General features: G+C 36.8%; 6 protein-coding genes and 1 non-coding gene across 10 annotated transcripts; 2 read left to right on the top strand and 5 right to left on the bottom strand.

Annotated features, from left to right (window-relative positions):
- Window positions 1–846: 846 nt before the first annotated feature.
- LOC133867853 (uncharacterized) lies at window positions 847–10,636 on the bottom strand. 2 transcript variants are annotated; one of them, XM_062304616.1, is made up of 3 exons: window positions 10,491–10,636; window positions 9,109–9,219; window positions 847–3,564 (listed from the first exon to the last, which is right to left on the bottom strand). In XM_062304616.1, exons 1-3 carry the CDS (start codon window positions 10,623–10,625, stop codon window positions 1,120–1,122), a joined length of 2,691 nt encoding a protein of 896 aa, XP_062160600.1. In that variant the 5' UTR covers window positions 10,626–10,636; the 3' UTR covers window positions 847–1,119. The 2 variants fall into 2 exon arrangements, with proteins under 2 accessions (XP_062160600.1, XP_062160601.1); XM_062304617.1 differs by lacking the exon at window positions 9,109–9,219.
- Window positions 10,637–14,824: 4,188 nt separating this feature from the next.
- Window positions 14,825–14,898, top strand: TRNAT-AGU (transfer RNA threonine (anticodon AGU)). The gene has a single exon. It is a non-coding gene; the product is annotated as a tRNA-Thr (tRNA).
- Window positions 14,899–15,808: 910 nt separating this feature from the next.
- LOC133869454 (transcription factor MYB13-like) lies at window positions 15,809–17,486 on the bottom strand. Its single transcript, XM_062306457.1, has 3 exons — window positions 17,208–17,486; window positions 16,931–17,060; window positions 15,809–16,684 (listed from the first exon to the last, which is right to left on the bottom strand). The coding sequence occupies exons 1-3, from the start codon at window positions 17,350–17,352 to the stop codon at window positions 16,192–16,194; spliced, it is 768 nt and encodes a 255-aa protein (XP_062162441.1). The 5' UTR covers window positions 17,353–17,486; the 3' UTR covers window positions 15,809–16,191.
- Window positions 17,487–21,470: 3,984 nt separating this feature from the next.
- LOC133869552 (protein PLANT CADMIUM RESISTANCE 12) lies at window positions 21,471–25,049 on the bottom strand. 2 transcript variants are annotated; one of them, XM_062306578.1, is made up of 5 exons: window positions 24,704–25,049; window positions 23,421–23,484; window positions 23,035–23,199; window positions 22,222–22,287; window positions 21,471–22,090 (listed from the first exon to the last, which is right to left on the bottom strand). In XM_062306578.1, the coding sequence occupies exons 1-5, from the start codon at window positions 24,964–24,966 to the stop codon at window positions 21,893–21,895; spliced, it is 756 nt and encodes a 251-aa protein (XP_062162562.1). In that variant the 5' UTR covers window positions 24,967–25,049; the 3' UTR covers window positions 21,471–21,892. The 2 variants fall into 2 exon arrangements, with proteins under 2 accessions (XP_062162562.1, XP_062162563.1); XM_062306579.1 differs by lacking the exon at window positions 23,035–23,199.
- Window positions 25,050–29,414: 4,365 nt separating this feature from the next.
- On the bottom strand, window positions 29,415–32,852 carry LOC133869727 (E3 ubiquitin-protein ligase CSU1). The gene is made up of 2 exons (XM_062306802.1): window positions 32,439–32,852; window positions 29,415–30,279 (listed from the first exon to the last, which is right to left on the bottom strand). The coding sequence occupies exons 1-2, from the start codon at window positions 32,675–32,677 to the stop codon at window positions 29,604–29,606; spliced, it is 915 nt and encodes a 304-aa protein (XP_062162786.1). The 5' UTR covers window positions 32,678–32,852; the 3' UTR covers window positions 29,415–29,603.
- Window positions 32,853–40,796: 7,944 nt separating this feature from the next.
- LOC133868556 (universal stress protein PHOS32) lies at window positions 40,797–45,122 on the top strand. Of its 2 annotated transcripts, none has more exons than XM_062305482.1 (2): window positions 40,797–41,590; window positions 44,885–45,122. In XM_062305482.1, the coding sequence occupies exon 1, from the start codon at window positions 40,963–40,965 to the stop codon at window positions 41,581–41,583; it is 621 nt and encodes a 206-aa protein (XP_062161466.1). In that variant the 5' UTR covers window positions 40,797–40,962; the 3' UTR covers window positions 41,584–41,590; window positions 44,885–45,122. The 2 variants fall into 2 exon arrangements, with proteins under 2 accessions (XP_062161466.1, XP_062161465.1); XM_062305481.1 differs by having other exon boundaries at window positions 40,798–41,590; window positions 44,869–45,122.
- A 4,673-nt stretch (window positions 45,123–49,795) lies between these two features.
- On the bottom strand, window positions 49,796–50,983 carry LOC133868800 (uncharacterized). The gene is made up of 2 exons (XM_062305812.1): window positions 50,263–50,983; window positions 49,796–50,064 (listed from the first exon to the last, which is right to left on the bottom strand). The coding sequence occupies exons 1-2, from the start codon at window positions 50,824–50,826 to the stop codon at window positions 50,053–50,055; spliced, it is 576 nt and encodes a 191-aa protein (XP_062161796.1). The 5' UTR covers window positions 50,827–50,983; the 3' UTR covers window positions 49,796–50,052.
- Between the last annotated feature and the right edge of the window lie 1,855 nt (window positions 50,984–52,838).

The following is a 52,838-nucleotide window of genomic DNA, read 5'->3' as shown; positions in this document are numbered from 1 at the left end:
TTCACTCACACCAACATGGTGTATAACATTACTCTATATATTCTTCTTTAAGACTAATGTTAGAAATTATATTTTTATCTCACAACTATCTCAGAATGCTGATATGATAATTTTTACCAACCTTTGGATCAGTCTTGGTTTAAAAAATTATGTAAGGATAAAAATAATTATAAGATAAAAATATGTTACATAACATTACTCTTTTTTTTTTTCAAAAAAAAAAAAAAACGGATAATTGCATCATTGGTCCCTGTAGTATGCCATAATTATTTTTCACTTCCTATTGTTTAAAAAGTTCATAGGAGGTCCTTGTGGTAAACAATAATTACAAATCTATCCCTGGCGTCCAATTCCGTTAAAATTTTTGACAGATTCTGTTAAATGCCATGTCAAATCAATAAGAATGTGACACGTGTCCATCTTAATAAAAAAAATTATTAAAAAATAAATAAATAAACTTATTTTTTTTCAAAAAAAAAAAATAATTAAAATTCAAAAAAAAAAAAAAAAAAAACAAAAAAGCCTGGCCACCCCTAGTTGGTCCACGGGGCCACCCCCAAGCCATTGGGGGTGGCGCGCTTTTTTGTTTTTGTTTTTTTTTTTTCTTTTTAATTTTTTTTTTAAAAAATAAGTTTATTTTTTTATTAAGATTAATACGTGTTGCATTCTTATTGGTTTAACGTGGTGCTGACGTGGCATTTAACAGAATCTGTCAAAAATTTTAATGGAATTGACGTCAGTGATCGATTTGTAATTATTGCTTGCCACAAGGACCTCCAATGAACTTTTTAAATCATAGGGAGTTAAAAATAATTATGACATACCACAATGACTAATGGTGCAATTATCCAAAAAAAAAGAAAAAAAAAAAGAAAGCCACATGCTCTACTGGAACAACCTTGGCATCTAGATCCAAATGAGTAGGGAAGGAGTCATGGAGATATACAAGAACATTATTGCAATTTATTGAAATGCACAAAAGTACACATGAAACATAATTAAATTCACGACTGGGCTAGAAACATGACAAACTTTTAATAGTCTGAGTCATCTTGAGAGGAGTAACCGAGTGAATGCATAATGTTATGTCTCGCAACTGCTCTTATTCCATCTTTCAATTCATGGCCTTAACCTTATAACTCCCTTCTCATTACACGGAACGTAAGTAAGTTTAGGGCATTCGAATATCTCCAAGTAACTCAAATCTGGAAATGATGACCGGAGCTTTTTCCAATCCATTTTAAAGTCACTCAAGAACTTAAGGCGTAGTACCTTAACATTCGGCCACTTGTCATTCTGATCCTGAACTAGACTTAGATTTTGGAGGTACCCTCCTCTGATGTAGAGTTTCTCTAGCTTCGGAAGTTTTTTATGCAGCAACCAATTGGGTGCTGTCATAAAAGGGTAACACTTCAAATCCAATTTCTCTAGTTTCTTAAAAACTCTATCTGTCATTGGGTGTGCTACAGCCTTGTCTTGTTTTTTGTTACCCCAACAGTTCTTTGGAGTTGTGGTGGTTGCAGTCTTTGGTTGTGCTAGACCCTTGTTTTGCTTTCTCTCATCTTCACTCACATGTTGACTCTTGGCGGTTGCTGCAATTGGTTGTGCCACACCCACGTCTTGTGTTTTCTTATCTCCAACTATATTTGAACTCGTGGTGGTAACTGACATTGGTTGTGCCACACCCAGGTCTTGAGTTTTCTTATCTCCAACGTTCTTTGAACTCGTGGTGGTTGCTGATATTGGTTGTCCTGAACCCCTGTCTTGCTTTCTATTATCTCCACCATTCTCTGGATTCATGGAGCTTTCTGCCATTGGCTGTGCTACACCATCTTCTTGCTTTACCGCATCTTCGCTCATTTGTGGACTCTCGGTGGTTGCTGCCTTTGATTGTGGCACACCCTTGTCTTGATTTTTGTTACCCCCACTGTTCTTCGGAGTTGGGGTGGTTGCAGTCATAATTGGTTGTGCTCCACCCTTGTTTTTTTCTGCTTTGGTTTGATCAAAAGCTCCCGCTCCCCAAGTAATTGTCAGCTTTTGAAGCGCGTTAAATTCTAGGAGAGGGCACACATCTAGATCTCTGGTGTTTATGTAGATGCTCAATTTCCTTAGCTTATGCAATTTTACCAAATCAACAAGAGTACAATTTTTACGTGATGAGTTCCCGTTACTGATTACAAACCCTTTAAGGACCTGGAGTTCAGAGAGATCACAAATCCCTTTGGGCATGTAATCTAGCAGGTAACATTCAGATATATCCAAGTGTGTCAGCTTCCTGAGTGCGCCTATCCAATCTGGAAGTGCATCTAGATTGTGACACGCTCTAAGATCCAAGATCATCAAATTTGAGAGCTTACACACGAAATGAGGAAGCTTCGTAATTCTAGAAACTCCTTGAAGGCTGAGAAACCTTAAAAGTTTCGTACTTTTCAACCCTGCCAAGAAGTCAGTGCTCTCTACTTCAATATGATGCTTAGCTGAGGTCTGCCACCTTCCCAGATAAAGAACCTTGACATTCTTGAACTTTGAGAACCACTCCAAATTGAAAACATCAGGATAAGGCTCATTGACGTTGAATATTACTTGCAGTTTCTCTGTATCCGATTCAGATCCACTTTTCACCAACTCCTGAGAAAATCCATTGACTAAACATGCCCGGTAAGACGTCTTAAAATTGGCACTGGGATTCCCTTTTTTGTCATCAAAATCAAAGAACCTAGCTTCTTTGGCAAGCAAAATCACCGCCGAACGGATAAAAGGATTCATCTTATAACTGTCCACGACAAACCTGTGCTTCTCATTTACGGGCTCAATGCAGTCCTTGTTCGCCAGCTCTTTGAAGATTCTATCAGCAACTTCCTCAACCGACAAGAAGGTGTCGGTTCCATCATCAGCTTTCTCACCCTGTGGGCTAATAAATCCTTCTCCAACCCACCAATATGTCATAAACCTCTTCTTCACAATCTCATTTTCCGGAATTAAAGCAAAACACAGCAAGCACAACTTTATTCTGGAGTCAGGCAATTTATCATATACTAACCGGAAGTCTCGGAAAGCCAAGCTATTCCCAAATTCCTTGTCAACATGTAGGACAGGCAATATATCAAGCACCTGGCTGTAATGAAACTCGTTGATATCAATATCCTTGTACCAAGTTTCGGAGTCTGTGGGCGACAATTTTTTCGACGAGGAGATCTGGTGCTTCAGCATTTTGACAACCTTATTGAGTAATTTAAGCTTGTCTTGGAGTTGTTTGCCTTCAGCTTGACGCTTAGTTACCGAATCTTCGAATTCGCTTCCCTGTTTAAGAGCGTCAACGAGGACATTGGAATGTGCCTCGAATTTCTTGATTCGTTGCTCTAAGGTGTTGGAATTGTCCTCCAACTTGAGGGAATTTCTTATGTAAGTCAGATCATTCCTTAACTTATTGGCTAGATCGCCCGTGCTCTTATCAATATCCTTGGATTGGGCCAGGGTCTCCAGGCTTTCCATAACAGCGGGGATAGTGTCCTTGCATATGTCCAAAACCGTCGGAGAAGACTTTGATTCAGAATCGAATCCTGGCTGTATAAATGAATTCAGATTAGTGCCAATTCCCAAAGAATTAAGACTTTTTTAAAGAGTTCAAATTACTTTAAAAATGTTCACGTGAGTATATATGGCTTGAATTGTTACAAATGTTCGCTATCATTGATAGTGAGACTTGGGTGCATTAGAATTTCGGTTTCTAAGAATTTTTTTACTTGGGATAATAAATTTATTTTTAATTTATGTGACAAATAACTTTGTAAGTTTTAAACAGCCAACAATATATCACTTGATATGGTAAGACACAAAAGACAAATAGATTCATGTCATTAAAAAAGTTGACCGAATCTATTAGTGTATTACATCAGCACCATTATAATGTAATACATGTTACTTGCAATTAAATAATAATAATAATAATAGTAAAACGCAGGGTGGTCCGACAACCCACATGAAAGAGTTCTAAAACGATCTCAATCTTTAGAAACGGTTGACAGAATATTTGCGTCCAACATGCATTAGATGTCGGAGTATATATATATATATATATTAATTTAGTTTTTTTTTTTTAATTTTGTAATTTTTTATTTTTCAAGACATGTATCACATATATTCTTATTGGTGCTGATATCATAGACGGAGCCAAACATTTTAATGAGAGGGAGCCAAATGTTATTTATTTTTATTTTTATTTTAAGTAGGGATTATATATATATATATATATATATATATATATATATATATATATATATATATATAATTCGGACTGAGTCAAAATTTTAATGGGAGGGAGCCAAAAATAAACTTTCCTCCTTGATTGTCCAAAGTCTATGCAACATCAGAAAGCAAAGCACCTAAACTGAAGAGAGAGAGAGAGAGATGGGAAGCGTAGCAGAGGTAGTGGGACACCCAAGCTACCACTCTTCTCAGTCCCACTGATGCAGTCAACGGAGCCTTCCAGCATGCTAACCCCGCCACTCCATAGCTCAGCCTCGGTCCCATTTCATTGGGAAGAAGAACCAGGCAAGCCCAGGCCTTGCACCGCTCTCACCACTGTCTCTGACATCTTTGCCACCAAGTGCTTGGAGCTTCCTCCAAGGCTGATGTCTCAGATACAAAATTGTCTTCATCCACCACGGTCTTGGAGAGTCCTTATATGGGCAGGTCTAAATTTTAGTCTTCTTCGTCTAGAATCAGCAAGGAGTGCTATGGATCTTTTAGTCGGTCGCATTGGAAGTCGCACATGAACTGATTGCCGAAGATGTGGTCGCATCGAAAGATACAGGTGTGAACTGAGCCCATTTTTCAAACTTCAATTTTTTTTTTTTTTTTTTTTAGAAATTGGGGGGGGCATGGCCACGGCCAGCCCCCCCTTCCTCCGTCACTGGCTGATATGGCACCTAACGAATTCTGTCAAATTTTTAAACTGTACGTACGAACTAATTTGTGTTTTTGTTGTTTGTTGTTTTGTTTTTATTTTGCTTACCTTAGGGAGTGATTAATCACATTTTAAAACTCAATGAGCTATTTTTCAAAACCCCAAGCTACAATGACCAAAAATGCATTTATCTTTTATCCCTTTTTCTTTATTTTGGGTTCTATCTTTGAGTGAATTTCTTTGTAATCACTTCCGTCAATGAATGTTTTTCATATTAAGAGAAATACGTAAATCTTAGTCTTTTTTTGTGTGATTGTTTTGTTTTATTTACCATAATTGTGGCTTATTGCACAATAAGTAGTTGTATTAGATTCAAGTTTTGTATTCAAGATGACAATTATGGTATGTATGGTGAGTATGAAGTATAAAGTTGAGAAATCCAATGGAAAGAAGAATTTTCTCTTTAGCAAAGAAGGATGACATATCTTTTAATTCAGCATGGAGTTTATAAGGTGTTTTTGCAAAATGTGAAGAAACTCCAAAAGATAGACAATGATGAGTGGGAAGAGATAGATTGATAGATGCCAAGGTTGTTAATGCGATCTAACTTAATTTGTCAGATGAAGTTATTGCTATGTGATTGATAAAGAAAAAGTAAAGACAATTTGACAAAAAGTAGAATATGCACGTGGAGAAAATTTTGAGGAATAATTTGTATATGAAGAAGTAGTAATATGATTTATAGATAGAAAAAAATACAAATCTGCTTTAGTACCTCAACAAGTAGTTTAACGTGTTGAATATAATTGTTAAACTTTGGAGTGGAGATTGAATAAGAAGATAAAACGATATTTCTACTGGCATCACTTCTTCCTTTGTATGATCACCTGGTTACAACATTAATGTATGAGAAAGAAATTGGAGTTGGAAGATGATAGGCGCTTTCTGATGGAATGGTTGAATAATGAAGGAATGTGAATATGGAATGAAAAATATGTTGATAATGAACTCCAATTAATGGTTGGAGACAGACTCCAAGTGAATCCAATTAGGGTTTGGAAACAAACCACAAGACAAAAGTCTATTTCTTTTTCTTCCTTTTTATTTATGACTTCCGTTCTTTAAATAGATAACATAGCATTGTAGGATTGAACCACAACTTAGAACATTCCTACTACAACTCAATCAAGTGGTGATAAGCATCCACTCAAACTAATCTATTAGAAATAATAGACTCCTAATAATCTAATAACAAACTAACTTGACTTGATGACTAATAGACTTGATAAACATTTGCTAAACAACCAAAGATAAAGATAAGTGTAGTCCACCCAACATAATGATAAAGATAACATAATTATCTAGTTACCTATCTATTAATTGATAAGGATCACGTGGATTGGATACTTCACCTAAGTGAAGTTGATTAGGCTTCTAACTCTAAGGGACCGGTTCCTATCAATTGCCCCTCCTTGAACACAATCCTTGTCCTCAAGGTCAAGTTCTCTCATCTCCGTCTGCCTCTTCAACATTTTCAAGCTCCACGTCATCTAGATCAGCTTCAATAATGAAAACATGTGGGACTGCACAACGATGTCCCGGCGTGAACCTCTCATTGCAGTTGAAACATAATCCTTGTACCCTTCTTTTCTGCATTTCCTCCCATGAAAGTTTTTTGACAGAGGTTTGAGAACCTAGAGCTTTAGAACTTATTGTCGTAGTGATATTGCTTTCCCATGATGGCCTCCTTTTTGAGCGGGTCAACTCATCCTCCCACATTCGTGCGAATTCAATGGTCTCACGGAATGTGCGAGGCTTGAACTTACGAACATCATTTGAAATATTAGCCTTCAACCCGCCTAAGAACGTCCTGATTAGTGCTTTTTGTGGCTATCCAACCACACGGTTGGCCAGTTTTTCGAACTCCTGTTGATACTCTCTCAAGGTTCCCTTCTGTTTGACTCGGGATAGAGCTTCGTCGTAATCCTCATATTCTGTTGGGCCAAACCTAGCTAGCAATTCCCTCTCAAGAATAGGCCAAGTAATCTGCTGGTTTTCAGCCTGGTAAACCTTTTTTAACCATTGCCGCCACTGGTTTGCCTTGCCTTCCAAGTAGAACGACGTCAATGTGACTTTTTGCTCTTCTGACGTAGACTGATACTCAAAGAATTGAGCAACTCGGTCCAACCAAATAATAGGATCTTCTCCATGGAACTTTGGAAATTCCATCTTCATAGGCCAAAAATAATGCCCGTTTCCCCGGTGGTCACGATTGTGCATGACTAAACCGTGAGTTAGAGCTATCCTCATTATCCTCCTTCTCTGGACGGTATGGTGGCTCCCCCTGCTTCTTTGCAAAGGTGGCCAAAGCCTCCTGTACTGATCAGGTAATGCTCATCTGCATTGACCGTTCATAGCTCTCCTTCTCCTTTGCTGATCGATCAGAGATTTCCTTCAACGAGTGTTCTAGATTCTGCATAGACGCATTCAACGAGCGCTCCATATTCTGCATAGACCCACGGATCTCATGCACGTCGGTCTCCAACTTCTCAATGCGGTCCTTTTGGGTCGACATGGCTCTGATACCAATTGATAGGCGCTTTCTGATGGAATGGTTGAATAATGGAGGAATGTGAAAATGGATAGGAAAATATGTTGATAATGAACTCCAATTAATGGCTGGAGACAGACCCCAAGTGAATCCAATTAGGGTTTGGAAACAAACCACAAGACAAAAGTCTTTTTTTTTTTTCCTTCCCTTTTATTTATGACTTCCATTCTTTAAGACCCACGAATCTCATGCACGTCGATCTCCAACTTCTCAATGCGGTCATTTTGGGTCGACATGGCTCTGATACCAATTGATAGGTGTTTTCTGGTGGAATGGTTGAATAATGGAGGAATGTGAAAATGGAATGGAAAATATGTTGATAATGAACTCCAATTAATGGCTGGAAATAGACCCCAAGTGAATCCAATTAAGGTTTGGAAACAAACCACAAGACAAAAGTCTATTTCTTTTTCTTCTCTTTTATTTATGACTTCCATTCTTTAAATAGATAACATAGCATTGTAGGATTGAACCACAGTTCAGAACATTCCTACTACAACTCAATCAAGTGGTGATAAACATCCACTCAAACTAATCTATTAGAAATAATAGACTCCTACTAATCTAATAACAAACTAACCTGACTTGATGACTCATAGACTTGATAAACATTTGCTAAACAACCAAAGATAACATAATTATCTAGCTACCTATCTACTAGTTGATAAGGATCACGTGGATTGGATGCTTCACCCAAGTGAAGTTGATTAGGCTTCTAACTCTAAGGGACCGGTTCCTATCAGAAGAGGTTACTGGAGCTCTCTTATCACATGAGATGAGAAGAAAACATATCAATGATCAGGATGATGGGACCAAAAGTGATAACTCTAAAGGGAAGAACAACAAATAAGCAGTCTCGGTCAAAGTCCCGAACAACAAAGGATGCAAAATCTCAATCAGATGCAAAAAATGTAGAGTGATAGTATTGTTATAAGAAAATGCACTACATAAGATTTTGTAGAATGAAATAAAACTTGGAGGAGAAAATAATCAGAAAAGTTCTGCAGATTCAGCCAGTGCTATCAATAACGAGTCCAATGACAATGAGGTTAGCGTAGATCTTCTCTCAGTTTCTATAGACACAGAGTCTCTCATAGATTTTTGGGTTTTATATTATGCTTGCTCATATTGTATGTGTTCAAAATAGGCAATGGTTTGATACGTTTGATTCTTTTAATATTGGTATTGTTTTAATGGATAATGATGCTAGGTGTAAGTTCATTGGAATTTGTACCATAAATTTAGGGTGTTTAATGGGGTTGTAACAACATTAACTAGTGTTAGATATGTTTCAGATTATTTGTTAATAATATTTGACTTGAAAACATAAAACAAAAGACAGAATAAAATGGTTTTGTTACATGATCTAGATCTTTATGTTTTCTCATATATCTTGAATAATATCTTATGAAAGATGATATGAAATTGTTCTAATTAATTGACACGTTATCTCTAAACTTGAACTTTTATCATATCTTGCAAGAGATGCAAAAATGCTTGCTTGCCATAATATGCATGGCTTGAAGGGCCACGCGTTCAAGCAAACTAGTTAATCACCCGCTATCCTAAAACAGGCTGTGAGCATGCATACCTTTTGGCCCGACACGTTGGCATTATCATTTCCCTTGACGCTCCTGCTTTGGTCTGCAGGATTTGGGTTAGTGGCCTTGCTTTTTTCCTTATTATCCTGAATAATGGTTGCCTGGATGAACTCGCCATTGTTTTGGAAAAAGAATAACAAGCGGAAGAGAGAGGTGTTAGTATCAAAACAAATCTAGGATATTTATAGATCTTTTGGTCCAAAATAATAATTGGGACTTCTGGTTTAATCTTTGTCACGGAATCCAAATCTCAAGTTAAAGCCATTTAATTGTACAAAGGTGATACTTGACCCAAAATGAAAGTGAAGGAATAAAAGGAAGAGTTCCCAAAGTACATGTTGTTGGGAGTAATTATGGCACTAGAGGTCAACTAATGCCATGGAAGAGGTTAGTTGGCCCGGTTGGTCCACACCATGATTTGATAATCAAGGTTTAAATATTATGATATTATTTACACTGTGATATACGTGCGTACTCTAGAATTTAATTTAGACTAAAAAATAATTTATCTTCCATTATATAAAAAACTTTTTTCCGCACCAACCAAAGCATTTCTTCCTTATAATATATACTTTAGGTATTCGATCATTTGTTGCTTTCATAGCTAAATTAATTAGAGTACCCGCTTAGTGAATGGGAATTAGTGTTTGACTATCAATTAAAGCATCATTATGTTTTCTTGATCAGCTCGTTACTTTTGCCCAAAACTTTCAAATGCAAAGCATCTATATTTTTGATGTAGAATAAGTTATTTTCTTTAAAGTTTAATGGAAACTAGGATTTTATATATTCTCTTTTTCTTTTTCTTTTTAGTTTTTCCTAGTAATATCAGAATTTCTCATATATATATATATATATATATATATATATATATATATATATATATATATATATTCTAAGAACTCTAGGATTTCTATAATTTGAAATGCATTAAGAAAGAACTCAAAACATAAAAACACTTTTTAAAATTCAAAACATTTTTTATGAAACTTTTCACACATTAATTCTTGTAAGAATATTTTGACAACTTGTATATTATTAAAAAAACTTAAGCGTGGCCGGAGGAGATTGGGGTGGTTGCACCTCCATCCGATTTGGTCATAGGGTGTTTTGAAAAATGAGATTTAAAAGTCTATTTTTTACATGATCGACATATAGAGATCATGCTGTACATTCCAAAACAATTGTCCAGATAAAGAGAATTGCAGTACTCCCATTAATTGCAAGGGATCCCAATCCATCTTTTTGAAAGTGCATGAAATTTGCAACACTGATTTGATCAGGTCCCCAAGTTCTTGCAAAAATATTTTGGACAAACCACTGGAAGTCACAGTCAACAAATTCATGCTGGTAATGAGAAGCATGCATATACCTTTTCGCCCGGCATGTTGGCATTGTCATTTCCCTTGTCGTTCTTGCTTTGGTTGGCGAGATCAGCTTGGTTAGTGGGCTTGCTTATTCCCATATTATCCTGATTAACGGTTGCCGGAGTCGAAGAACTCGCCATTGTTTTGGAAGAAGAATAACAAACGAAAGAGAGATGTGTCAGTCTCAAATCAAATATGGGATATTTATAGATCTTTTTGGTCCAAAATAATTGGGACTTCTGGTTTAATCATTTGTCGCAGAATTCGAATCAATCTCAAAGGTGATACCTGGCCCAAACTAGAAGGAAAGGAATAAAGGGAAGAGTTCTCAAAGTACATGTGAACTTATTTCTTGACGTACTTATGTTTATCTGTCGATCGGTCTCCCGTATTTTTTAAGAAAAATAAATATTTCAATCTTTCATTCAAATACAAGGAAAGCTAGAGCAAAATTGCTCTAAGATTATAGAGCATGTAGCTCTAATTAAAGTTATAATGTCATAAATACACATAAGAATTTCTTTTATCCAGACATAATCCATAACTTGTTTGGTTGCAGCTTTGGCTAATCCATGCGTAGCAAAGTTTGCATTTTTCTTTGCATGACCAATTTGCAAGCTCCGGAGCCCATACCGGCCGGCTCAAGTTTTGTTCATTGGTCTTTACCGCATTAACTACCTGCAATGAATCACCATTCAAAATTATACTTTGTAGACCCAAATCACGGCTAAACTCATGAAAGATTCACAATATCACTTGCATAGATAATCCAATTTAATATTGTATTATAAATTGAAGGGGATGGGACTAAAAAATTGTGAGCAAATACACTCACAAGCCATCACTAATTCAAAACATAACTAAACGAGAATAGTGTGTAATATGTATGAGTATGTTTTAGTCAAATTTCATATTTTCTCTGTTCCACCATGAATATCATCTTTTCACCTCTTCTTTTTCTTCTGAATATAATAAGACAATCTTGTTGGGACAAAGACATCAGTACGAAATTCTAGAAAAGTACTGAACGAGCAAAGAGATAAAGTGAAGTATGTGATACGATATTAAAAGAAAATTCAAGAAAAAACAATTACATTTGAGTTTAATGAATGATGTATACCCTTTTGAAAACTTTGTTGTCAAAGTTTTATGATGTCTAGCTTACAACTAGTTCAAAGTATAAACAAGAATAGCGTGTGGCATCGATCTATCTTTTGGTCTCAATATTCCAACGTTTTTATTACAACTAGAATATCATCTTTTAACTTTATTCTGTTTCTTGGTATCTTTTCATTCCAACCTTCTCCTTATCCTCACAAGCAAGGTATTGTTTTCAAAATAATCAAAATTTGTGTAACACTCCAGACTGGTAATGGCAAAGTTAGTTAACAATTCGGTATTGAGTAATGCTAAGATGACTTATGTATTTATTGAGCCCTCCCAAAATAGATATGGCATTTAAAATCAAAATTTGATTAAAGTTCAATAGTGATCTATTACACATCCAAATACCCAATAAATGATAATTTTAAAGGCCACATCAATTTTGAAAAGAATTAAAGAGACATGAGTTTTCTTTATAGCATTATTCTTCGGAGTTAGAGACAAAGAATTACAAGAAACTTCGAGCACAAATGATTACTAATCAATGAATTGCATTAAAAACCTCATAAGTGTCAGAAATAAAACAACATTAATGAAGCCAAAACTTTTTGTCAAAATTGCAACATTCTAAATTAAGAACTTCTGCCAACACTAGCATTAATGAAAACTAAGTAAACCTCTCCCCCTTGACTAGTCATTCTAGCTTCCTATCTTGTTGCCAGCATAGTCAGCGTTTCCACTAGATCACTTAGGCGGTCACCAAGGCCCCCAAATAGTAACCATTAGGGGTGTACATGCAGATGTGGTAACGGCCCTGTTTATAGAAAATTGGAGAATCTAGAGTAAATTCAATAAACAAGATATTGAGACTTTAAAGAGAGAGAAAAATGAAAAATCTAGAGTAAGGCCCTGTTTATAGAAAAATGTTTCTCATAGTTCTCTAATTAAGGATCCAATTATAGTGAAATTATTTAATTTCAAGAAATTAAAATAATTAGACGATGATAATTTTTTTTTTTAAAAAAAAAAAAAAAACCCTAATCTTGAAAGTTTTCTCAAACATGATATTTATTTAATTGTTCGGATTTATTTTTATAACCTAAGTTTTTAAAAGAAATTTCACAAATAGAAGTACTCAAATTGACGTACTAAATTGTAAAGACATGCTATATTCTTTTCGAAATGCATGTATCACTTACATAATTTTATTAACAATACTTGCTAGAATTGCTTCTGCAGAAAAAGTTTTTCAAATTTAAAAATTGATAAAACTCTATCTAAGATCAACAATATCAGAAAAAAAGATTAAGCGAATTAGCCATATCATCAATTGAAAATGAGATGTTAGAAAAAACTTGAATATAAAAGCTTAAAATTAATATTTAAATATAATAAATAAATAAATAAAAAAAGGCCCTGGCCACTTAAATTTGTTGCCTTAGGCTTTCAAATTTTTCGAGCTGGTCATGATTACCAGCAATATTTGTGAGGAAGAAAAAAAAAAGTGAGTTTTTAAACTCAATTGATGGACTTGGTCTATAATACCCCGAGGTGAAGAGATCCTTAATTTGGATTTTATTAGGAATTAAGAAGGAACAAAATTTTGCATGAAAAATAGACAAAAAGTGCCTAATTTCACACTTGGGCCATTTTTGTGCATCAGTGATTGATCACCATTAGGAGGCGATCGATCAACCCAATGTAGTGATCAATCAATATGTGCCAAAAACCCTAGTGAACAACCACCCTTTTTTTAGTGATCGATTGGTGTTAGGCAGTTTGCAATTTGAATCCGTCCAAGACTTGCAGATGTGGTTAGGCACAAAAATTATAAGTAAAGATCTACCGCCAATTGAAATCAAGCTGAAATTTATTGGGTGTTTTGTCCAAAATAATTGGGAAAATGGGTTTTAATTGGGTCTTAATAATCATAGGGCGAACTTCAACAAAGAAAATGTAGAAACAAGGCATTCTTTCACTTTGGCCCAATTTTGGAATGTGAATATTGGATTGAAGTTGAGAGATAAAAAGACTCTCATTAATACAAATAATATCACCCAGTACTGTTCTTAAATAAGCTCTGTTCTCTCTCTTTACCCCCACCTGGTTTTCTTCTTCTTGTTTCAACTAGATGAGGGAGGAGGGAAGGACCACATCTCTTCCCTCATCTCCTCTCTTCTTTCCTTTATGTCTTTTATTGCTTTTGTTGTTTTTGGACTAGAGTTTTCTCTAGTCTTTCTCGCCTTTGATGAGGTTTTATTCGTCGTCTTGTACGACTTATCCCACCTGAAATTGCAACCTCAGTGATTTGGCTTCTCCATTGCGCTACTCATGCTCGCCACCGTCCTCCCCGCATTGGTGGTCGTTTTTGCCGTAGTTCTTAAATTTCATTTTTTAAAAGTTAGAACGAGGTTCCTACGACGGTTTCTATCTCCCATGAGCCCCTCCACTGGATTCACCGGCGCCCCAACTACCCAACGTCGTCAGCCTCTTCATCATCCACAGTCCACGCGCTGGGGCGTGCATGGCTCCCACACGCCGGTGCGTGGATATGTTTTTCCTGCAAGTGTTTCTCATGCGCCGGTGCTTGGATTTGTTGCTCTGGCGCATCTTTCTCACACATTGGAGCCCTTCACCATGCCAACCTCTGTTGTTGCAATTTTTTGGGTTTTTTTACTGTTTTTATGTTGTTTTATCTTACTTGGGTTATTGTCTCATTTTAGGGGATACTCTTGTATTTGAATTTGTGTTGATACTTTTCTTTTCTGTAGTTTCAAATTTGGACCTTAACAGTACTTTTACCACTTCAGCCTCCTTCGGGTGGTGGTTGTTGATCTCAAGTGGGTGTATAGATAGACTTGTCTTAATCTGTACCTCTTTAGCTTTTGAAACCGCCTTGTGCAACCCCTTGAAAGGACAGAGTCATTTGTTTGTTCTATTTCCTACTACTTATAAATATTTTAGCATTGTTTTGGTTTGTTCTGAATTTATTGTTGGAGAGTCCACCCCTTCTTTTTTTTATAAGATTATCTACTTCTTCTTCATTTGAGATCAGGAGTGATAAAGATTCCCCATTTAACTCTTTCCTTTAAAAAATAATAATAATAATAAATTTTTTTTAAAAAAAAAAAAAAAAAATACCCAGTACTAAACACTTTCAATTGTATAATTCCGCCTGGGTGAGGAATGCGTGGACACCAAACAAAAATTCAGAGGACACCAACGAGCTACAGCTGCTTTCATAGCTCAGTTGGTTAGAGCACCCGTTTAGTAAGCGGGAGGTCTTGAGTTCGACTCTCAATGAAAGCACGGTCATGTTTTCCAACGATTAATTAGCATGTAGCTCATCCTCCGGTGCTCCCTTCATTCAGGAACAAGGTAATGAGCTAATTTCGTCCGTCTTTTTAATTCCGCACCATATGAACATTTTTGTTGCCATAAAAAAATCTGTTTTTTTTTTTTTTTTTAACGAAAGATGTTAGTATTTTATTGATGAAAGATCACGACCATAAAATTTTTACATTATAAAGCATAAAGTTCTGTAAAATCATAAACACATACTATGAGATTACATGACCCCGTTTAGTAATCTCCCTCCCTTCCTTTATGGAGAGAATTTTTTTATTGAATGAAAGTAAAAAGTGATTGATGTGATATAAAGTAAAAAGACTTTATATGAAAAAGTGAAGAAAAAAAAATTGTATTGTAGTGAGTTTTTTTTTATTTAAATAATAATAAAAAATTATTAATGTGATATAAAAAGTAAAAAAGGTTAAAAATCTTTTGAGTTGATTTTTTTTGAGAAAGATGAAAATAAGGGTAGGAGGAGGGGAGGAGGTTATTAAACAGGGCCTATAGTCATAGATACAAACAAAATACTTACAATAAAGTGATATTTAAGACTTTCATTTTTCGCTAACTCATATACAAAAATAATTAAAGAGCTGATCTGATCTGAGCAGATTAGATTTAAGATAAGCCTGGATAGCCAAATATCTTAAAAAAATTATTTATACCGGTCGTAAGAGATAACCACTCACAGCGAATTATCCACACCGTGGGAGATAATCACTCACACCTGACTAACATTCATCTCATAGATCTCTCATGAGGGCAGATCTAAAAGGAATAAAACTTTTATTCGAAGCAAAAACACAATCAGCAAACAGCAGCGGCCAAAGAGGAGATGAACGGCACACCACGGAAGTAGATGGGTGGATGCATAGCGAAGAAGTTAAAATTGCTGATTTGGTTGGAGAACACTTACAAAAGAAAGAAAAAACCATAATGGGAAGGGAAGAGTTGGAGCGGAGAATAGAAAGAAAAAGGGAGAGGATCGGAGGAGAGAGTAGGGGGGCGGATCTACTCTCTTCTCCTCTTAGATTTGTTTTCTAATGAAAAATATGTATCATTTAAGCAGTACTTGCTAAATATATCTGTAAAAAAAATTATTTTATTTTTGCCTGCTAATTGGTATACGTGCTTATAACCATCAGTACTTCCATTCGATATAAGTTGAAATTAATGTTATTAATGCACGCCAGCAACGACGGCTAATTACACCCCCAACTGGATCCGAATGCTATGATGCTTACTGACATACTAAACATGGGAGTTTACTTTAATTACATCCCAAAACTCATTGCCCGTACCATCATAGGAAATGGACGGCGGATATATTTGCTCTTGGAGCCACACCGCACCAGTTGGAGCCATAAATCCAGGGTCTGTCTCCACCATGCAGAAGCACTCCTCCAACGAAAATGGCTGCTCCCATAAATTTTGGAGTTCTTCAAATGTTTTTGATGAACCAAAATTCTCCACTGTGCTCTGGTTTCTGTCAGTTTCAACGGCAGGGTCAGAGCTTGATGAAGAGAGATCATATTCATCAGTGAATAGTTGTTCCAAGTTTGATCCTTTCGGATCAGTCCCAGATAAATCGTTCTGGTTAACTTCAATATCGGATTCTTTCGCTGTATGCGATACAGTTGCTGGTGCCAAATTGTTCTTGGAACGCTTTTTCAAGCGACTGTGCCAGTAATTTTTTATTTCATTGTCTGTTCTTCCAGGAAGCTTTGTTGCAATTGCAGACCATCTGAAATAAGAGAAACACAATAATTATGTACTTAGTAGAGGATCCGATCCTATATATATATTCAACTCCATGAATTTGACTTTCTTCCCGTGAAAAAATCACTAGAAAATAGTACAAATTGTCCCTAGTATAGTATAAAAATAACTGAAATTCTCTTGATCGACGAACCGGTTGGAACTCAAGATTTTTATTCTGATGTATATAATGTTAATCACCACTTAATCCAAAACCTTAACGAGTATTTACCGGTTTCCCAACACTTGATGCCACTTGAGTATCGTTTCCTCCTCTTCGTTGCTGAAGTTTCCACGCTTAATATCTGGCCTCAGGTAGTTCATCCAACGGAGTCTGCAACTCTTCCCAGATCTTGCCAGACCTGAAGAAAAAGAAAGAAAGAAAGGTTAATCAAAGTATCATGCATGTACATGATCAGATCATATATATATATATATATATATATATATATATAAACATCATCCAAAAACACCCAAATGACAAATTCATGAGAGAGTTTCCTAGCTACCGGCAGGCTTTGGCATCTGACTCCAATTCCAAATGCCAAATCGCTTAATATAATCTGTCAGCTTCTGATCTTCTTCAGAACTCCATGCGCCCTTTCTCAGAGGCATCTTCTCAACATGGGGAGCCGTCTCCATCTCTTCTGTCATAACTCTAGCTAGCTAGCTCATTTTCAACTTCCAAAATTAACCTCAAAACACCAGGTGATCATTGCTATTTATCATGTGATTCAATGGGCAAACGTGTTGGAAAGTTGATGTTTTGAACTAACAAAGACTTTCAAAAACAAATTAAGCAAGCATATTCAACTGCACGGCCTGGAACAAGTCTTACTACTTATTAAAGTTGTACTATGGGGCCGACCGACAATGAAAGCTATATCGTCTTTTTCTATGTTTTTTTTATCACAATGTACATGGGCGGCTCGAGCTTTAGGTGACTTAGGTAGTTGCCTAAGACCACAAATTGAATAAGGCTCCTAACTAATAATTACACATTTTTTTAAAAAAAGGGGAAAAAAAAAAATTAAGGCTCAAAAAAACATTAATTTTAAGGGTCTAATATGGTAAAATATTAATAAGATACTCTTTAATTAAGACCCTCACTTAATAATTGTATAATAAAGGTTATTAATTTTCAAAACAAATTTTAAGACTCTAATATGGTAAAAATTTAATAAATAGTTTCTAATTAAGGCCCTCAATCATAGTAAAAATAATTACAAATTGAAAGTCTAAAAAAAAATTCATAAATTCTTGAAAAGTCTCACTTATTTACTCTTTTTAAAAGCTCATTTTTACATTCATGAAATCATTCAAACGTGTATAATTTTTTCTCCAATGTTTATGTGGCATTATTTTAATAGTAAAAGGAATTAAACAAAAAAATTTAATAAATTAATTTAATTATTTAATATCTAACATGATAAATATTATATAAATTGCCAAGTCAGTTTATAAGATGTAATATAATATAATATTGGTATTACTAGAAAGTTTATGATAACTAAAGCAACGCAGCCCGAATTGGTCTTTTTGGCACGTGACGTCCGTTTGCTTTTGGTCATAATATATCAGCGTTGGCGGTGTAGAATAAATATGCAAATTACAAAATAAATTATAGACAAGTGGTTTTTCTAAATACTAGCCGTTTACATCAGTATGGAAAAATGAAGGAGACAGTACGAACGCCAATTAAGTTTGAATTTAATTAACTTTTTCTCCACATCAGTTCAAAATATAGTGAAAAGCAGACCCAATAATTCTACGTGGTAGACAATACATAATTCCTTTATTGAGAAAATACGCAAAAAAAAAAAATAAAAAAAGACTGCAAGGACAGCTAGCCTATGGAGTAGTTCTAAACGTCATACACGTCCCTTTAATAATGTTGTGGCTTTTAAAATCACCATTTGATTAAAATTCAATAACGATTAATCACAAATTTAGCGGTGGTTTTAAAAGCCACATCATTATTAGATAGACACAAGAGGGACATGATAATAAGCTAAAGATTAACGGGCTCGTTAAGGTTTTATAATAAGCAAATTAAGTCTATGACAAAAGGGGATTAAATTTTCTTGAATTATTGAGGATTAAACTAGAGATTTCCAAGAAGTATTTGGTGACGTTTGATGAGAGTATGGAGATGACAAGGTGAGTCGAGTATCACATGTTTTTTTTTTTTTTTAGATGGTCGAGTATCACATGTTGATAGATAATCTTAAATTTCCACATGGTGTTTTAATTTTATGTCTTAAGGTGTGCTATGACTCCCAAGTCAGAAGTCACCCTCCATGCCCACTTGCTCACTACATTCAACTCCTCAAGTTTCCCTTTCATACTTCAAATTCAAAGGATATGATAGAAATTTTTAACTCATAGATTCTTCTTCTTTTATTTTTTTTCTTGTGTTTAGGAGAAAAATACTCGAGAGATCCATGAGGTTTAGACTTTTATCAAATTGCTCCATGAGGAATAAGTGCATCAAATTACGCATTGACGTATGCTTTGTCATTAAATTGCTTCTTCCACGCTACTTACGTTGAATCAGGATCATTTCCATTTCAAATTCATTTCATGTTCAGATTCTATTTTATAAATATTTTTTATCTTCTTGTCTAACAATGGACCGCTTGTGTGGATGGGCTGTCTTCCACGATATCATTTTTCTTTTTAGTGAATGCTGATGCAGCCTTTTAATTGACGTGATAAGTATCGCGTGACATTAATATGGTGTATTTAAGCTGATTGTACGAGTTGGACACGTGTCGTAATATTAACAGATATGACGTAACAATAAGCCTACTTGTCGTTTCTAACAAAAGTAGTTCGAAGAGAGCAATTTGATAACAAAATATACCTTGGAAATTTAAACATATTTAATAAAAGTCGAAACCTCAAAGACCTTTGATTACTATGCTCTTGTATTTATTTCATAACTGGGCTTGTCTGTCCTACAAACAGAGACGACGGAAAGAAAATAACTGCAGATGAGCCGCTCAAAAACCTGCAGTAGCCATCACTCAGCTGGGCTGGGCTAGAAAATTTATCTCAAACGATAATTCACGCTCAACATGCTATATCCCAATACCTGGACCAAGTCCTAGTAAAGCCCAATGATATCAAACTGTAACTGGCTGAGCCCAATAAATTGTATGAACATGTTTCCGAATTTCAGAATACACTAGATCCCATATTGAAGACCATGTCTCGCAAGATAGCAGAAGTCATGTGGCCAAGAGCAACCTGCAGGCCCCCCGTTCCACAAAATGCCTTCACCACGCCACGAGCATATGGAGTTTTTGACTCCGAGCATCTCCAACAAGAATAGTCAAATGTGATTATTATAAACCATTTTTTTCTCTCTAGCAGAATAGGCAACCTAGCTTCTTTTTTCTTCAAGTATGAACAGTAAACAAGCAATTCACATTACATCTTTTATTTTGATCTTATTTTTTTCATCACTCTCTCTCTCTCTCTCACACGCATTCTCCTTTCGCGAGTTCAGAACCCATGCTTCTCTCTCTCTCCCTCTCTCTCCAATACCAACCCAGCTCTTCTGCAAGGATTGAGTGCAAGCCCAGATTCTAGGTGAGCCCAGATTCTCGCCAATTTCTGCCTCAAATGTCGGTGCTCCACCCTTTGCATGCACATATCCTGGAAGCAAGGTGGGCGATGGCCAAATGGGTGTTCTTGAAAAGATTTTGTGGCTTCTTGTTAATAGTTGATTATGGTTATTGATGATCAAGTTTTTTGTTGCAATTTTGAATTTGGGTTTCCTGGGTTGTTATGGGTTTCAGACTCCAAGTCTAGGTGCAAATAGTGAGGTAGAGTGAGAGAGAAGTAGAAAAAATAATAATAAAAGATTGAATAATAATATTTAAAGAAAATAGAGAGTGGGATAGATAATATGTTAAAATTTGTATTGAAAATAAAGTAGCTAAAATAAAAACATGTGTTTTGAATAGATAAATACCTATTATTACTGGAGATGCTCTTAGTCAACATAAGCTACTAACACAAACACCGAAAGATGTTTAAAAGAATAAATCTTGATATACCAAGTACCCACTCGACTAGACTTGGGCTTAGAAGACCCATCTTCGCAAACCAATTGGGTCAAGTCATATATCCCCACTAAGTTGAATGAATCGGCTAGCCAACATTCAATCAACGAAGGGAAACGGGTCGTATGAAATAACTACCCTGCCAACTCATCGTAACTGGACTATATTCCCAACAAAAAATCAGGTAACACCCTCAATCTGGTAACAAGCATGTGGCACCATACAACACTTAATAACAATCGCAACAAGAGGCTGAATTATTCACTCTACTACTCTAGTATTCATATTTTCTTCCTGACTTGAGCATCGAAAATATCTCCACAGCACTCCAACAAGTCTCCAAGCTAGCTTTCAACTCCTTTTGTAGCCATTCCTTGTCTGAGGTTTGTCGTGCGATCAACTACATCATCAAATCTAATCTAAATCTCATCCATACAATTGGTCCCAACCAAATAAGCCAAGCAGAATGAACACCCTAGTCACATATTAAGAAGATGAGTAGTCTTACATTAAGTGAATGATTTATAAAAAATAAATGAATGTTAAACCTCACATTGCTTAATTACTAAGTGAAACTGAACTTTATAATAGATTATAAAAAAAACTTCAAATTGACTAGTCCTTTTAGAGTGATAGCGCTGATGTAAATAGTACTTTTTCCCTGGGTCATTACGCAGACAATCAACCCAGCAAGGTGGATAATCGTAAAAAGTAAAAACCATTTCTAAACAGTTTAACAATAACGATGGTATTTTCTACCACTGAATTACAAGCAAAAAATATGTAAAGAACAGGGGGTCACCCCAAAAACCCCACCAGTATAAATACACAGTTTCCTCTGAATGCAATTACACATGTACCAAGACGCACCCTCCACAACAAATTTTTGGAAGTAGGCCAATATTGCAGACCCACAAAGCAGCCTCTCTAGGTGGAGCAATGAACCTTTACTTTCTAGTGCCAACTACCCCCAAATCCTGAAAATATACTGTGGCTTATATGCCATCCAGGCTGCATAACACCCCCTCCTTTAGGAAAGAAATTAAACAGGAAGTCTACATTAATTCTTACGTATGGCCACTGTTGCGATGGAGGACCAATGCTTCTGAATGTTCACTATCTTAAGTTGACACACGATCACTACCGTCTGTACTTTTTGGCATGCTGCAGGGCTCAGGGGAGTTAATTGATACAAGAGGAGGTTGCTGAAGCTCAAAGAATGCTTTGCTCCCTTCACCAAAGCCACCAATGCATATTGTGTCACCTCGACCGTGCCAAGTTCCATCTTGTACGTTGTTCATCTCCAATGTTCTGGACTCCTGCTCCAAATTGAACAGAATACTAATAAATTTTCAGGTAAATAAAGGTGTTGGCCAATTTTACTGTTACAGACTGCAAATTAATTGAAACAACCAAATTCTGCAGAAGAAAGTTTCGCAAGGTAAACGACCTGGCATAATGTGCAGCATGGGCAGATAAGATGGTAGATGCAATCATCCAAGGAACTATCTCTACCCTGAAAACAATTATATTTCCCACAATGTCAGCAACAGTCATGTCACTGGAGAAAGAAAACCAACAAAAAAATAAAAGGCATTAGATAGAAAAGTAGAAAATATTTGTTGAGAGTTTATCAAAATCACAGTAGACAAAGAAAAAAGATCAGGAAGGTATTCCATAGATTAACATGGGACATTTGGTTTCACTCGATTAAAAAAGACGAGGCTGCTAATATGGTAGCTTAATCAAAGTAAACCAGAGACAGATCCTTCATGAAAGGAAGGTTCCTCATGCACGTTTTATACCAAAAAAATCACAATAATACAAGTTTAGAAAACCATGCAGAACATGATTAATTGAATTTTTTGTCGATACTCCATTAACCCCTTTATATTTGACAACTGTTACATAGTGTACTTGTTATCAAAGAAGAATTAGGTCAGTTGAGCAATTTATCCCCACCCACACTTCTTCATCCCAACATTCTTTTTCTCCAGCTTCTGTAGCTTTTGCACCCTGAACAATTCATCTTATAAAAGAGACAAACCCAGCTTTGGTAAACATGAGATTGTATAGAATTAGAAAGACAACCAAAGTGGATGTTTGGAGAAACCGTTGTGCAACAAAGTACATGATCACAAAGACAACCCAAGACTTGAGTCAAAAAGAGTTTTAGATCATAAAAAGAATATACTGAGCTGATACAGTCCCAAATAGTCGCAGTGAGAGAGGAATTGAACACAATGATAGTAAAAAAGCTCACCCTGATGTTAAATTTCTTCTTTATCTGGGTACGGAAAAAGCCCAAATATGTTCCTAATGAAATAGTAAAAGCAACTGCCAGATATAAAAAGAAGTGCCGCTTGGTGACAATAAAGGCAACCCAGTTGAGAAGTGCACTAACAGCAAGAATGAAATAAACGGTTCCCTGCGAAATAAGGAGCAATTGAAAACTGATAACAATTTTAGAAGTTGAAAATTGAAGCTACAAAAATAGACAAGTCATTAATTGGGTGAGTACAGAAAAGTCCAACTTTCTATATGACTTCTCTCACTCTCCTGGAATCTTAACACATCCAATTCAAACGTTTATTTCAACTCTCTATCTCTCTCCCTCTCCCTCTCTTTTTTTGAAGTTTCAAAATTTACCTGAATAAAACAAGAACCAAAACCAGCTCGTCTCATGTTCTTCCCAAATCTGTAGCACGGGCAACTGCAACATCAAACACACTGTCACAAACAAGCGTAGCATAAATATCAATATTAGTTTGAGAAAAGTGCAACAAGGAAAAAAAAAATTATATGTATATATATATAAAATAAAAAAGAAGAAGGAACCTATGACAGCAAACCCCATCCTCAAAAGCAAGAGTGCCGTTTCAAGACTATAACATAAACAGCAACACATTATTATTGTTCTTTTCTTTTTTCTGTTTTGCTTTAGACAGCAGGCACAAGCTCAAAGAACAAGAAACCAACCCTCAACGGGCGGAGAAGTCACGCAAAGCATGTCCCAAAATAGTACTAGCAAAGAAAAAAAGAAAAAAGAGGAAAATTTTGTGTTTATATTCATAATCGGAATTAAATTTGATGGAATTGTTTTTGCCTAAAATAAATCAGAATAATTCAACGGCCCAGAAGAGAAAGAGGGAAACTTAAAAAGAAACAAATCATGATTATTCCTCTCCAATTAATCTCGGAAATCCCAAAAACTTGAAACTTATAACAGAAAAAGAAGCCAAAAAAAAAAAAAAATTCCATTTTCGTACCCTTTCTTTCTAAAAATAACACCCATGAACAAAAATTTTCCTTAAAATAAAAAATTCCTGCACTAGTTTTATTCCAGAGGATCTAAACGTGAAAAGATAAATTTTTCTCCTCGAAACTCTTTCCGTCAAAACAAACAAAATTGATTTCAGAAAGAGATAAATATCTCACCTTCAAAGTCATTTTTAGCTTGTTCACACCCAAATTTGATTTTCTTTTTCTCAAGAAAAAAAAAACAAAAAAAGAGGATTCCGGGAAAATTTTCCCATCAAACAAAGAAAATTAAGTTTTGAAACAAAAATACTCCATGCCTTTCAAGCATGTTTAACTTCTCTTCACCCCCAAACAAGATTTTTTTTCCTTTTTTGCTTTTTTCCGAGAAAACAAGAACTTTTCAGGGAAACGTTTTCCCTCAAAACAAACAGAACCGACTTTTAGACATTACAGATAGCCCTGTCGTTCAAGCAAGTTTAGCTTCTCCTAACGTTCGGGGGTGAAAAGTATAGCTTCTCTTCATACTCAAACTTGATTTTCTTTTTCTTTTTCTTTTTTTTTTTTGGCCTTTCTGCTTTTTCTCAACAAAACAAGAACTTTTCCGGGAAACATTTTCCCCCAAAACAAGCACACCCTACACAAGAACAAAACCCAAAAAAGAGACGACTCACCAAGCCGATTCTATAGCGATGCGACGGTCGTCGAAGCAATCCTGAACCTCACCCTCCCACATCCTCAGAACCCCACCGAACTCCCCTCCTTCTTCTTCTTCTTCTTCTCCAACGTTCTCGAAGCTCCTCCATTTACCTCGCTGTGCCTGCAACGCCACCGTCGAGCACAGCATGTCGAAGTCCACCACCGCCATTCCCTCCAGAAACCTCTCATTCTCCTCCTCCTCCTCCTCCGCCCTGTCTCGCTTCTCCAAATCCCCCATTCCCAACCACAAGGCTAGGTTTCGTTTCTTTTCGTTTTTGGGATCTCTCTGAAAATGCGCTTTCCTTTCTTGTGAACTTGTGATTTGAAACAAAGGACCTGCTTTTTGACGGATTGCATTATATTAATATTAACGTCTTTCTTTCTTTTTTTGGGTTTTTGTTTTCCTTTATTTTTCTAAAAGAAGTTTAAAGAGAACCACGGACATTTTATTATTTAAATTTTTAAAATTTAATTACTGATTTAAAATTAAATATTAAAATATTAAAAATTATCAATCTAACACATGTTATTTTTTTTTCTATATTTTAAAAATAATATATGTTGATATAAAAATAAAATTTTAAAATTTTAATTATTTAATTTAAGCTTATTGACTAAAATTTAAAAAATTATAATAGAATACATAAATATTCTAGATCGTATTTATAAAGGAGTAAGACAGGCTTAGGGTCCGTTTGGGTTTGCAATTTTAAAAAGTGCGATTTAAAATAACGATTTTAAAAAGTGCGATTTAAAAAAAATAATTTTTAAAAACGCAGTTAAGCGTTTGGCAAAATCGCAGTTTAGCCTTTAAAATCGCGAATTTACTTTTAGAATTCTGCGTTTTCAAAAAAGCATCATCTTATCTGCGATTTAAAAAAGTAGATTTTCTGCGTTTTCAAATCGCAATTTTTAAAAATTTTATGGGAGGCTGCGAGCCACTCTACAGGTGATGTTTTAAGTTTTTAAATTTTATAATATAATAAAAAAATAATATTTTATGATAATTTGGTAAAAAAATTGGCATGGCACTAACAAAAATCATAAAATCAGATCGAGAAAAATTACAGAGTGGTTGATTTCAAATTCACGACAAATTAAAAGAGTAAAAATTATCACATAAATTTATAATAAAAAAAAAAATTATAATACAAACTGCACTACCCAATTTTAGCCTCAAAAAATTACCAACAATTATAGATGGCGGAAAATCGAATCTGTCTTCAACATCGTAGAACTGACGTTAAAAAAGAAAATGATATCTGAGTAAAGAAAATGGTTAAATGCCATTGATTACACTTTCAGTCAATTATGGTTAACACAATCATTTGGTCTCTAATTTTAGGCCCAAAAAATTGGAAAAAATCATAAAAATATTTTTCTGAATAAGATTGATATCCGAAATCATATCTATTTTTGGTCTAATAATAATAATAATAATAATATTTAAATGGCAATTTTATCGGTTGATTAGAAAATGTCATAAATGGGACAATATTAAAATGAAGAATCAGGGTTGCTTAGGTGTGAAAAGGATAAACAGGGAATAAGAAGAATTAAGAAGGGCGTGCCGTCAGATGGCACACGACAGTGGAGTTTGAGCTGTACACGCTTGCAGTGGTGAATTTCTCGTGGGGTTGGAAATGGATTGTGGAATCCACCAAAGCCGACCTTAGCGGGTGGGTCACAGTGGGTGGGTGGGGATGGCTGTCTGAATTTGTTTTGTTCAGATAAGTCTGATTACAGGTACTGTCAACTCTCATTTCTCAACCAACCCACGTGCAAAAAGGTGTTCTTTTAAAAGTTGACTGATAAGAAATTATCAGACTGAAAGAGTATTTTAATGGATCTCACCGTCCAACATAAGTGAGCCGTGAGCCCAAAACTAAGTTAACTAACTACTTGTTCAGCTCTTCGAACAATCCTTTATTTATTTAATTTATTTTTTATTATTATTTTTTATAAATACATGAAAAGAAATTACATCATGAAAGAAAATTACAATAACAAGGGTTACACAACTAAAATTAAAAACTAAGAATGTAAACGTGCGGTTACAATGCTTTCGAAGATGCCAGTCAAATGATTCTTGACATAGATGTCAAGAATCTGAGTCACTAGTAAAGGTGGTTTGTAATGTATAAAGAGTTATGATGAGCCAACCATTCAAAACAAAGATAAACATAGAGAAGTTGCAAGATCAGAAAAGCCCATAAATACAAAGGAAATTAAAAACAAATACAGTAACATAAATAGCAACATAGATCTGGTGGATGAGAGGGACTGGGAGCTGCTAGAGGCGGTGTGTGAAGGCCACGTGTCGCCCCTGGAAAGCCTCTCTCCAGTGGGTATCGTAGGAAACTGCCAAGATTCGCCGAAAACCAAGGTGCGTGGCCACCACGTGTCGAAAAGGGAGACAAACTCCCTGGCATGTGCATGCCACGCTCCGATGTGTGGGCGGCGGATGAAGACGCGGCGATCGTTTGTGGAAGCCAAAGATGCCGACAAATCTATTGGTGAGGTGCGTGTCATACAATATTGGACAGAGGAGCGTAGATATAGATCCAAAAATTTCGATCATATAACCTATCCAAAAATCACAGAAAAACACAGTGGAGGAAGATGGTGGAAGCCGGTGAACTCTGTGTTGTGGAGACGGAAAGCATAAAAAGCAAATAAATTGCCTCCAATGAAACAAATAGGGCTAGAAAGAGTTCTAGAATGATAGGTACCTCATAGGAGGCGTAAACAATGGAAGAAAGGTGGAAAATAAGAGAAAAATGAAAGAAAAAAATGGGAGAGTGAAGATCCCATGGCTTTTGGTACAGGAAGGAGAGCAGTGGTTTGTAGAGAGAAGGCAGACATTCTCTCTCTAAAGAAAAGAATCTATATAAGGGTCTTCTTTATTTAAAAATCCTTTATCAAAATCCTTGAATTATCTCAATCATGGGTTGGATTCTAAAATTATAGTTTGAATTATTTGAGAGCTGAATGTGTCGAAACAAGTCTCCGCAACTCAGGGTGCAACCTCTCTCTCATTCTCTGAATTTTTCAAGGATCTCCGTCGTAAATTTATATATTATTTGATTTATCATATTTTACAAATTTTAACAACACCCAGGTCTTTTCTTTGTTGTTTGTTGGTCGTAAAGGTTTTACTTTCCATGCATTTATATACAAGATAAGAATCTACAACACTTATATGTCCAAATTGGGAACTGGATCCTCTTCAATTGAGTTTCAACCGGAGATGAGCCAATTAGTTATACATTAAGGTATTTTGATAATTTTACATCTGTTGCTCCAAATTGATGGTAATTTGGCAAGGAGACCAGACCCCATATTAGACCTATCTGGACGAATAAATCTTGGGTTGTCTAGCCACTTATCCGGACAAGTTGATCAACTTGATCCTATATATAATAAGATGGCTAGAAAGTATTCTGATTGAATAAAACAGAGTTGTGACCTTCATCTTCACATGACATGGAAGAATAAATGGCATCTCTACAAGCTTCTCTCACATGAACGAGAAATCCCACTACAAATTTTACATGTGGAACGCACTTTTTTACGTGAGAATGAAGAGCATTATCAACGAAATGCATATCTGTTCGTAATAAATCCAAAGGCAGTACAATAGCAGCAAAGTCACACAGCAACAGGAAAACTCTCATGAGGTACAAGTCAATAATTCAACTCTCTTCCTATTCGTTTGAGCACTCGTTCACATAAAATGTGAAAAGAAAAGAAAAGAAAACGTTACAAATTATTGAGACCCAATCGGCATTTGGCATACACAACATATATAGGGACAGCAATTGCTAATTTGGGTTTGTGAGTGTCACCTTGAGTTATGGGTTTACGATTTTATTGGTTTACCTAAATGTGATGAGGCATGTTTAACTAAACGGTTGATACAACACAATTCACATAACTCTTTTAATAAATAAATCATGTTTAATTTACACGAACGTAACCCATTTCAACCTGTTAATATAAATGGATTGAGTTGACTCAAATAACCCGATAAGCATGAAGTATAACAATTATACACATTCACAAGTAGAACTAGATTCATGATAAAATCAATTCAATGATCAATATCTATAAACATAACTAATAATTAATTTATAATTTAATTATACAGGTTACGTGGATTAATTGCTGAGATTAAGCAAAGTTTGAGAGGAATTTAATCTGTCTGTCAATCATGTCTACTTGGGTCCACCTGTTTTGACCTGAACTCTATTAAACCAAACTCTAGTCATCTAATTTCGTGTCATGATATCATGTTGTAGGTTGTGTAAAACATTGTCAACCCTAACAACACATGAATCCATCCTACATGTATTTGACAGGAAACATAAATCGTATAATCAAGTTCACATAATGCAAGGTTATTGGCCAACTAGAGTCAGTATCAACCCTCATGAATCTACCTTAAATCATCTGCATCAGCAACTTATTCCATCCTATTCTAGTTCTCATCAAAACTGCCGAGTGGCCCCTACCCTAACGAGTCGGGCCATAATCTGAAGAGCAATAAGAAAAGCACTAAGGCAGTGTCAAAATCACCTCAACTAACTACCATAGAAATCTTATGTGGTGTTGAACAAACTGATTTCAAATTATTACGGTTTACAAATGACAAAAGACCAATAGTAGGAGGGGGAGCGATGGAGGGAGAGAAAAGAGAGGATGCATTAATGTTATTATGTTAATGTTACAATGAACATACTGGTAACAACCAGATCACACGCCAAGGATAATGTTGCTAATCTAAACAAATCAACAGAAGAAAGTTGGTGCACCTTTTGCTCTTTTGGGGCAAAGGATATTTGTGTACAGTTTACCAAAGTAGAACTGAAAAGTTCAAGTCTTCGCCGAAGGTCTTGTCAGGCCCAATCCTGAACCACTCCCCAAATGCTTAAAGGCCGTTCCATCAAGATGATCTCCATGGCCAGCAAAGCCTGTCCCTCCTTTTTCCAAGTTCACCAAATTCTTCTCTTTACATCCTCTGTTGCAGACCAGACAAACCTTATCAACCACCATAAACTTATCAGCACACTTCTTGCAGAAGATATGTCCACACGAGCTAAGAGCCACAAGTGACGATGTGTTGGTCAAAGTAGCCTTGCAGCTAGGGCATATATAGGTCTTGTCAAGAGACTTGGATTTCTTCTGGTCGCTAGTGTCTTCCGTGAAGTATATAGGGAAGAGAGTCTTCAGCTTGAGTTTCTCGTTGCCTTGTGGACAGATTGTATTGGTCGAGGGCGCCTCTACTTTAATAGGAGCTTCTGGTGTAGCAGAAGGCAGCCAAAATGCCTTCATTGTCCGCAGTGCTTCTTCTTCATATGAAGTGACCTTCACACTATTCGCCCCATGGAAGCCATTCTTGTCTTGGCTGTGGTTTTTATCACTGTATTGTGGTACTGCACCATGGTTTTGCTGATCAAATGCATCAAGTTCTCTGGCTTTCTGCAACGTTAGCTTCTCTTCTTCCTCTTCTTTCTCTTGCTTCTTCTGAGTAGCATGAGCAGCTAGCCTCCTGCCAGTTATTAAACCACTCTTCAGGACAGCATTAAACATAATAAAAAAAAGTACGTGGAAATCTTAATTCAGATGTAACCTTAAGGCCAGAGCAAAGCAGGCCGCATGGATTTATTCAGAATAATACTTGATGACAAAGCAAATTTAAGCTCAAGTGAGCTCATGATCAATGAAAACAAAATTGGGGGTCAATACAAACCATATCCTCCAACTTTGAATCATTTAATGACCATGGATTAAAACTTTCTCACTTCTAAACAATCATTCTAAAAGCTTCCCAGCAATCATCTCCCTAATCAAACATATGCTACAAAGGCATAGCAACAGATGGTCCAACCATCCAAGTGTACACAACAGCATACATCTTGAATAGACAACTAAAAATTATAAAGCAGATCGCCAAGATAGTGCCACAAGGAATACGTTGTTTCCTTTTTTCTATTTGACTGGGGAAAAAAACCTTTATTAACCAAAAAGAAAACTACCAAAATAAGATACTCCTTTAACTTCATCAAATACATGATCAAAAGGAATAGGCCAACAGAGATGGCTGCAGAGATATTACAAAAAGAAGGCTATTGAGTAGATTGTGAGCCAAAATATTAGAGCATCTGCTATTATCAGGATAACCCAAACAAAATTCCCAGTCTCCTGCCTCAACTTTTTGGTTTTCTATCCAGTCTCAACTCAGCTTTCCGTTGCAAAAGTTTTATTTTCTTCTTCGATAATTCAAAGTTAAAAACAACCAAAGTCTGACTAACCTCTCTTTTGTTTATGAATATGATGCAAAGCAACTTTTTTTCCTATCACAGTGAATACTATTATCATATTTCCAGACCACAATCATCTAGCTGTAGCGTCCTCAGGCTTCGACACATCCCAACAAAAAAGGAAAGTAACTGTTACGCAATCCACCCCAGGAATTCAAAACCGCCGGCATGTTTTGGACGGTATAAATGGTAAGTTCTAAGTTTAAAGTGCCGCTTCAATTATGAAAAGATAAATAACTTATCTAGCAAAATCAACATTTAAGAATTATTCAATTGAAGTGCCAATTATATTAAAGTCCCGTCCAACACTTTCCTCAATTATTCCTAACATGCCATACTTAGAAGGGGATCCTAACACAGTTTGAGATTCCACCCTTAATTAATGAAACAACTTACATCACTTAATCCCCCAGTTGCAGTGTGCAAAGAAAGCATCAACAATAACCACATTTGTCTTTTTTGTTTGTATCTGAAAGCTAGCAAATACAATTTATTCACCAAAACACTTTCAGAAGTGTATTACCTGAATCTTAGATTAAGCACAAAAGGGCTACCTGACTGTCACCACACAAAACCCAATTCCAACTTTTATCCTACCCCTTCTTTTTCTTTTTCTTTTTTAATGAGAGACCTCTCTAAGGCGGGGCCATTTCGTTTACCCACCCCTATTAGGTAAATCTCGGACCCGTGTAAAGCTCCCCCTCCACACGGATCGGCAGGCTGGCGCAAGAAATTGTTTGTGCTCAAGGAGATTCAAACTTTAGACCCTATGGGACTGCAACAAAGACCAATTCATGAACATGCATCCGTGAACAACTAGGGGGAAATCTTAATTCAGTTGTAACCTTAAGGCCAATGCAAAACAGGCCGCATGGATTAATTCAGAATAATACTTGATGACAAAGCAAATTTAAGCTCAAGTGAGCTCATGATCAATGAAAACAAAATTAGGGGTCAATACAAACCATATCCTCCAACTTTGAATCATTCAATGACCATGGATTAAAACAATCACCCAAAAAGTCCAAAATTCATGAACATGCATCCATGAACTTCCCCGACATAGAATGTAAAATCGTAAAGGACCTTACTCTCAATTATATACAACCGCATAGACAAAAACCTATTTAACCATCCTGATCTATCTACGGCCCTAAAAAGTTATTTCATATCCATATAAATCCCCAGTGTCTTTCCATATCAGTCCTTAACACCCCCCCCCCCCCCCCCCAAAAAAAAAAACACACACACACACACACACATACACGCAAATCAGATTTTTAGCTTCACTTCTCTTACCCAATTGTGTAAGCAACAAGAAATTAACATGAAAAACATAATAGAAAAACAAAATACGACACTATTATTAGTGGGACGTGGAAGAGACCTCTGGATGTCCTTCTTCTGGGCGAGAAGGCACTCGAGAATGCACTCCTTGCAGAAGACGTGGCCTTTGAGGCAGCACAAGGGGTCGATGAGGGGCTTCAGGCAGAGGCAGCACGCGTCGAAGGGCTTGATCGAGTCCCTGCCCAGCCTCTCCCTCTGCGTCCCGTACCCTAGCTTTTTCTTCTCGTCATACGTGAAGAACGCGAGGTCGTTGTTGTTCTTCGAGTGCCTCTGCGGCATTTTTACCTCTCTCTCTCTCTCTCACGCAAAGACAAAAAACCCTAAGATTGGAGAAGACGAACGAATCCTGAATTGAATCGAGCTTGTAGATTGGAACCGGTGATTTGGGGGGTTTTTTCACTGTAGAGGTCTAGAAGATGTTAAAGTCCTCACCGCCAGACCTCATCAGAGTCCGAGTAGGCCTCGGTTTGATCAACTAGGCCGAGCCTTAATGAGATTAAGACCCGAGTAACTTTGAGTCGAGGTCTGGGCTCATCATATAGAAAGCCCAGTCTGGCCAGAAGACCCAAAAATAAAATATGAGAATTTTATTTTATTATATCTAATAATATATACGGGGCACTCATTTAAAATTGTGAGAAAAATCATATTTAACCCTTTGACTTGAATTTAGGCATTGAATTTTCAATTTTAAGAATAAGATCCTTAAAGTTTTACTCAAGTTTTAAATTAATTCCTATGTTAATTTACAGTCAAAATTAACGATTTTCTATTTGTCATATTTGTCTCATTTAACACGCCAAAGTCTATTCCATAATTTCCATTGTCAAAGTTAATGATTTTTCTCCTAACGCTACAAATTTAGAAGATTAAGATAACAAATAAGATAGTTTTTGTTTTCTGAGTTGGGGTCTTTTGTTTGTTTGTTTAGTTTTTTTTTTTTTTTTTTTAAAAAAAATGACGCTTAATAATATATATGATATTGATATTAAGTGTTGATATGATGCTAACGTATCAATTGAGACACACATGACATGTAATAAACCATTCATTTTAAAAGAAAAGTGATAAAGTGACTTATTTCAAATAAAGACAAATTTTTCCCTAAATTTTCAATAATGTAATAATATATACATTATTAAACTTATAAAAATTTTACAAAAATAAATCTGTAAAATATAATATTAAACATAAAATTGATCATTTTTATTTTACTTAAAATGAAAAGATCATAATCTGTCCGTTATTTGTAGGGCCAGGTTAAAGGGAAGCCATGATAAAAAGTTGTTAAGAGAAATGATGACCATGAAATCAGGTTATAGTTTGACCTTGTTTCTTTGTTTTTATTTTGTTTTTTGTTTTTTGTTTTTTTTTTAGGGTTAAATACCAGTTTAACGATTTTATTTTTTACTCTATGTGATTCATTTTGTATTGTAGATAGTAGTTAGTACTTCGTTTATGACTAAAAATGAAGATGGTACTTCTATCAAAAAATTAATGGAAGTTTACGTCAACACTTTTAAGAAGCCAACACGTATCCTATGCTTAATTAAAAATTAAAAAACTTAAAAAAAAATTTTTTAAAAAAATATAAGCTTTAAAAAAAAAAAAAAAAAAAAAAAAAGCCTACATGGCCGGTTTGGTGTGGGTCAAACCACCCCATGGCCATTGAGCTATGGAAAGCTGTTGGGTCCGAGGGCGGACCCACGTGTTGGGTGGGGGGACAAATATCCCCCCAAATTTTTTAAAAATAACCTTAATTATACCAAAAACATAATTTTTTCCTCTCAAAATTATACTTTTGTCCTTCCAAAATAATATTTGTGTCCCCTTTTAACTTATTTTTTTTAGTTTTACCCCATCTTTTAACACAAAATCTAAAATACCCCATTCATTTAATTTCCTTCCATATTCTAGTTGGCTTCTAACTAGAAACTCAATTTGGTTTAAGACAAGATGCGAAAAAAAAAAAAAAAATTAAATGGTTTGGTTTTTTGAGTGGTTATTCTAAGTGACTTCCAACCAATAATCAATTTTTTGAGTGATTATTTTGCAGTCATTTGGATTCACAATATTTGTTTTGGCAACACAAGTTAAATAGTTTAATCATTTATGATTTTACCATTGTTTGGCTCGACTCATAGCATTGTTATTTGGGGCTTTAAAGGATTGTTAGGAGAAAAAATCAACGATTATAAGTATCGTTTTTATTAGACCTTATAGATTATGTTTAGTTTTTTTTGCTAGTTTTTTTTTTTTCTAAGCTATTTTGCTAGATTTTTTTTTTTATTTTTTAAATAAGCTATTTTGCTAGTTATTTATACCACTGTATGTTTGTGATGCCATGAGATTAAATATAAGACTACAATGCTTTTATTTAATAACAGTATGCACAAACACAAATCTATAAAGATTTTAAATATCTATATACTTTTGTATTTATGCAAGTCCATCACCCTAATAAAAAAAAAATTCGTCCCCCCTCACCAAAAATCCTGGTTCCGCCCTGGTTGGGTCCTGGGAACTGTCACAATGGAGGTGGATCTGCGCGCGGTAGAGACGAAGACTAGTAATATTCACGAGGGTTGGGTTGGTATCGGAGGAAACAGCAAGACAGGCGGCTCATCGGCGTAGTTGTATTTGAGTGTTAGAGCAGACCCGATCCAAGATTCGTGTTCCAGTTCAATGGAGAGCCGGAGTGCAGTCCTCAGTTTTTCAGCCTGTGTTTCCTTGCAAATTTGGTTTCAAGAGCATGATGGATCGAAGTTCACCGAGCACATCAAGAAGTTGCTTAATGGGCTCTCGCAAGGACCAACAGACAGGAAAATAGAGAAATGGATGGCACATAACCGTCCACGATCTCTCTGGCTTGACGGTGGCTATGGCTTAGCTTCCATGGTCACCTCGTTCATGCCGTCCAGGGGGTCCAACAGCGTCAGCCAGTCCAACCCCGGCGCATGGCTCATCCTCCTCCAAAGCGGGTGGTTCGACAACTCCCATGGGTGGCTCAACAACCCCTCCCATTTTTATTTTTTTCCATTTTTTAAACGCTTTTTTTTTAAGGGAAAATTGCACCGTTGGTCCCTGTGATATGCCATAATTATTTTTTATTCCCTATGGTTTAAAAAATTACTGGGAGGTCCTCGTGGTATACAATAATTACAAATCGATCCCTGGCGTCAAATTCTGTTAAATTTTTTAACAGATTCTGTCAAATGCCACGTCAGCGACACGTTCCATCTAAATAAAAAAATATAAATTTATTAAAAAATAAATAAAAATACTTATTTAAAAAAAAAAAAAAAAAAAAAAAAAAACTGAACGGGTGGCTTGGCCACCCATTTGGGGGTGGCCGCGCGCCACCCCCAGAGGCCGCAGGGGGTGGCGCGCGGGCACCCCCAAGCCACAGGGGGTGGCCTTCGGGCCACCCGTGGAAGATCCGGGGGTGGCCGCGCGCCACCCCGGAGTTGTCTGGGGGTGGCGCGCGGCCACCCCCTGTGGCTTGGGGGTGGCCGCGCGCCACCCCGGAGTTGCCTGAGGGTGGCGCGCGGCCACCCCCAGTTGCCTGGGGTGGCCATCGGGCCACCCCTGGATCTTCCAGGGGTGGCGCGCGGCCACCGGTTCAGTTTTTTTTTTTTTTTGAATTTTTTTTTTTTTTAAAAAAAAAATAATAAGTATTTTTATTTATTTTTTAATAAATTTATTTATTTTTATTAAGATGGACACGTGTCGCCATCTGTCGCTGACGTGGCATTTGACGGAATCTGTTAAAAAATTTAACAGAATTTGACGCCAGGGATCGATTTGTAATTATTGCATACCACGAGGATCTCTCAGTAATTTTTTAAACCATAGGGAGTAAAAAATAATTATGGAATACCACAGGGACCAACGGTGCAATTTTCCTTTTTTTTTTTAAAAAAAAAAAAAAAAGTTTTTATATTTTAAGTTTTTTAATTTTTATTATTTAATTTTAATTAGGCATAAGACATGTATCAATTCTTATAAGTATTTATGCGGACTTCCGTCAATTTTTTGACGAGAAGTTAGACGGAGATACCATTTCCGTCTTTAGTCATAAACGAAATACCATTTATGATACGAAATGAACTACATGGGACAAAAAAAAAAAAAAAAAAAAAAAAAAAAAAAAAAAAAAAAGTTGTTAAAATTTAAGGGGGCAAAAACGTATTTAACCATTTTTTTTAAAAGAAAAATCTTAAACGATAGGATGCTATCAAGTTATCGTTCAGATAAAAATTAATGTTTGATTACTCATTCCCTTTTTGGTTAAAAATGAGCAAAAATAACAATAATAAAAATATCGGCAAAGGCTTGTATAATCAAAAGAAATATTATAAAAATTGTTAAATTGAGGTTTAATATAGGTGTAATTACCTTTTCTCTCTATCAACTACCAGTCATTATCAACATGCCCCATGAACTGATACTTCGATCAAAAGAGAGTATCTAACTACCATCTTTACATACTTTGGCTCATTCCGTCAGGGAATCCCGTTAACTTATATGAAATATGCCATTTTTTAGCGTTAATTTTGGTTTAAAGACCAAAATGCCCTCCATAGTAATTAATAAAAAATATTAAAATTAATATATATATATATATATATATATATATATATATTAAAAAAAAACAACAAAAAAAACCTAAGGTGGCAGCCACCCTCTTTGGTGGAGGGGGTGGCTCACGGCCACCCCCGGCCTGGGGTGGCCACATGGCCACTTTAAGTCTTTTCTAGGGAAGCTAGGTGGCTTGCAAGCCACCCGGCCACCTCTGCCGCCACCCCCTTTTCCTTTAGTGTTTTTTATTATTATTTTGTTTAAGATGAGTGCATTTAAGTCATTTTTTAAATTGAATTAGGGCATTTAAGCCTTTGCATTAATTAAACTGACGAAAGGGGCCAAAATATGTAAAGATGGTAGTTGGATACTCTCTTTTAGTCGAGGTATCAGTTCATGGGGGTATGCTAACAATGGCTGGTAGTTGATGGGGGCAAAAGGTAATTACCCCTTTAATATACTATTTGTGTTTTTTATATAGTTATTTCATATCAGGATTCTCTTGAATTATTTGTCCGAATTTGAGAGAATTTAAATAGGTGATTATGAAATGCTACTTATGGAATGCACTTAATCAATAAAAATTGGGACAAATAACCTACTCGAATTATCTCAAATTCGGACAAATAATTTAAGAGGATCCTAATCCAATTTTTTCGTGATACAATCAAATCTATAACAATATGTCCGTATGTTATATGGTTTAATTACTAAAATGATGAAAGAAATAATTATATATGGTTATATCTAAAAGTAGGAGAAATTACACTTTACCCCCTGATGTATCCATCTATTGGCGATCTGATGCTCAATGTTCAATTTTTGGTAGATAACCCCCGTGACGTTTACCACTTGTGTCATTGTGGACCTTTCGACCACTTAGTCTGCCTAAAGAGACGGAAATTAAAGAGGGTCATGTGCTTTTAAGGAAAGACTACCAAAATTGCCTCGTGTGTTCTTCAAAACAGTGAGTTTCGGACGATATGCAAACAGAAGCCATGCACATGGCCAACATAAAAAAGCCATGAAAGAGCACGGGTTTGCTTTTCAGTTTGGCTCCGCCGTCCACAGTGGTTCCTGGCTCTCGCTGCGCTACGCGAACGTGATAATATCCGCAGAGCGGTGTTACTTACTTATTGCCCTTTCCCAAATGACAAAGCAAACAAAAAATGACAACGAATCCTCTCACGATAAAGCATAACTAGGGTCATCTTCGACATCTTTAAGGAGCACAGTCCTCTCACCATTGTAGAAAGATGGGATCGTGTTAAGGTACTTCCAGCTCCCTTTGTCTCTTAGTATCGTTGTACCTGTAACGATTATTCATCTTTTGTTTTTGTGGAGCCATTTGAGTATTGGAGAAGCAGGTGCATTCATGCATGGTTAGCTTCTAACTACCCATTTCCAGACCCCCAAGCCAGCTCGATGAGCTGTGCACCAGTCAAAGTCCCTCCACTATCTAGTGCCACAAAAAGAACCGAATTCGTCACTACCTTCTAGCTGTCCTCCTTTTGATGCACACGTAAGGTTCCTGCTTTGACACCTTCGTCACTACCTTCTCATGAGAATACAGCAGCTGGCCGGTGACTTGCACAGGAACTCAACACATAAGACGTAGTGTATGCATCCAGCCTTTCGGTATAAAAGGACCCACCGAATATTGATCGGATTGATTTAAAAAAATTTGATTGACTATGGAGTTTTGTTTCTCATGCCCATAAGGTACATAGGATTAGAACAATTGGCATCCAAGGGCTGTGGATATGCTTGAGGTTACGTGCCAAATGCTGAATGGTGTACGTCTCTGTAGAGAAGGTGGCGTTTCTGAAAGGATGATGTACAGTTGCAGTCAAACGTGAAACACGTTAAAGTTGCGTCGCTCATATCATTACTATTGTTATTGGAGCTGGAGTTATGTCTCTGACATGGAGTACTTCACAGTTAGGATGGAAAGGAGGGCCATTTTCCTTGCTCTGTTTTGCAATACATGCATGAAGGCATCGGATATGTTGCAACAGACAATTAATTTTGATAGATGACGCAAGTTCATTGGTGTTTATAAACAGAAATTCAGAGTAAGGGCCATCACAGAGTCCAAATTCAGCTCCGAGAGTTGAGAACGGTACAAGAAAATGTTGGCATTCAAAAAACAGAGCATGATAACACCCTTCCGGCTCAGGTGCCTCGGGCCATTGAAGCTGTCAATGGAGCCATTGAGCTTCTTCCTAAGCCTATTCACAACGGAGGTTCGGGTCTGGCTGTGGCTTTGTGGAGGGTCTGGCTCTGCTCCTGTGCAATACATAGAGCGTGGTTGAGGCGGTCCAGCTCCTTCAGCTCGTCCTTCACGAAATCGACGTCCTCGAAGAACTTGTCTAGGTGGACGCCGGTGGAGGACATCTCGATGACGTGATGACCCTTCATGAAACTCACCATTGTTTTTTTTTTTTTTGGTATAAGGCGTGAAATTAACCGTTTTGAGTGAGTGGCAAAATAAGAAAATGAAACTTTAAAAGGTCATGTGCGGTCCATGTGACCTTCTTTCCGTCACTTTAGACGGACGAAGTGGACGGAAGGTCTACAGTAGCACAAGTGGTAAACATCAAGGAATTATCTACCAAAAATTAAATATTAGGTGTCAGATAGCCAATAGATGAATATATTAAAGAGGTAAAATGTAATTTCTCCATAAAAATATAATTATGATAAAATAATAAATTTGACAGAAGAATAACTAAAATTAATTAAATATTTGGATAAGTATATATATTGAAAGAGAGCCCCTTATGTAAGGTCATGGCAGAAAACAAGAGTATTTTGCCCACTAATAAGTACTCAACACGTCAGTTTAGCACACTAAAGCACTATAAGGTGAAAACACCCAATCACACCAAATTCATACACCCAACCTGCTGAAACCCCATCCCCTCTCCATCACCACCTCCCCAAGCCAACCCGTCACCGTTGCCACCACACCACAATCACCACCAATGGGCCGGCCGGCGGAGTCGGAGTCAATCTGGGCCGACGGTGAGTGACAACCTGGACAAAAGGGTTGGCCAGAAGGCCACCTCCAGACCCCGGGGTGGCCATCGGGCCAGCCCTAGATGGATCTAGGGTTGGCTCGAAGGCTACCCTTAGACCTCGGGGATGGCCGCCCCATGGATCGGGGGTAGCCGCGCGGCCACCTTCGGCCAATTTTGGGTCCAAGAAGAGCCAATCCTTCCCGTCCAGGGACTACCCACCTCATTCGGCTCTGTCGTGTTGTCGTCTTCTTCCTTGAGTTCCGATGCCTCCATGTCACATGAAAGGGATTTGATTTTTGTACAACATCAATACAACAACTATACAACAACCCCTCGCATGAGGGTGGGCCCCAGTATGTGGGACCCACCCTCATGTGAGGGATTGTTGTACAGTTGTTGTATTGGTATTGTAAATCTAATATTTTTCCACATGAAAAGCCTTGGTCCGCCAGTGGAGTTGCCAATCTCAAGAGGGCCATAGGTGTTCGGGGTGGCCGAGTGGGGCCGCGCTTTAGGGGTTTTTTTTTTTTTTTTTTTTTTTTTTTTTTTTTTTTTTTTTTTCTAAAGACTAAAAGAGTGAAAGAAGGAGGGATGATTCAATGTTTTGCCAACACTTACTTTTCTTGTGCTTTTTTTTGTTCCAGCTAATATGTCAATCTCTTATTGGTGGACAGAAATGTCTTGATTTTTGCCGCTACCGAAGGAAAGTCAAACTATCCAAGATTCCGAATTCCAAGGGACAGAATACTGTGACTTTAACTGATAGGTCTGACACATTTGAAACTTGTCCCCCAAATATAGCGGGTTGCCACTGCCCCCATACACCGCCAGGTAACCCTAAGAAATCCTTCCACTTCACACCGAAACGATTCACTTCCCAAAACCCACGACAACGCCGAAAGAAGACATCGGCAGACAACAAACACAACCAAACAGTGAAAACACAAAGAAAAAACTATTATGAGTTCTCCGACGCACGCAACGGCGATAACGGTGCAGCCTTCGTCGCCGCGGTTCCCGTCGAGCGGGACGCCAACGGCAGGGGCGCAGCGGAAGATCGGGATAGCCGTCGATCTGAGCGACGAGAGCGCCTTCGCGGTGAAATGGGCGGTCCAGAACTATCTGCGGCCCGGGGACGCTGTGATCCTGGTGCACGTGCGGCCTACGAGCGTCCTCTACGGCGCGGACTGGGGCGCCATCGACGTGGCGGTGGCGGAGGACGAGCTGTCCCAGCAGAAGCTGGAGCACGAATTCGACGCTTTCACGTCCACCAAGGCCAACGACCTGGCGCAGCCTCTGGTGGAGGCTCAAATTCCCTTCAAGATCCACATCGTCAAGGACCACGACATGAAGGAGCGCCTCTGCCTCGAGGTGGAGCGCCTAGGGTTGAGCACTGTCATCATGGGCAGCCGCGGCTTCGGCGCCTCCCGCCGCGCCACCAAGGCCCGGCTCGGCAGCGTCAGCGACTACTGCGTGCACCACTGCGTCTGCCCCGTCGTCGTCGTTCGCTTCCCCGACGAGAAGGATGTAGAAAAGGCTGTTCTGGAGGAGGAGCTGGAGTACCATGACGCGTTGGATTAGCAAACTGGTAATTTTGATTAATTAGTTGATGATCCAATCTTCATTACATTTGTCTAAGATTCATATATTTGCATATGACTGTTTGTGAATTAATTGGAAGTTTGAACTAATTAATTTGCTAAATGATGATTATCATTGAATGATGTTATTATGCCGATGCAAACTATTGTGCAAGATTAACATAACTATGCTTTCTCTTTCATCTGGCTTTAGTTTATTTTCCCATTGCTTTCATGCCTGATAAAGACCAAATATTAGCCTAATTAGGACTTCTCCACTTCATCACCCTCATGTTCTTTGAACTTGATATTAAATTTCTTATTCTTTATATATGGTTAATGCAATATATTGAAGATGGTCATTTAGTTTTTGAAGTCTCTTGTCAAAATTATAAGTAGTTTTTTGTTGCAGCCATTTTTGCTGAATGTTATCATTTCAGAAAGTGAAACATCATGACAGCCGTATCAATTTTGGTCTTTTTCGCATTACTTAAAACCGTTTCAATGTATTTTGTCATGTACTCTGAACTGCCATATTTGCTGATACATCATTATAGCCGTATGCTCTTTTTTTTTTAAAGAAAAAGAAAAAAGAGAGTTAATCAACAGCTTTCATTACAATCAATAAGAAGATACAGCTTGTTCAGCGCTTTAAATGTTTTAAAGTATCCTGTTGTGCTCTTGAAAATTATGTATACCGATGTACAGCATATGAGTTATTATGTTTTCGAATGGGTTTTTGTATTTGTAAGAGGGCGTAATGGTAGGAACAGAGGCCATACTTCCCTTTCTCTCTTCTCTTGAAACATAAAAGTTCAAAGGTCTATTCATTAAAAATAATAGAAAAAAAAAGTTCAAAGGTTTCAAATACAATTACCATGTCTAAGCTTTCAGGTTTTAGTACAATCTTATCTTTTAATGCGTATGGCATCTTACTCTAATCTTTCTAGGTTAAGACAATTCAACCTTTTTTTTTTAAAAAATAAAAATAAAAAAAATCTTCTACGCAATACCAAGGGGAATGGGTAAGGCCCGTAAGGGGAGAAATGATTTTATGGAGCTAAATAGGAGAAAATGGTTTATAAGCGGGACCCTCAAAGGTACCGCATTCGGGGAATTGCTAACTGGAAGAGGACCCGTGGTGCTCATAAACTCATCCATCTTCCGCTCCTTATGGGACTTCAAGTTTACCAATTCTACTTCTTTTAGGCTTGAATTCACCTTTTGCTCATGTTGACTCCATTTAGTGATAATTAATGCGTAAAGGATTCGGCTTGGGGTCCAATTCCAATTAGAATTGGACCCGGTGGGATTGGGATGTACGTCCCTTATGTTCTGTTATGGGACACATGTCTCAATCCCAACCGGTTTAATACCAACTGAAATTGGACCCAAGCAAAACCCATGTACAAATATCTGGCCATATCTTTGTAGAGATTAATAAAGCCCCACTTTGGGAAATTTTTTAAATGATTTAGTTGAAATCCCTTTGATTGAATTCTGTTTGCTGCATGAGAGTTTGTTGTTTGAGAGCACCTATACTATTCGATTTGGCATGGATGTATTTTTGCTTAAATTTATGTTGATGGTATTGTTGTTACTTCTTTGGTGATTAGGGTAGAGGGGTTGGGGGTGATGGGTGGAGTTGTCTTGTAAACTTTTCATATTTGAGTAACAAATTTCATACGAAAGCACCTAAAAGGTGATGGAACCAAATATATAGGAAGTATACAAACAGGAGTCTCTCTTAAAGAGAAGAAGACTAAAAGAAAGGAAAGAGAAGAAACAAGAAAAGAAAATGATCAAGTCCTAAGGTACAGTGCAACTATATGCCAATGATTTCTAGCTCAAATTTTTCCTCCTATAAAAACAAGGTGGAGGGTGTCGCTGTGCTATCAAGACCCACAAGTTGTGTCTAACTTACCAATAAAAAAAAGGTATAATGCATGCAGAAAATTATGAAAGACATCCAGAGCTGTAATAGATGAATGAACTGAAAAACAGGAGAACAATGCCATTCCCATTTTTTTGTTTTCATCTTCCCTAAAAGCCTCGTTTTCTCTTGTTCAGATATAACTTTTTTATTTGATTTTCTATATTGTAATTGTAATAATTGGCTGTCCAAGGGGGCGGGGGCGGGGGCGGGGGCGGGGGAGGGAGGGAGGGAATGTCTGACTCCATATGACACTAAAAACTGTAGTTGAATTTCCCAAGTAGAGTAAAAGATCTTGGAATGGGAGGGAGTGACACTAAAAGCTATAGTTGAATTTCACCAAGTAGAGGAAAAGATCTAGGAATCAGAGTTCCTTAAGGACTTGAAGATTCAGCCCACAGTAGTCGGCTCAGTGGGTAATGAAATTTGAAATGTTGTTGAAGATATGCTTGAACATGTTAAACTTTGATGGAACTGTTTGCAAGCATAGAGTGCTACTTATGTCATGTTGGAGATAAGAGAAAGATGTCAGATGTGCTAATGGGGCTTAAAGGAGTCTGGAGAAAAGAGTTTGGTGTGGCTAAAAGGAGTACCCTTGAAGCACTATGATGCAGTAGCGGCTTATGGCCTTGGGAGGACCATCTAAGGTGCAACTTGGCAAAGGGATTTAGACTGTTCTCTTGTTGGAGGAACAGGGAAATGGTAGTCATGCTTGTGGAAGATCATGAACTGATGTCGTTAAGGGTCGCCACTGCAATGGCTGGGTGTCATGCTAACCACGTTGGTAGGGAGATATCTGAGACATATCGCCCAACCATTGCGATGATGGCTGGCTGGCTGAGAAGGGAAGATCAAGAAAATGGCAGAGCAGTCACTTGGGCTTGGGAGGGAGCTGTGGTGGGCTGGAAAACTGCTCGTGGACGGCGGTGGTGGGCAGTAGAGGTTGGCTTGAGAGAGAGGTTAGAGGACATAGCCCTTGAAAGTGTGTGGGATGTGGAAGCATATGTCTTAGGACGCATAGCTGGGTGACCACCTATATGGGAAACGTGTTACCTTTGCAAAGAAAGTGCGCGGTTGGAGAAGACTTCTCCCACATAAAACAGACGGGAAAAAACTTCTCGGGAAGTTTTTTAAAAAACAGGTGCAAAAGATGTTGGCAAACGTTAGTGATTTTTGAGAAATGGTTTCGAAAACATAAAACACTTCTAAAATATGTTAACAAACATGATATAAAGTTCTAATTTTTTTTTTTGTCATAAAGAAGTTGAAGGTTTTTTATTTTTTATTTTTTATTTTTTACGTTGACTGATGTCACTAATTCTCTCTGTTGTGTGAATGTTGATATTGAGACAGCTTCCATGCCTCGCAGATGTGGATAAGGCCTCATGAGTATAGATGGTGGGAATGCCAAATGTTTGAAAGTTCATGTCTTTGGTACTGCTCTCTGTTTCTGCACCGTTTCACTGCCTTGTATATCTATTAAGTTTTGGAATGATGCATTTGACTGATGAACTCTTTCTTGTGCTTTTAGGTCTTTGAATGTGATAGCCTTTTCTTGTTAATATAAAATTTTCTGTCTGGAGGCATTTCACTGGTTGCAACCACAAGTGAATTTTTTTCACCTCAATTATCTAAATTGCCTTTAAAAATTATTTAAAAAAGTAATTCGAAGAAAAAAAAAAAAACTGAAGGGGAACCGCTCCATGGCTGTGGAGGGCTTTGTTGTTTTGGTAATTATTTTTCTTTGGTGGTATGGTTAATATTTCAAAAGTATCTTGTTAAAAAAAATGGACAGAATTTGATATTTTCTGATTTCCCAAAGCAGTATTTCAATGACCAGGCCAGCATTTGTGTGCGGATTGATGGTGTCTTTAGCCTGCCATTGGTTGGTTGGTCTTTAGCCTTCCGTTTGATGAATAAAAAAAAGGGAGAGAAAAATAATAAAAGAGAGAGAGACAGAGAGAGACAGAGAGAGAGGGAGAGAGAAAATCATAAATAGTAAATAAATAATAATAATAAAAACTTATGCATTCATCTTATATGTTTCCCAATATTTGGTTAAGTAGGGTAAATGAAATGCAAAATGTATTTGGTTAAGAGAACCGGATGGTGATGTTTTATGCAGAAATAGATGTTCGTTTTTTTTTTTTTTTTTTTTTTTTTTTTTTTTTTTTTAAAGGAAAAGATAAATCTTTCATTAATCAAAAGAAGGGTACATAACAAATCACTATATAGGTGTACACAAGACATCTCAAAAATGTGTATACCCCACTTGAGCCAAAAAACTCAGATCATTACAGACAGAAATGCTACAAATAAGACTTAGCCAAACAGAATGATGTCTTTACGGTGATATAAACTTTTACTTGAAGAAGGAGTTGGTCACACATTCGGGATTAAAAGCAATGACTAGGTTGATCCGTACAAAACAAACTGTCAAAAAGCACACCAACAACTAACCCCACTGGATCTACACTGAGAGGGACAACAACTCCACACAACCTTAAGGGTTGGGAGACTTAACCTTTACTGGAAACCTAGGAAGGACCAAAACCACCATTAGCTCAAAAGGCTAAGGGGAAACAACAATGAGACACACACAAAGAATACAGACAATCTAAAAACAAATACAGAAACAAACTCCAACTACACCAGTTGAAGGGGCCAAAACCTCTTCTCGCACTTCACCTTTTTGCTTGACGGTTTAAGTGCACAAGTTGCTAAAGCACCGAAATAAATTTCATAAAAATCGGACGGTGTCAAAAACTGTAGCTCTTCTAAAATCCTCGGCCTGGTGCCCCTTGTGCAAGAGAGTTGTTAAACTGAAGAAACTGCTCATTCACCCGAACCTCCATCCCAGCAGAGATCCATTTGTCATCGTCATTGCAAGCTTCCATGGAGAAAACTTGTGCATCGATCGGCTCCATCAATTCCATCAAATCCAGCAGCCACATCCTATAAAAACTTCAGATCCAACAAAATCAAGCAGAAACTGCCAAATTCCTGGAATTCCTCACTCTTCCGGATTTCGGTATAGGTGAAAACCATCTTCAAGATTCTCCGTCTTCTCTAGATAGATCTTCTCACCCTTAACAGAGACCCTTCCAACGAAAACAAATCTTGACTATTTGTGGAGACCCACTCAAAATCAACATCAGCACCAGCCTCCACGCAGCAAAAAAGGGGGGTGTGCTTCAGAAACCCCAACGAACCAACAGAAGAAAGCACAAGAAAAACATAAAAAAGCTTCTCCATCCCAGAAACAGGATGAAAATAAAAACCCCCCTCTCCTCCACAATGTCGAAGACGCCCTAAGAAAGATCGAGGAAACACTTACCGTAATCTAAAGAAACCAAACCCTAAAATACCATTGGAGGAGGAAAACATAGTGCTTCCCTCCTCCCCTGAAACCGAAGCTTTTTTATTTTTTTCACTCTCTTCTTGCAAATAACCGCTATAGGGCAAAGTCTACATTTTTAAAATTGTAATCTCCTAAAAATAGATGTTCTAAGAGGGCTTCGTTTGTTAATACATTTTAGATTATCGGTAACATTTTTGTTTTAAGAAGAGAGAGAAAAGGTAAAAAGCAAAAATTTTAACAAAAGAGGTCCTACTTCTTTCTTTCTTTTTATTTATATATGCAATAGTGAAAAAAAAAAAATACTGAGTCATAACAATTGACATAAATTTAAAAGAGTTAGGCAACCCGTCAGTCAAAAGAAAAGGCAAGTAGGGGTTGTTGCTAATTATTGAAAGTGGGAGGGAGGGGATGACAAGGATGATGCTGACAATGATGAAGGGGGTGCTGCAAGCAAGCTCAAATGACGAGCATGGACGATTCTCGTCTTCATGTTCACCGCAAATTAATAGAATAATTGCCAAAGTTGAAGAATGACGAGGATGTTTCCCATCTTTCATTATGCCATGGAATCCCTAATTATAGGCAACTCCAAAATGACTACTAATTCTAAATGCTTTACCAAACAGTTGGATGCGACGTCCAGTTTGTCCTTTTATGTGAAAGACTCCCATCTGTTAAAAATTTGCAAGTTTCACTTAGAATTTTTTAATATAATTTGCTAATGGGTACGATTTTAATACGAAATTAACGAGTTAAAATTTTGTATAATTGTGTTAGAGTCAACTTCATATCACTTCGCTTAACCCATGAGTTATTCGCTTAACCTGTAAAAGTTAAATTATATATATATATATATATATATATATATATATATATATATATATTAAAAAAATTTATATACATGTCGTGTTTGTGTCAATCCAAAACGACTTGTTATTAATTGAATTATGCAGGTCATGTCAACCCTTCACAACCTGTTAATCGTGTCATGTGCTTATTTAAACGGGTCGTGCCTGAATTGATAATTTGATGAGTTTACACTATTTAACTAAATGACCCATGAGTCGATTTGACTTAAACTCGGCACATCAACATGAATGGTCAATCATAGTTTAAAACCAAATTTTGGAGTAATAATTGTCGCATCTCAAAATTTTACTTTCTCGTTAAGCGGGTAAATTGCCGCATTGAGTTAAAAAATTATAAAAGTACTAATGAATATTAAGTCTCACATTAATTTCTTAACGGTCGGGACTAAACTGTGTAATTGATGTTATGAAGCATACAAAACCTTAAACAATATGACTAACAGTATATACTTCTCCTGATGGATTGGAATTTGGATACAAACAAAAGGCTTAAAAAACTTTTCTTGATCGTTTTGAAGTGTGATAATAATGCACAAGTCCTGCGACATCTTTATTTCCATAAAGAGAATGTACAAGGCGTGGGTTGGCTGTCATTTCAAATTTCAAGCAACAAAAGACTACCTGTACGTGGAGAATAATAATTTGCATTTGTGGGTGTCTGCATTCACCAGATGACAGATCAAAAAGACCCAACAGTTCTGAGAAATAGAATCCAAAGAATCAATTAAAGATCAATCAATCTCTTCATGGTTGCCGGTGAAAGTTTTTCGAGGGATAGATTATATAGATGCACCCACAGCCACACAAAAATACTCTCCCTCAACAAGCAACAATTTTCAACCACAAATTTAAGCCTTGACTCCTTTCTTGATTCCTTCTTATTCTTAATCATCCATTGATCAACTTGCAATTAAAATACTAATTCATGGTTTATGGTGGGCACGTGGAGAGATGTCCCAAAGCTTGACCCCATTATTACCCTCTCCTTTGCCCTAAGCTTCTCATCATGGCTTATCTTATTTTATTTTATTTTACTTTTATACAAATATTATTTGTCAAATCAAGTTACAACCTGCTTGAGTAGACCTCCCAAATTTGATGCAGTGATCGGGGCATATAATTGGATTCAATATCTTTAATTATAGTGGCCGGTTTGAAAGACAGGCAAGATTGGCGTCAAGCTCGTTTAATATTACAATCCCAAGATTTTTGTTTCAGATTTTTAGGAAAGCTAGTATTTTCTTAACAACCTTTATATATATATATATAAAATTAATGAATTGTCAATTCAAGCCTTAATTTCATTAGTGGGTAATTCAACTTCTTAACGTGGGACTACCTCTCTCCGCTTAAATTTTTAATGTTTTCATCGACGCTTGCGTCATGCAATGCCTATGTCATTTATACTGTGAAAACGATAGATATATCTGCGTTATTACTCCAAAAAGACTAATTAAGTTACAATTGAAATTCTCCGACTAAAATCACTCACAAAGCCTAATTTGATTTAGTGAGAGACTATGCGAGACTTAAAACGAATATCACATTTATAATCCACTCACTTAATATGTGTAATTCATCTTTTGATTAGACTAACTTTCTAAAATGCCGCAAAAATGGTCGATATTCAAGTGTTTGTTAAGTGTAAAAAAGAAAAGAAAAGAAAAAAAACCAAGTTTTATACTATTCAATATGATGGAATTATCAAAATATAAGATTAAGACTTTTTATCAACATATCAACCATTACAGTACTGTTTAAGGATTTGAGCTGCGTAACCAATGTTGAAAAGGGAGATATTTCAGTGCTATTTTTCTTTTGTTTTTCTTGGTCTCTAGTGACAAAATTCTGAAACTAAGCAAACTGCAGAGACATTACAGGGAAGAAACCAAAACTGATTATCTGTTCAATACAGCACAGTCCATTTACCATATCAATGACTAGAGATCGACTTGTAAAGGACCCAATCCGAGTTGAGATTATATATTTTGACTATAATAGGGAAATTTATAGCCAATGCCTCAATGAAAAAATTAAAAGAAAAAAAAAAGGATCAAATTCACCTGAAATCAGATTAAATTAAGGGCTATATATATATGTACTCTACAGGTTAGTAAATATGCCATGAAAAAATCATGAAGTCTTTTAGTACTAAGTATATATGGCATGAAGAAATCATGAAGTCTTGGCAACCATGCTTTCATTGAATTTTGTAAGAAAGTCTGAAGAGCTAGCATTTGGTCTTGGCTTCAGCATTCCCAAATCTGTTTGTCACAGTTCTTTTCCAGTCCTGGATCACTGTGCTTTTTAAAAGCTCTTCTGTTAAGAGATTGATCATATATTTCAATGATTTCATGAACAATACTAATCCAAATGTATAAAATCAGAAGAACCCCAAAAAGAGAAAAAAGAAGAAGAAGAAGAAGATCGAAGAAATCTCAGAATTTAGCTGGAGCTGGTGAGATTTAGAGAAAGATCATCTTAAAGAGCAAAAGGGAAGCTAGAAAGACGTCATACCTGAGAATGATACTCTGTATTCCCACTCCCACGCATACGCTTCCATGAAAATGCTTTTCTTGAATCAGAAACGCCTTCTTCACTGGTTGAAGAACTTGAGGCTGGTGGAGGCGGAGTTGAAGACCGTGGAACTACTTGATTTTCTTCATCATCTTCATCAACATCTCCTTGATCCTCATCATCACCATGACCATGACCATGACCGCCACCATCATCATCAGCTTCAATGTTGTCTTCTCTATCAAGATCATCGTCACCATCATCATCGTCGTCGTCGTCGTCGTCATCATCATCATCATCATCATCATGGTCATCATCTGCCTCATTTTGGATATTGCCACGATTCACACAACTTTCACAAACAGAAACAGTAGGACTGAGCTTGGGTCCGGAGCCGCTCCAGGGCGTTAAAGACTGACAAACATGGCAAAGAAGCGTTCTTGAATGCTTAGTGACCAGGAAATTTGCACCATGAACCTGAGCATCACAGCCCCAACAAAGGATAGCTTGATCAGATTCGCAGTACATCTTTGCCGGTGAGTCGCACAGCTCGCACTTCTTCATCTTTCCTCTTCCAAGAAAATGGTACGCAGTCTTGAACCTCTGCAATCACATCCTTATGCTTGTTCCCATTGTCCTGCTTTATTTTCTCTCTAATTAAAGCCCCTGGGCGTTAAAAAAAATAAAAAAAGAGAACGAAATAAAAAAAGGACACATGGTGCGGGGCAACTTGCAAATATCTATAAATTATATAAAACCAGCACTGTTTTCTTTGTTTTTTTTAGTAGAAAGAGCTGAGAGCGGATGCACCAATCAATATATAGGACAGGTACTGAGAGACTTATATATATATATATATATATATATATATATATATATTTTTTTTTTTTTTCCTAATTTAAAAACATGGAACTCATTAAAAGAAAGTATATGACATTGTCAAAGTCGTACAATATCTTTGATCATGCCACATATAAGACCATAGAATTCAGACAGAGAAGGAGAGATGGTGAATGTTTCTGATTGTTCGAACAGATGAATCTTGTACCTTAAATAGCCTAAGAACATGTTCGGACACTTCAAAACCCGCATTTCTCTCTTATTTCCGGTCCCAAGCCTCTCAAAGAGAGCATTGTATCTTAAGCACCCAAATAAAAAATTGTCACATCAGATTTTATCAACATTTGGTAAGTCCCAAGGTTGAGATGGATATTGGTCTGAAATTTTGGGATCAGATCCCCTCAAATTCTATCGAATTCGGGCAGGTTGTTGTGAGTAAACATTTATGAGATTCACCTGACCGGATAAGCAGTTGGACAGCCCAACTTTTATTTGGTCAGGTGGGTTTCATAAATGCTCATTCATAACTACCTGCCCGAATTTTATCAAATTCGGGCAAAAAATTTGAGGGGATCTTAATTCGAAATTTTGGGGGTCCAGCTGGTCCAAAGCAAACCCAGTACATACTGCTTTCTGCAATTTGGTGGTGGGTTGGGCATGCATTTGCTTCTATGTTCTCTGTATCTGTATGTAGACACACTTTCAAGGAAAGAGCCTTATCTGAGTCGTTAACACTCTTCTCAAAAAGAGCTTGACACGCGTCTGAATCCAACCGATCGAGCTCTAAATTCTGTGGGCTTCCTCAAATTTCCTCCTGCGTAGGTGGGATGGATTTGGGACAAAATCTATCTGCAATAGACAAGGTGAAAACAACTACTCATACCTCTCTCTCAAAGGAAGTGGATCCGCCTTCAAGATTAAAATGGATCCAGTGATCCACCTTTGTTAAAGTGGATAACGATCTGCTTATATTAAATCAACTGTGAAAGCAATTTGTGGCTGAGGTTGGGTTGATATAATTGAAGATTCAAACGGCTACGACAGCCTTCTGGGCGTGTTTTGATTTTCAACCTATAGTGGATGCTGTCGTGACTCCAAACCTGTGGGCTAGGCTACTTGTGTGTGACTGCTGCGTACTACGAACGCAGGCAGGATGAAGTTACAAATTAGTGCAAAAGAAAAAAAGAAAGAAAAAAAAACCCATGAGATGTCATAGTCTTCTCAGGGAAAAAAAAAAAAAAAAAGAAACCATTTTTCGTTGAGTTCCTTATAATGATATTTTCAATTAATTAAAATAAAATTGAAGGTAATAATTCGTGTTCGGATTGTGTCGATGTGTATAAAATTATATAGGTCAACTATAATCTGACATGTTTTATTAAACGATTCATACACTTCAATTCGTAATTCGCTAATTTCGTGTTGAATTTTGTTGGGTTCGCAAGTTGTGTAAAAAATTGTCAACCCTAAATGTCGCGTGTTAGGTTAGAATTTTGTTGAAGTATGAGTATAAGATTATATAGATTTTTTTTTTGAATATATAAAATCAAAACAAAATCAAGAACAAAACAAGGGGATTTTGGTTTGTTTTGTCTCCAAATGAGACATAGGTGGCGTGGGTCGGGGTAAAACCTATCGCCAACTTACGCACACCACTTGTTTGACAAAACACAAACCAAATGAGAAAATGAAGAAAAAACAAAAAAAAGAAGCAAAAACAGGTTCTGCCGTGAAGA

Source organism: Alnus glutinosa, chromosome 5 (assembly GCF_958979055.1).
Source record: "Alnus glutinosa chromosome 5, dhAlnGlut1.1, whole genome shotgun sequence".
NCBI lineage: Eukaryota > Viridiplantae > Streptophyta > Magnoliopsida > Fagales > Betulaceae > Alnus > Alnus glutinosa.
The sequence above is the reverse complement of the archived record's forward strand: the minus strand, read 5'-3'. Positions and strand labels throughout refer to the sequence as shown.

What these genes read in the sequence shown, in the direction of transcription:
- LOC133867853 (XM_062304616.1), bottom strand. Translation starts at nt 10,625, where the DNA reads ATGGCGAGTTCTTCGACTCCGGCAACCGTTAATCAGGATAATATGGGA. An exon ending in CCAACATGCCGGGCGAAAAG is followed by an intron (nt 9,220 to 10,490) that starts GTATATGCATGC and finishes GAGTTCATCCAG; the next exon opens with GCAACCATTATTCAGGATAA. An exon ending in CCAACGTGTCGGGCCAAAAG is followed by an intron (nt 3,565 to 9,108) that starts GTATGCATGCTC and finishes TCATTTATACAG; the next exon opens with CCAGGATTCGATTCTGAATC.
- LOC133869454 (XM_062306457.1), bottom strand. Translation starts at nt 17,352, where the DNA reads ATGACAGAAGAGATGGAGACGGCTCCCCATGTTGAGAAGATGCCTCTG. An exon ending in TCAGATGCCAAAGCCTGCCG is followed by an intron (nt 17,061 to 17,207) that starts GTAGCTAGGAAA and finishes CTTTTTCTTCAG; the next exon opens with GTCTGGCAAGATCTGGGAAG. An exon ending in CATCAAGTGTTGGGAAACCG is followed by an intron (nt 16,685 to 16,930) that starts GTAAATACTCGT and finishes CTCTTATTTCAG; the next exon opens with ATGGTCTGCAATTGCAACAA.
- LOC133869552 (XM_062306578.1), bottom strand. Translation starts at nt 24,966, where the DNA reads ATGGGGGATTTGGAGAAGCGAGACAGGGCGGAGGAGGAGGAGGAGGAG. An exon ending in ATCGCTATAGAATCGGCTTG is followed by an intron (nt 23,485 to 24,703) that starts GTGAGTCGTCTC and finishes TTGATGTTGCAG; the next exon opens with TTGCCCGTGCTACAGATTTG. An exon ending in TTGGTTCTTGTTTTATTCAG is followed by an intron (nt 23,200 to 23,420) that starts GTAAATTTTGAA and finishes CTTATTTCGCAG; the next exon opens with GGAACCGTTTATTTCATTCT.
- LOC133869727 (XM_062306802.1), bottom strand. Translation starts at nt 32,677, where the DNA reads ATGCCGCAGAGGCACTCGAAGAACAACAACGACCTCGCGTTCTTCACG. An exon ending in CAGAAGAAGGACATCCAGAG is followed by an intron (nt 30,280 to 32,438) that starts GTCTCTTCCACG and finishes AATAACTGGCAG; the next exon opens with GAGGCTAGCTGCTCATGCTA.
- LOC133868556 (XM_062305482.1), top strand. Translation starts at nt 40,963, where the DNA reads ATGAGTTCTCCGACGCACGCAACGGCGATAACGGTGCAGCCTTCGTCG.
- LOC133868800 (XM_062305812.1), bottom strand. Translation starts at nt 50,826, where the DNA reads ATGAAGAAGTGCGAGCTGTGCGACTCACCGGCAAAGATGTACTGCGAA.